The sequence below is a fragment of the Leptosomus discolor genome, unplaced genomic scaffold, assembly GCF_034619465.1.
Source record: "Leptosomus discolor isolate bLepDis1 unplaced genomic scaffold, bLepDis1.hap2 HAP2_SCAFFOLD_48, whole genome shotgun sequence".
Classification (NCBI taxonomy): domain Eukaryota; kingdom Metazoa; phylum Chordata; class Aves; order Leptosomiformes; family Leptosomidae; genus Leptosomus; species Leptosomus discolor.
The window spans coordinates 200445-272533 of NW_028237740.1; positions in this window are offsets into that span (position 1 = coordinate 200445).

Sequence of the window (72089 nt, forward strand, 5' to 3'; positions counted from 1 at the left end):
TAGAGGTAAAGCCTAATGTCTAGATGTGAATTCCAAAACCTAGAGTTAAAGTCCGACATCTAAATGTAAAGCCAAACATCTAGATGTAAAACCCACCATCTAGAGCTAACGCCCAACATCTAGAGGTAAAGCCCAACATCTAGATGTAAAGCTCAACGTCTAGATGTGAATCCCAACATCTAGAGGAAAAGGCAAAAATCTAGAGGTAAAGCCTAACATCTAGAGGTGAATTTCAAAATCTAGAGTTAAAGCCCGACATCTACAGTTAAAGCCAAACATCTAGCTGTAAAACACACATCTAGTGGTAAAGCCGCATATGTAGAGTAAAGCCTAACATCTAGAGGTGAATTCTAAAATGTAGAGATAAAGACCAAAAACTAGAGGTAAAGCCAAACATCTAGAGGTTAAGCTTACCATCTAGAGGTGAATTCCAAAATCTAGAGTTAAAGCCCGACATCTAGAATTAAAGCCCGACATCTAGAATTAAAGCCAAACATCTAGAGGTAAAACCCAACATCTAGAGGTAAAGCCCAATATCTAGAGGTAAAGATGAACATCGAGAGGTAAAGCCCAACATCTAGAGGTAAAGCCCAACATCTAGAGGTAAAGCCCAATATCTAGAGGTAAAGCCAAAAATATAGATTTAAAACACAAAATCTAGAGGTAAAGCCCAATACCTAGAGGTAAAGCCTAATGTCTAGATGTGAATTCCAAAACCTAGAGTTAAAGCCCGACATCTAGTATTAAAGCCAAACATCTAGATGTAAAACCCAACATCTAGAGGTAAAGCCCAATATCTAGAGGTAAAGCCGAACATCTAGAGGTAAAGCCCAACATCTAGAGGTAAAGCCGAACATCTAGAGGTAAAGCCCAACATCTAGATGTAAAGCTCAACGTCTAGAGGTAAAGCCCAACATCTAGAGGTAAAGCCCAACATCTAGAGGTAAAGCCCAACATCTAGAGGTGAATTCCAAAATCTAGAGTTAAAGCCCGATATCTAGAATTATAGCCAAAGATCTAGATGTAAACCCTACCATCTAGAGGTAAAGCCCAAGATCTAGAGGTCAAAAGCAAACATCTAGAGGTAAAGCCCAACATCTAGAGGTAAATCCCAAAATCTAGATGAAAAGCCCAATTTCTAGATCTGAAGCCAAACATCTAGAGGTAAAGCTTACCATCTAGAGGTGAATTCCAAAATCTAGAGTTAAAGCCCGACATCTAGAATTATAGCCAAAGATCTAGATGTAAACCCTACCATCTTGAGGTAAAGCCCAAGATCTAGAGGTCAAAAGCCAACATCTAGAGGTAAAGCCCAATGTCTGGAGGTAAAGCCCAGCTTCTAGAGGTAAAGCCAAAAATATAGATTTAAAACACAAAATCTAGAGGTAAAGCCCAATACCTAGAGGTAAAGCCTAATGTCTAGATGTGAATTCCAAAACCTAGAGTTAAAGTCCGACATCTAAATGTAAAGCCAAACATCTAGATGTAAAACCCACCATCTAGAGCTAACGCCCAACATCTAGAGGTAAAGCCCAACATCTAGATGTAAAGCTCAACGTCTAGATGTGAATCCCAACATCTAGAGGAAAAGGCAAAAATCTAGAGGTAAAGCCTAACATCTAGAGGTGAATTTCAAAATCTAGAGTTAAAGCCCGACATCTACAGTTAAAGCCAAACATCTAGCTGTAAAACACACATCTAGTGGTAAAGCCGCATATCTAGAGTAAAGCCTAACATCTAGAGGTGAATTCTAAAATGTAGAGATAAAGACCAAAAACTAGAGGTAAAGCCAAACATCTAGAGGTTAAGCTTACCATCTAGAGGTGAATTCCAAAATCTAGAGTTAAAGCCCGACATCTAGAATTAAAGCCCGACATCTAGAATTAAAGCCAAACATCTAGAGGTAAAACCCAACATCTAGAGGTAAAGCCCAATATCTAGAGGTAAAGATGAACATCGAGAGGTAAAGCCCAACATCTAGAGGTAAAGCCCAACATCTAGAGGTAAAGCCCGATATCTAGAGGTAAAGCCAAAAATATAGATTTAAAACACAAAATCTAGAGGTAAAGCCCAATACCTAGAGGTAAAGCCTAATGTCTAGATGTGAATTCCAAAACCTAGAGTTAAAGCCCGACATCTAGTATTAAAGCCAAACATCTAGATGTAAAACCCAACATCTAGAGGTAAAGCCCAATATCTAGAGGTAAAGCCGAACATCTAGAGGTAAAGCCCAACATCTAGATGTAAAGCTCAACGTCTAGAGGTAAAGCCCAACATCTAGAGGTAAAGCCCAACATCTAGAGGTAAAGCCCAACATCTAGAGGTAAATCCCAACATCTAGAGCTAAAGCCCAACATCTAGAGGTAAAGCCCAACATCTAGAGGTGAATTCCAAAATCTAGAGTTAAAGCCCGACATCTAGAATTAAAGCCAAACATCTAGATGTAAAACCCAACATCTAGAGGTAAAGCCCAATATCTAGAGGTAAAGCTGAACATCGAGAGGTAAAGCCCAACATCTAGATGTAAAACCCAACATCTAGAGGTAAAGCCCAATATCTAGAGGTAAAGCTGAACATCGAGAGGTAAAGCCCAACATCTAGAGGTAAAGCCCAACATCTAGAGGTAAAGCTTACCATCTAGAGGTGAATTCCAAAATCTAGAGTTAAAGCCCGACATCTAGAATTATAGCCAAAGATCTAGATGTAAACCCTACCATCTAGAGGTAAAGCCCAAGATCTAGAGGTCAAAAGCCAACATCTAGAGGTAAAGCCCAACATCTAGAGGTAAATCCCAAAATCTTGATGAAAAGCCCAATTTCTAGATCTGAAGCCAAACATCTAGAGGTAAAGCCTAACATCTAGAGGTAAAGCCTAACATCTAGAGGTAAAGCCTAACATCTAGAGGTGAATTCCAAAATCTAGTGTTAAAGCCCGATATCTACAGAAGAAGCAATACATCTAGATGTAAAGCCCACCTTCTAGAGGTAAAGCCAAAAATCTAGATTTGAAATCCAAAATCTAGAGGTAAAGCCCCAAAACCTGGATGTAAAGCCCAACTTCTAGACCTAAAGCCCAACATCTAGATGTAAAGCCCAACATCTGGAGGTAAAGCCTAACATCTAGAGGTTAATTCCAAAATCCAGAGTTAAAGCCCAACATCTAGTCGTAAAGCCCAATATCTACATGTAAAGCCCAACTTATAGAGGTAAAGTCAAACATCTAGAGGTAAACCCCAAAATCTAGAGGTAAAGCCCAACATCTAGACCTAAAGCCCAACATCTAGACCTAAAGCCCAACTTCTAGAGGTAAAGCCTAATATCTAGAGGTGAATTCCAAAATCTAGTGTTAAAGCCCGACATCTACAGTTAAAGCCAAGCATCTAGACGTAAAGCAAAACACCTAGATGTGAATTTCAAAATCTAGAGGTAAAGACCAACATCTAGAGGTAAAGACCAAAATCTAGATGTAAATCAAATCATCTAGATTTAAAACCCAGCATCTAGAGGTAAAGCCTAACATCTAGAGGTGAATTCCAAAATCTAGAGTTAAGGCCCGATATCTAGAGGTAAAGCCAAACATCTAGATATAAAACCCAGCATCTAGAGGTAAAGCCAAGCATCTAGAGGTAAAGCAAAACACCTAGATGTGAATTTCAAAATCTAGAGGGAAAGACCAACATCTAGAGGTAAAGCCAAATATCTAGATTTAAAACCCAACATCTAGAGGTAAAGCCCAATATATAGAGGTAAAACCCAAAATCTGGAGGTAAAGCCCAGCTTCTAGAGGTAAAGCCAAAAATATAGATTTAAAACACAAAATCTAGAGGTAAAGCCCAATACCTAGAGGTAAAGCCTAATGTCTAGATGTGAATTCCAAAACCTAGAGTTAAAGTCCAACATCTAAATGTAAAGCCAAACATCTAGATGTAAAACCCAACATCTAGAGGTAAAGCCCAATATCTAGAGGTAAAGCCGAACATCTAGAGGTAAAGCCCAACATCTAGATGTAAAGCTCAACGTCTAGATGTGAATCCCAACATCTAGAGGAAAAGGCAAAATTCTAGAGTAAAGCCTAACATCTAGAGGTGAATTCCAAAATGTAGAGATAAAGACCAAAAACTAGAGGTAAAGCCAAACATCTAGAGGTAAAGCTTACCATCTAGAGGTGAATTCCAAAATCTAGAGTTAAAGCCCGACATCTAGTATTAAAGCCAAACATCTAGATGTAAAACCCAACATCTAGAGGTAAAGCCCAACATCTAGAGGTAAAGCCCAACATCTAGAGGTAAAGCCCAACATCTAGAGGTAAAGCTTACCATCTAGAGGTGAATTCCAAAATCTAGAGTTAAAGCCCGACATCTAGAATTATAGCCAAAGATCTAGATGTAAACCCTACCATCTTGAGGTAAAGCCCAAGATCTAGAGGTCAAAAGCCAACATCTAGAGGTAAAGCCCAATGTCTGGAGGTAAAGCCCAGCTTCTAGAGGTAAAGCCAAAAATATAGATTTAAAACACAAAATCTAGAGGTAAAGCCCAATACCTAGAGGTAAAGCCTAATGTCTAGATGTGAATTCCAAAACCTAGAGTTAAAGTCCGACATCTAAATGTAAAGCCAAACATCTAGATGTAAAACCCACCATCTAGAGCTAACGCCCAACATCTAGAGGTAAAGCCCAACATCTAGATGTAAAGCTCAACGTCTAGATGTGAATCCCAACATCTAGAGGAAAAGGCAAAAATCTAGAGGTAAAGCCTAACATCTAGAGGTGAATTTCAAAATCTAGAGTTAAAGCCCGACATCTACAGTTAAAGCCAAACATCTAGCTGTAAAACACACATCTAGTGGTAAAGCCGCATATCTAGAGTAAAGCCTAACATCTAGAGGTGAATTCTAAAATGTAGAGATAAAGACCAAAAACTAGAGGTAAAGCCAAACATCTAGAGGTTAAGCTTACCATCTAGAGGTGAATTCCAAAATCTAGAGTTAAAGCCCGACATCTAGAATTAAAGCCCGACATCTAGAATTAAAGCCAAACATCTAGAGGTAAAACCCAACATCTAGAGGTAAAGCTGAACATCGAGAGGTAAAGCCCAACATCTAGAGGTAAAGCCCAACATCTAGAGGTAAAGCCCAACATCTAGAGGTAAAGCCCAACATCCAGAGGTAAAGCTTACCATCTAGAGGTGAATTTCAAAATCTAGAGTTAAAGCCCGACATCTAGAATTAAAGCCAAACATCTAGATGTAAAACCCAACATCTAGAGGTAAAGCCCAATATCTAGAGGTAAAGCTGAACATCGAGAGGTAAAGCCCAACATCTAGAGGTAAAGCCCAACATCTAGAGGTAAAGCTTACCATCTAGAGGTGAATTCCAAAATCTAGAGTTAAAGCCCGACATCTAGAATTATAGCCAAAGATCTAGATGTAAACCCTACCATCTAGAGGTAAAGCCCAAGATCTAGAGGTCAAAAGCCAACATCTAGAGGTAAAGCCCAACATCTAGAGGCAAATCCCAAAATCTTGATGAAAAGCCCAATTTCTAGATCTGAAGCCAAACATCTAGAGGTAAAGCCTAACATCTAGAGGTAAAGCCTAACATCTAGAGGTGAATTCCAAAATCTAGTGTTAAAGCCCGATATCTACAGAAGAAGCAATACATCTAGATGTAAAGCCCACCTTCTAGAGGTAAAGCCAAAAATATAGATTTAAAACACAAAATCTAGAGGTAAAGCCCAATACCTAGAGGTAAAGCCTAATGTCTAGATGTGTATTCCAAAACCTAGAGTTAAAGTCCAACATCTAAATGTAAAGCCAAACATCTAGATGTAAAACCCAACATCTAGAGGTAAAGCCCAATATCTAGAGGTAAAGCCGAACATCTAGAGGTAAAGCCGAACATCTAGAGGTAAAGCCCAACATCTAGATGTAAAGCTCAACGTCTAGATGTGAATCCCAACATCTAGAGGAAAAGGCAAAATTCTAGAGTAAAGCCTAACATCTAGAGGTGAATTCCAAAATGTAGAGATAAAGACCAAAAACTAGAGGTAAAGCCCAACATCTAGAGGTAAAGCTTACCATCTAGAGGTGAATTCCAAAATCTAGAGTTAAAGCCCGACATCTAGAATTATAGCCAAAGATCTAGATGTAAACCCTACCATCTTGAGGTAAAGCCCAAGATCTAGAGGTCAAAAGCCAACATCTAGAGGTAAAGCCCAATGTCTGGAGGTAAAGCCCAGCTTCTAGAGGTAAAGCCAAAAATATAGATTTAAAACACAAAATCTAGAGGTAAAGCCCAATACCTAGAGGTAAAGCCTAATGTCTAGATGTGAATTCCAAAACCTAGAGTTAAAGTCCGACATCTAAATGTAAAGCCAAACATCTAGATGTAAAACCCACCATCTAGAGCTAACGCCCAACATCTAGAGGTAAAGCCCAACATCTAGATGTAAAGCTCAACGTCTAGATGTGAATCCCAACATCTAGAGGAAAAGGCAAAAATCTAGAGGTAAAGCCTAACATCTAGAGGTGAATTTCAAAATCTAGAGTTAAAGCCCGACATCTACAGTTAAAGCCAAACATCTAGCTGTAAAACACACATCTAGTGGTAAAGCCGCATATCTAGAGTAAAGCCTAACATCTAGAGGTGAATTCTAAAATGTAGAGATAAAGACCAAAAACTAGAGGTAAAGCCAAACATCTAGAGGTTAAGCTTACCATCTAGAGGTGAATTCCAAAATCTAGAGTTAAAGCCCGACATCTAGAAATAAAGCCTGACATCTAGAATTAAAGCCAAACATCTAGAGGTAAAACCCAACATCTAGAGGTAAAGCTGAACATCGAGAGGTAAAGCCCAACATCTAGAGGTAAAGCCCAACATCTAGAGGTAAAGCCCAACATCTAGAGGTAAAGCCCAACATCGAGAGGTAAAGCCCAACATCTAGAGGTAAAGCTTACCATCTAGAGGTGAATTTCAAAATCTAGAGTTAAAGCCCGACATCTAGAATTAAAGCCAAACATCTAGATGTAAAACCCAACATCTAGAGGTAAAGCCCAATATCTAGAGGTAAAGCCCAACATCTAGAGGTAAAGCTTACCATCTAGAGGTGAATTCCAAAATCTAGAGTTAAAGCCCGACATCTATAATTATAGCCAAAGATCTAGATGTAAACCCTACCATCTAGAGGTAAAGCCCAAGATCTAGAGGTCAAAAGCCAACATCTAGAGGTAAAGCCCAACATCTAGAGGTAAATCCCAAAATCTTGATGAAAAGCCCAATTTCTAGATCTGAAGCCAAACATCTAGAGGTAAAGCCTAACATCTAGAGGTAAAGCCTAACATCTAGAGGTGAATTCCAAAATCTAGTGTTAAAGCCCGATATCTACAGAAGAAGCAATACATCTAGATGTAAAGCCCACCTTCTAGAGGTAAAGCCAAAAATCTAGATTTGAAATCCAAAATCTAGAGGTAAAGCCCCAAAACCTGGATGTAAAGCCCAACTTCTAGACCTAAAGCCCAACATCTAGATGTAAAGCCCAACATCTGGAGGTAAAGCCTAACATCTAGAGGTTAATTCCAAAATCCAGAGTTAAAGCCCAACATCTAGTCGTAAAGCCCAATATCTACATGTAAAGCCCAACTTATAGAGGTAAAGCCTAACATCTAGAGGTAAAGCCTAACATCTAGAGGTGAATTCCAAAATCTAGTGTTAAAGCCCGATATCTACAGAAGAAGCAATACATCTAGATGTAAAGCCCACCTTCTAGAGGTAAAGCCAAAAATATAGATTTAAAACACAAAATCTAGAGGTAAAGCCCAATACCTAGAGGTAAAGCCTAATGTCTAGATGTGAATTCCAAAACCTAGAGTTAAAGTCCAACATCTAAATGTAAAGCCAAACATCTAGATGTAAAACCCAACATCTAGAGGTAAAGCCCAATATCTAGAGGTAAAGCCGAACATCTAGAGGTAAAGCCCAACATCTAGAGGTAAAGCCCAACATCTAGATGTAAAGCCAAACATCTAGATGTAAAACCCAACATCTAGAGGTAAAGCCCAATATCTAGAGGTAAAGCCGAACATCTAGAGGTAAAGCCCAACATCTAGATGTAAAGCTCAACGTCTAGATGTGAATCCCAACATCTAGAGGAAAAGGCAAAATTCTAGAGTAAAGCCTAACATCTAGAGGTGAATTCCAAAATGTAGAGATAAAGACCAAAAACTAGAGGTAAAGCCAAACATCTAGAGGTAAAGCTTACCATCTAGAGGTGAATTCCAAAATCTAGAGTTAAAGCCCGACATCTAGTATTAAAGCCAAACATCTAGATGCAAAACCCAACATCTAGAGGTAAAGCCCAATATCTAGAGGTAAAGCCGAACATCTAGAGGTAAAGCCCAACATCTAGAGGTAAAGCCCAACATCTAGAGGTTAAGCTTACCATCTAGAGGTGAATTCCAAAATCTAGAGTTAAAGCCCGACATCTAGAATTATAGCCAAAGATCTAGATGTAAACCCTACCATCTTGAGGTAAAGCCCAAGATCTAGAGGTCAAAAGCCAACATCTAGAGGTAAAGCCCAATGTCTGGAGGTAAAGCCCAGCTTCTAGAGGTAAAGCCAAAAATATAGATTTAAAACACAAAATCTAGAGGTAAAGCCCAATACCTAGAGGTAAAGCCTAATGTCTAGATGTGAATTCCAAAACCTAGAGTTAAAGTCCGACATCTAAATGTAAAGCCAAACATCTAGATGTAAAACCCACCATCTAGAGCTAACGCCCAACATCTAGAGGTAAAGCCCAACATCTAGATGTAAAGCTCAACGTCTAGATGTGAATCCCAACATCTAGAGGAAAAGGCAAAAATCTAGAGGTAAAGCCTAACATCTAGAGGTGAATTTCAAAATCTAGAGTTAAAGCCCGACATCTACAGTTAAAGCCAAACATCTAGCTGTAAAACACACATCTAGTGGTAAAGCCGCATATCTAGAGTAAAGCCTAACATCTAGAGGTGAATTCTAAAATGTAGAGATAAAGACCAAAAACTAGAGGTAAAGCCAAACATCTAGAGGTTAAGCTTACCATCTAGAGGTGAATTCCAAAATCTAGAGTTAAAGCCCGACATCTAGAATTAAAGCCCGACATCTAGAATTAAAGCCAAACATCTAGAGGTAAAACCCAACATCTAGAGGTAAAGCTGAACATCGAGAGGTAAAGCCCAACATCTAGAGGTAAAGCCCAACATCTAGAGGTAAAGCCCAACATCCAGAGGTAAAGCCCAACATCTAGAGGTAAAGCTTACCATCTAGAGGTGAATTTCAAAATCTAGAGTTAAAGCCCGACATCTAGAATTAAAGCCAAACATCTAGATGTAAAACCCAACATCTAGAGGTAAAGCCCAATATCTAGAGGTAAAGCTGAACATCGAGAGGTAAAGCCCAACATCTAGAGGTAAAGCCCAACATCTAGAGGTAAAGCTTACCATCTAGAGGTGAATTCCAAAATCTAGAGTTAAAGCCCGACATCTAGAATTATAGCCAAAGATCTAGATGTAAACCCTACCATCTAGAGGTAAAGCCCAAGATCTAGAGGTCAAAAGCCAACATCTAGAGGTAAAGCCCAACATCTAGAGGTAAATCCCAAAATCTTGATGAAAAGCCCAATTTCTAGATCTGAAGCCTAACATCTAGAGGTAAAGCCTAACATCTAGAGGTAAAGCCTAACATCTAGAGGTAAAGCCTAACATCTAGAGGTGAATTCCAAAATCTAGTGTTAAAGCCCGATATCTACAGAAGAAGCAATACATATAGATGTAAAGCCCACCTTCTAGAGGTAAAGCCAAAAATCTAGATTTGAAATCCAAAATCTAGAGGTAAAGCCCCAAAACCTGGATGTAAAGCCCAACTTCTAGACCTAAAGCCCAACATCTAGATGTAAAGCCCAACATCTGGAGGTAAAGCCTAACATCTAGAGGTTAATTCCAAAATCCAGAGTTAAAGCCCAACATCTAGTCGTAAAGCCCAATATCTACATGTAAAGCCCAACTTATAGAGGTAAAGTCAAACATCTAGAGGTAAACCCCAAAATCTAGAGGTAAAGCCCAACATCTAGACCTAAAGCCCAACATCTAGACCTAAAGCCCAACTTCTAGAGGTAAAGCCTAATATCTAGAGGTGAATTCCAAAATCTAGTGTTAAAGCCCGACATCTACAGTTAAAGCCAAGCATCTAGACGTAAAGCAAAACACCTAGATGTGAATTTCAAAATCTAGAGGTAAAGACCAACATCTAGAGGTAAAGACCAAAATCTAGATGTAAATCAAATCATCTAGATTTAAAACCCAGCATCTAGAGGTAAAGCCTAACATCTAGAGGTGAATTCCAAAATCTAGAGTTAAGGCCCGATATCTAGAGGTAAAGCCAAACATCTAGATATAAAACCCAGCATCTAGAGGTAAAGCCAAGCATCTAGAGGTAAAGCAAAACACCTAGATGTGAATTTCAAAATCTAGAGGTAAAGACCAACATCTAGAGGTAAAGCCAAATATCTAGATTTAAAACCCAACATCTAGAGGTAAAGCCCAATATATAGAGGTAAAACCCAAAATCTGGAGGTAAAGCCCAGCTTCTAGAGGTAAAGCCAAAAATATAGATTTAAAACACAAAATCTAGAGGTAAAGCCCAATACCTAGAGGTAAAGCCTAATGTCTAGATGTGAATTCCAAAACCTAGAGTTAAAGTCCAACATCTAAATGTAAAGCCAAACATCTAGATGTAAAACCCAACATCTAGAGGTAAAGCCCAATATCTAGAGGTAAAGCCGAACATCTAGAGGTAAAGCCCAACATCTAGATGTAAAGCTCAACGTCTAGATGTGAATCCCAACATCTAGAGGAAAAGGCAAAATTCTAGAGTAAAGCCTAACATCTAGAGGTGAATTCCAAAATGTAGAGATAAAGACCAAAAACTAGAGGTAAAGCCAAACATCTAGAGGTAAAGCTTACCATCTAGAGGTGAATTCCAAAATCTAGAGTTAAAGCCCGACATCTAGAATTAAAGCCCGACATCTAGATGCAAAACCCAACATCTAGAGGTAAAGCCCAACATCTAGAGGTAAAGCCCAACATCTAGAGGTAAAGCCCAACATCTAGAGGTAAAGCCCAACATCTAGAGGTAAAGCTTACCATCTAGAGGTGAATTCCAAAATCTAGAGTTAAAGCCCGACATCTAGAATTATAGCCAAAGATCTAGATGTAAACCCTACCATCTTGAGGTAAAGCCCAAGATCTAGAGGTCAAAAGCCAACATCTAGAGGTAAAGCCCAATGTCTGGAGGTAAAGCCCAGCTTCTAGAGGTAAAGCCAAAAATATAGATTTAAAACACAAAATCTAGAGGTAAAGCCCAATACCTAGAGGTAAAGCCTAATGTCTAGATGTGAATTCCAAAACCTAGAGTTAAAGCCCGACATCTAAATGTAAAGCCAAACATCTAGATGTAAAACCCACCATCTAGAGCTAACGCCCAACATCTAGAGGTAAAGCCCAACATCTAGATGTAAAGCTCAACGTCTAGATGTGAATCCCAACATCTAGAGGAAAAGGCAAAAATCTAGAGGTAAAGCCTAACATCTAGAGGTGAATTTCAAAATCTAGAGTTAAAGCCCGACATCTACAGTTAAAGCCAAACATCTAGCTGTAAAACACACATCTAGTGGTAAAGCCGCATATCTAGAGTAAAGCCTAACATCTAGAGGTGAATTCTAAAATGTAGAGATAAAGACCAAAAACTAGAGGTAAAGCCAAACATCTAGAGGTTAAGCTTACCATCTAGAGGTGAATTCCAAAATCTAGAGTTAAAGCCCGACATCTAGAATTAAAGCCCGACATCTAGAATTAAAGCCAAACATCTAGAGGTAAAACCCAACATCTAGAGGTAAAGCTGAACATCGAGAGGTAAAGCCCAACATCTAGAGGTAAAGCCCAACATCTAGAGGTAAAGCCCAACATCCAGAGGTAAAGCCCAACATCTAGAGGTAAAGCTTACCATCTAGAGGTGAATTTCAAAATCTAGAGTTAAAGCCCGACATCTAGAATAAAAGCCAAACATCTAGATGTAAAACCCAACATCTAGAGGTAAAGCCCAATATCTAGAGGTAAAGCTGAACATCGAGAGGTAAAGCCCAACATCTAGAGGTAAAGCCCAACATCTAGAGGTAAAGCCCAACATCTAGAAGTAAAACCCAAAATCTGGAGGTAAAGCCCAAAGTCTAGAGGTAAAGCCAAAAATATAGATTTAAAACACAAAATCTAGAGGTAAAGCCCAATACCTAGAGGTAAAGCCTAATGTCTAGATGTGAATTCCAAAACCTAGAGTTAAAGCCCGACATCTAGTATTAAAGCCAAACATCTAGAGGTAAAGCCCAACATCTAGAGGTAAAGCCCAACATCTAGAGGTAAAGCCCAACATCTAGAGGTAAAGCCCAACATCTAGAGGTGAATTCCAAAATCTAGAGTTAAAGCCCGACATCTAGAATTATAGCCAAAGATCTAGATGTAAACCCTACCATCTAGAGGTAAAGCCCAAGATCTAGAGGTCAAAAGCCAACATCTAGAGGTAAAGCCCAACATCTAGAGGTAAATCCCAAAATCTAGATGAAAAGCCCAATTTCTAGATCTGAAGCCAAACATCTAGAGGTAAAGCCTAACATCTAGAGGTAAAGCCTAACATCTAGAGGTAAAGCCTAACATCTAGAGGTGAATTCCAAAATCTAGTGTTAAAGCCCGATATCTACAGAAGAAGCAATACATCTAGATGTAAAGCCCACCTTCTAGAGGTAAAGCCAAAAATATAGATTTAAAACACAAAATCTAGAGGTAAAGCCCAATACCTAGAGGTAAAGCCTAATGTCTAGATGTGAATTCCAAAACCTAGAGTTAAAGTCCAACATCTAAATGTAAAGCCAAACATCTAGATGTAAACCCCAAGATCTAGAGGTAAAGCCCAATATCTAGAGGTAAAGCCGAACATCTAGAGGTAAAGCCCAACATCTAGATGTAAAGCTCAACGTCTAGATGTGAATCCCAACATCTAGAGGAAAAGGCAAAATTCTAGAGTAAAGCCTAACATCTAGAGGTGAATTCCAAAATGTAGAGATAAAGACCAAAAACTAGAGGTAAAGCCAAACATCTAGAGGTAAAGCTTACCATCTAGAGGTGAATTCCAAAATCTAGAGTTAAAGCCCGACATCTAGTATTAAAGCCAAACATCTAGATGCAAAACCCAACATCTAGAGGTAAAGCCCAATATCTAGAGGTAAAGCCGAACATCTAGAGGTAAAGCCCAACATCTAGAGGTAAAGCCCAACATCTAGAGGTAAAGCCCAACATCTAGAGGTAAAGCCCAACATCTAGAGGTAAAGCTTACCATCTAGAGGTGAATTCCAAAATCTAGAGTTAAAGCCCGACATCTAGAATTATAGCCAAAGATCTAGATGTAAACCCTACCATCTTGAGGTAAAGCCCAAGATCTAGAGGTCAAAAGCCAACATCTAGAGGTAAAGCCCAATGTCTGGAGGTAAAGCCCAGCTTCTAGAGGTAAAGCAAAAAATATAGATTTAAAACACAAAATCTAGAGGTAAAGCCCAATACCTAGAGGTAAAGCCTAATGTCTAGATGTGAATTCCAAAACCTAGAGTTAAAGTCCGACATCTAAATGTAAAGCCAAACATCTAGATGTAAAACCCACCATCTAGAGCTAACGCCCAACATCTAGAGGTAAAGCCCAACATCTAGATGTAAAGCTCAACGTCTAGATGTGAATCCCAACATCTAGAGGAAAAGGCAAAAATCTAGAGGTAAAGCCTAACATCTAGAGGTGAATTTCAAAATCTAGAGTTAAAGCCCGACATCTACAGTTAAAGCCAAACATCTAGCTGTAAAACACACATCTAGTGGTAAAGCCGCATATCTAGAGTAAAGCCTAACATCTAGAGGTGAATTCTAAAATGTAGAGATAAAGACCAAAAACTAGAGGTAAAGCCAAACATCTAGAGGTTAAGCTTACCATCTAGAGGTGAATTCCAAAATCTAGAGTTAAAGCCCGACATCTAGAATTAAAGCCCGACATCTAGAATTAAAGCCAAACATCTAGAGGTAAAACCCAACATCTAGAGGTAAAGCTGAACATCGAGAGGTAAAGCCCAACATCTAGAGGTAAAGCCCAACATCTAGAGGTAAAGCCCAACATCCAGAGGTAAAGCCCAACATCTAGAGGTAAAGCCAAAAATATAGATTTAAAACACAAAATCTAGAGGTAAAGCCCAATACCTAGAGGTAAAGCCTAATGTCTAGATGTGAATTCCAAAACCTAGAGTTAAAGCCCGACATCTAGTATTAAAGCCAAAAATCTAGATGTAAAACCCAACATCTAGAGGTAAAGCCCAACATCTAGAGGTAAAGCCCAACATCTAGAGGTAAAGCCCAACATCTAGAGGTAAAGCCCAACATCTAGAGGTAAAGCCCAACATCTAGAGGTAAAGCCCAACATCTAGAGGTGAATTCCAAAATCTAGAGTTAAAGCCCGACATCTAGAATTATAGCCAAAGATCTAGATGTAAACCCTACCATCTAGAGGTAAAGCCCAAGATCTAGAGGTCAAAAGCAAACATCTAGAGGTAAAGCCCAACATCTAGAGGTAAATCCCAAAATCTAGATGAAAAGCCCAATTTCTAGATCTGAAGCCAAACATCTAGAGGTAAAGCCTAACATCTAGAGGTAAAGCCTAACATCTAGAGGTAAAGCCTAACATCTAGAGGTAAAGCCTAACATCTAGAGGTAAAGCCTAACATCTAGAGGTGAATTCCAAAATCTAGTGTTAAAGCCCGATATCTACAGAAGAAGCAATACATCTAGATGTAAAGCCCACCTTCTAGAGGTAAAGCCAAAAATATAGATTTAAAACACAAAATCTAGAGGTAAAGCCCAATACCTAGAGGTAAAGCCTAATGTCTAGATGTGAATTCCAAAACCTAGAGTTAAAGTCCAACATCTAAATGTAAAGCCAAACATCTAGATGTAAAACCCAACATCTAGAGGTAAAGCCCAATATCTAGAGGTAAAGCCGAACATCTAGAGGTAAAGCCCAACATCTAGATGTAAAGCTCAACGTCTAGATGTGAATCCCAACATCTAGAGGAAAAGGCAAAATTCTAGAGTAAAGCCTAACATCTAGAGGTGAATTCCAAAATGTAGAGATAAAGACCAAAAACTAGAGGTAAAGCCAAACATCTAGAGGTAAAGCTTACCATCTAGAGGTGAATTCCAAAATCTAGAGTTAAAGCCCGACATCTAGTATTAAAGCCAAACATCTAGATGCAAAACCCAACATCTAGAGGTAAAGCCCAATATCTAGAGGTAAAGCCGAACATCTAGAGGTAAAGCCCAACATCTAGAGGTAAAGCCCAACATCTAGAGGTAAAGCCCAACATCTAGAGGTAAAGCCCAACATCTAGAGGTAAAGCCCAACATCTAGAGGTAAAGCTTACCATCTAGAGGTGAATTCCAAAATTTAGAGTTAAAGCCCGACATCTAGAATTATAGCCAAAGATCTAGATGTAAACCCTACCATCTTGAGGTAAAGCCCAAGATCTAGAGGTCAAAAGCCAACATCTAGAGGTAAAGCCCAATGTCTGGAGGTAAAGCCCAGCTTCTAGAGGTAAAGCCAAAAATATAGATTTAAAACACAAAATCTAGAGGTAAAGCCCAATACCTAGAGGTAAAGCCTAATGTCTAGATGTGAATTCCAAAACCTAGAGTTAAAGTCCGACATCTAAATGTAAAGCCAAACATCTAGATGTAAAACCCACCATCTAGAGCTAACGCCCAACATCTAGAGGTAAAGCCCAACATCTAGATGTAAAGCTCAACGTCTAGATGTGAATCCCAACATCTAGAGGAAAAGGCAAAAATCTAGAGGTAAAGCCTAACATCTAGAGGTGAATTTCAAAATCTAGAGTTAAAGCCCGACATCTACAGTTAAAGCCAAACATCTAGCTGTAAAACACACATCTAGTGGTAAAGCCGCATATCTAGAGTAAAGCCTAACACCTAGAGGTGAATTCTAAAATGTAGAGATAAACACCAAAAACTAGAGGTAAAGCCAAACATCTAGAGGTTAAGCTTACCATCTAGAGGTGAATTCCAAAATCTAGAGTTAAAGCCCGACATCTAGAATTAAAGCCCGACATCTAGAATTAAAGCCAAACATCTAGAGGTAAAACCCAACATCTAGAGGTAAAGCTGAACATCGAGAGGTAAAGCCCAACATCTAGAGGTAAAGCCCAACATCTAGAGGTAAAGCCCAACATCTAGAGGTAAAGCCCAACATCTAGAGGTAAAGCTTACCATCTAGAGGTGAATTTCAAAATCTAGAGTTAAAGCCCGACATCTAGAATAAAAGCCAAACATCTAGATGTAAAACCCAACATCTAGAGGTAAAGCCCAATATCTAGAGGTAAAGCTGAACATCGAGAGGTAAAGCCCAACATCTAGAGGTAAAGCCCAACATCTAGAGGTAAAGCCCAACATCTAGAAGTAAAACCCAAAATCTGGAGGTAAAGCCCAAAGTCTAGAGGTAAAGCCAAAAATATAGATTTAAAACACAAAATCTAGAGGTAAAGCCCAATACCTAGAGGTAAAGCCTAATGTCTAGATGTGAATTCCAAAACCTAGAGTTAAAGCCCGACATCTAGTATTAAAGCCAAACATCTAGAGGTAAAGCCCAACATCTAGAGGTAAAGCCCAACATCTAGAGGTAAAGCCCAACATCTAGAGGTAAAGCCCAACATCTAGAGGTGAATTCCAAAATCTAGAGTTAAAGCCCGACATCTAGAATTATAGCCAAAGATCTAGATGTAAACCCTACCATCTAGAGGTAAAGCCCAAGATCTAGAGGTCAAAAGCCAACATCTAGAGGTAAAGCCCAACATCTAGAGGTAAATCCCAAAATCTAGATGAAAAGCCCAATTTCTAGATCTGAAGCCAAACATCTAGAGGTAAAGCCTAACATCTAGAGGTAAAGCCTAACATCTAGAGGTGAATTCCAAAATCTAGTGTTAAAGCCCGATATCTACAGAAGAAGCAATACATCTAGATGTAAAGCCCACCTTCTAGAGGTAAAGCCAAAAATATAGATTTAAAACACAAAATCTAGAGGTAAAGCCTAATGTCTAGATGTGAATTCCAAAACCTAGAGTTAAAGTCCAACATCTAAATGTAAAGCCAAACATCTAGATGTAAAACCCAACATCTAGAGGTAAAGCCCAATATCTAGAGGTAAAGCCGAACATCTAGAGGTAAAGCCCAACATCTAGATGTAAAGCTCAACGTCTAGATGTGAATCCCAACATCTAGAGGAAAAGGCAAAATTCTAGAGTAAAGTCTAACATCTAGAGGTGAATTCCAAAATGTAGAGATAAAGACCAAAAACTAGAGGTAAAGCCAAACATCTAGAGGTAAAGCTTACCATCTAGAGGTGAATTCCAAAATCTAGAGTTAAAGCCCGACATCTAGTATTAAAGCCAAACATCTAGATGCAAAACCCAACATCTAGAGGTAAAGCCCAATATCTAGAGGTAAAGCCGAACATCTAGAGGTAAAGCCCAACATCTAGAGGTAAAGCCGAACATCTAGAGGTAAAGCCCAACATCTAGAGGTAAAGCCCAACATCTAGAGGTAAAGCTTACCATCTAGAGGTGAATTCCAAAATCTAGAGTTAAAGCCCGACATCTAGAATTATAGCCAAAGATCTAGATGTAAACCCTACCATCTTGAGGTAAAGCCCAAGATCTAGAGGTCAAAAGCCAACATCTAGAGGTAAAGCCCAATGTCTGGAGGTAAAGCCCAGCTTCTAGAGGTAAAGCCAAAAATATAGATTTAAAACACAAAATCTAGAGGTAAAGCCCAATACCTAGAGGTAAAGCCTAATGTCTAGATGTGAATTCCAAAACCTAGAGTTAAAGTCCGACATCTAAATGTAAAGCCAAACATCTAGATGTAAAACCCACCATCTAGAGCTAACGCCCAACATCTAGAGGTAAAGCCCAACATCTAGATGTAAAGCTCAACGTCTAGATGTGAATCCCAACATCTAGAGGAAAAGGCAAAAATCTAGAGGTAAAGCCTAACATCTAGAGGTGAATTTCAAAATCTAGAGTTAAAGCCCGACATCTACAGTTAAAGCCAAACATCTAGCTGTAAAACACACATCTAGTGGTAAAGCCGCATATCTAGAGTAAAGCCTAACACCTAGAGGTGAATTCTAAAATGTAGAGATAAAGACCAAAAACTAGAGGTAAAGCCAAACATCTAGAGGTTAAGCTTACCATCTAGAGGTGAATTCCAAAATCTAGAGTTAAAGCCCGACATCTAGAATTAAAGCCCGACATCTAGAATTAAAGCCAAACATCTAGAGGTAAAACCCAACATCTAGAGGTAAAGCTGAACATCGAGAGGTAAAGCCCAACATCTAGAGGTAAAGCCCAACATCTAGAGGTAAAGCCCAACATCTAGAGGTAAAGCCCAACATCCAGAGGTAAAGCCCAACATCTAGAGGTAAAGCTTACCATCTAGAGGTGAATTTCAAAATCTCGAGTTAAAGCCCGACATCTAGAATAAAAGCCAAACATCTAGATGTAAAACCCAACATCTAGAGGTAAAGCCCAATATCTAGAGGTAAAGCTGAACATCGAGAGGTAAAGCCCAACATCTAGAGGTAAAGCCCAACATCTAGAGGTAAAGCCCAACATCTAGAAGTAAAACCCAAAATCTGGAGGTAAAGCCCAAAGTCTAGAGGTAAAGCCAAAAATATAGATTTAAAACACAAAATCTAGAGGTAAAGCCCAATACCTAGAGGTAAAGCCTAATGTCTAGATGTGAATTCCAAAACCTAGAGTTAAAGCCCGACATCTAGTATTAAAGCCAAACATCTAGAGGTAAAGCCCAACATCTAGAGGTAAAGCCCAACATCTAGAGGTAAAGCCCAACATCTAGAGGTAAAGCCCAACATCTAGAGGTGAATTCCAAAATCTAGAGTTAAAGCCCGACATCTAGAATTATAGCCAAAGATCTAGATGTAAACCCTACCATCTAGAGGTAAAGCCCAAGATCTAGAGGTCAAAAGCCAACATCTAGAGGTAAAGCCCAACATCTAGAGGTAAATCCCAAAATCTAGATGAAAAGCCCAATTTCTAGATCTGAAGCCAAACATCTAGAGGTAAAGCCTAACATCTAGAGGTAAAGCCTAACATCTAGAGGTAAAGCCTAACATCTAGAGGTAAAGCCTAACATCTAGAGGTGAATTCCAAAATCTAGTGTTAAAGCCCGATATCTACAGAAGAAGCAATACATCTAGATGTAAAGCCCACCTTCTAGAGGTAAAGCCAAAAATATAGATTTAAAACACAAAATCTAGAGGTAAAGCCTAATGTCTAGATGTGAATTCCAAAACCTAGAGTTAAAGTCCAACATCTAAATGTAAAGCCAAACATCTAGATGTAAAACCCAACATCTAGAGGTAAAGCCCAATATCTAGAGGTAAAGCCGAACATCTAGAGGTAAAGCCCAACATCTAGATGTAAAGCTCAACGTCTAGATGTGAATCCCAACATCTAGAGGAAAAGGCAAAATTCTAGAGTAAAGCCTAACATCTAGAGGTGAATTCCAAAATGTAGAGATAAAGACCAAAAACTAGAGGTAAAGCCAAACATCTAGAGGTAAAGCTTACCATCTAGAGGTGAATTCCAAAATCTAGAGTTAAAGCCCGACATCTAGTATTAAAGCCAAACATCTAGATGTAAAACCCAACATCTAGAGGTAAAGCCCAACATCTAGAGGTAAAGCCCAACATCTAGAGGTAAAGCCCAACATCTAGAGGTAAAGCCCAACATCTAGAGGTAAAGCTTACCATCTAGAGGTGAATTCCAAAATCTAGAGTTAAAGCCCGACATCTAGAATTATAGCCAAAGATCTAGATGTAAACCCTACCATCTTGAGGTAAAGCCCAAGATCTAGAGGTCAAAAGCCAACATCTAGAGGTAAAGCCCAATGTCTGGAGGTAAAGCCCAGCTTCTAGAGGTAAAGCCAAAAATATAGATTTAAAACACAAAATCTAGAGGTAAAGCCCAATACCTAGAGGTAAAGCCTAATGTCTAGATGTGAATTCCAAAACCTAGAGTTAAAGTCCGACATCTAAATGTAAAGCCAAACATCTAGATGTAAAACCCACCATCTAGAGCTAACGCCCAACATCTAGAGGTAAAGCCCAACATCTAGATGTAAAGCTCAACGTCTAGATGTGAATCCCAACATCTAGAGGAAAAGGCAAAAATCTAGAGGTAAAGCCTAACATCTAGAGGTGAATTTCAAAATCTAGAGTTAAAGCCCGACATCTACAGTTAAAGCCAAACATCTAGCTGTAAAACACACATCTAGTGGTAAAGCCGCATATCTAGAGTAAAGCCTAACATCTAGAGGTGAATTCTAAAATGTAGAGATAAAGACCAAAAACTAGAGGTAAAGCCAAACATCTAGAGGTTAAGCTTACCATCTAGAGGTGAATTCCAAAATCTAGAGTTAAAGCCCGACATCTAGAATTAAAGCCCGACATCTAGAATTAAAGCCAAACATCTAGAGGTAAAACCCAACATCTAGAGGTAAAGCCCAATATCTACAGGTAAAGATGAACATCGAGAGGTAAAGCCCAACATCTAGAGGTAAAGCCCAACATCTAGAGGTAAAGCCCAATATCTAGAGGTAAAGCCAAAAATATAGATTTAAAACACAAAATCTAGAGGTAAAGCCCAATACCTAGAGGTAAAGCCTAATGTCTAGATGTGAATTCCAAAACCTAGAGTTAAAGCCCGACATCTAGTATTAAAGCCAAACATCTAGATGTAAAACCCAACATCTAGAGGTAAAGCCCAATATCTAGAGGTAAAGCCGAACATCTAGAGGTAAAGCCCAACATCTAGATGTAAAGCTCAACGTCTAGAGGTAAAGCCCAACATCTAGAGGTAAAGCCCAACATCTAGAGGTAAAGCCCAACATCTAGAGGTAAAGCTTACCATCTAGAGGTGAATTCCAAAATCTAGAGTTAAAGCCCGACATCTAGAATTATAGCCAAAGATCTAGATGTAAACCCTACCATCTAGAGGTAAAGCCCAAGATCTAGAGGTCAAAAGCCAACATCTAGAGGTAAAGCCCAACATCTAGAGGTAAATCCCAAAATCTTGATGAAAAGCCCAATTTCTAGATCTGAAGCCAAACATCTAGAGGTAAAGCCCAACATCTGGAGGTAAAGCCTAACATCTAGAGGTTAATTCCAAAATCCAGAGTTAAAGCCCAACATCTAGTCGTAAAGCCCAATATCTACATGTAAAGCCCAACTTATAGAGGTAAAGTCAAACATCTAGAGGTAAACCCCAAAATCTAGAGGTAAAGCCCAACATCTAGACCTAAAGCCCAACATCTAGACCTAAAGCCCAACTTCTAGAGGTAAAGCCTAATATCTAGAGGTGAATTCCAAAATCTAGTGTTAAAGCCCGACATCTACAGTTAAAGCCAAGCATCTAGACGTAAAGCAAAACACCTAGATGTGAATTTCAAAATCTAGAGGTAAAGACCAACATCTAGAGGTAAAGACCAAAATCTAGATGTAAATCAAATCATCTAGATTTAAAACCCAGCATCTAGAGGTAAAGCCTAACATCTAGAGGTGAATTCCAAAATCTAGAGTTAAGGCCCGATATCTAGAGGTAAAGCCAAACATCTAGATATAAAACCCAGCATCTAGAGGTAAAGCCAAGCATCTAGAGGTAAAGCAAAACACCTAGATGTGAATTTCAAAATCTAGAGGGAAAGACCAACATCTAGAGGTAAAGCCAAATATCTAGATTTAAAACCCAACATCTAGAGGTAAAGCCCAATATATAGAGGTAAAACCCAAAATCTGGAGGTAAAGCCCAGCTTCTAGAGGTAAAGCCAAAAATATAGATTTAAAACACAAAATCTAGAGGTAAAGCCCAATACCTAGAGGTAAAGCCTAATGTCTAGATGTGAATTCCAAAACCTAGAGTTAAAGTCCAACATCTAAATGTAAAGCCAAACATCTAGATGTAAAACCCAACATCTAGAGGTAAAGCCCAATATCTAGAGGTAAAGCCGAACATCTAGAGGTAAAGCCCAACATCTAGATGTAAAGCTCAACGTCTAGATGTGAATCCCAACATCTAGAGGAAAAGGCAAAATTCTAGAGTAAAGCCTAACATCTAGAGGTGAATTCCAAAATGTAGAGATAAAGACCAAAAACTAGAGGTAAAGCCAAACATCTAGAGGTAAAGCTTACCATCTAGAGGTGAATTCCAAAATCTAGAGTTAAAGCCCGACATCTAGTATTAAAGCCAAACATCTAGATGCAAAACCCAACATCTAGAGGTAAAGCCCAATATCTAGAGGTAAAGCCGAACATCTAGAGGTAAAGCCCAACATCTAGAGGTAAAGCCCAACATCTAGAGGTAAAGCCCAACATCTAGAGGTAAAGCCCAACATCTAGAGGTAAAGCCCAACATCTAGAGGTAAAGCCCAACATCTAGAGGTAAAGCTTACCATCTAGAGGTGAATTCCAAAATCTAGAGTTAAAGCCCGACATCTAGAATTATAGCCAAAGATCTAGATGTAAACCCTACCATCTTGAGGTAAAGCCCAAGATCTAGAGGTCAAAAGCCAACATCTAGAGGTAAAGCCCAATGTCTGGAGGTAAAGCCCAGCTTCTAGAGGTAAAGCCAAAAATATAGATTTAAAACACAAAATCTAGAGGTAAAGCCCAATACCTAGAGGTAAAGCCTAATGTCTAGATGTGAATTCCAAAACCTAGAGTTAAAGTCCGACATCTAAATGTAAAGCCAAACATCTAGATGTAAAACCCACCATCTAGAGCTAACGCCCAACATCTAGAGGTAAAGCCCAACATCTAGATGTAAAGCTCAACGTCTAGATGTGAATCCCAACATCTAGAGGAAAAGGCAAAAATCTAGAGGTAAAGCCTAACATCTAGAGGTGAATTTCAAAATCTAGAGTTAAAGCCCGACATCTACAGTTAAAGCCAAACATCTAGCTGTAAAACACACATCTAGTGGTAAAGCCGCATATCTAGAGTAAAGCCTAACATCTAGAGGTGAATTCTAAAATGTAGAGATAAAGACCAAAAACTAGAGGTAAAGCCAAACATCTAGAGGTTAAGCTTACCATCTAGAGGTGAATTCCAAAATCTAGAGTTAAAGCCCGACATCTAGAATTAAAGCCCGACATCTAGAATTAAAGCCAAACATCTAGAGGTAAAACCCAACATCTAGAGGTAAAGCCCAACATCTAGAGGTAAAGCCCAACATCCAGAGGTAAAGCCCAACATCTAGAGGTAAAGCTTACCATCTAGAGGTGAATTTCAAAATCTAGAGTTAAAGCCCGACATCTAGAATTAAAGCCAAACATCCAGATGTAAAACCCAACATCTAGAGGTAAAGCCCAATATCTAGAGGTAAAGCTGAACATCGAGAGGTAAAGCCCAACATCTAGAGGTAAAGCCCAACATCTAGAGGTAAAGCTTACCATCTAGAGGTGAATTCCAAAATCTAGAGTTAAAGCCCGACATCTAGAATTATAGCCAAAGATCTAGATGTAAACCCTACCATCTAGAGGTAAAGCCCAAGATCTAGAGGTCAAAAGCCAACATCTAGAGGTAAAGCCCAACATCTAGAGGTAAATCCCAAAATCTTGATGAAAAGCCCAATTTCTAGATCTGAAGCCAAACATCTAGAGGTAAAGCCTAACATCTAGAGGTAAAGCCTAACATCTAGAGGTGAATTCCAAAATCTAGTGTTAAAGCCCGATATCTACAGAAGAAGCAATACATCTAGATGTAAAGCCCACCTTCTAGAGGTAAAGCCAAAAATCTAGATTTGAAATCCAAAATCTAGAGGTAAAGCCCCAAAACCTGGATGTAAAGCCCAACTTCTAGACCTAAAGCCCAACATCTAGATGTAAAGCCCAACATCTGGAGGTAAAGCCTAACATCTAGAGGTTAATTCCAAAATCCAGAGTTAAAGCCCAACATCTAGTCGTAAAGCCCAATATCTACATGTAAAGCCCAACTTATAGAGGTAAAGTCAAACATCTAGAGGTAAACCCCAAAATCTAGAGGTAAAGCCCAACATCTAGACCTAAAGCCCAACATCTAGACCTAAAGCCCAACTTCTAGAGGTAAAGCCTAATATCTAGAGGTGAATTCCAAAATCTAGTGTTAAAGCCCGACATCTACAGTTAAAGCCAAGCATCTAGACGTAAAGCAAAACACCTAGATGTGAATTTCAAAATCTAGAGGTAAAGACCAACATCTAGAGGTAAAGACCAAAATCTAGATGTAAATCAAATCATCTAGATTTAAAACCCAGCATCTAGAGGTAAAGCCTAACATCTAGAGGTGAATTCCAAAATCTAGAGTTAAGGCCCGATATCTAGAGGTAAAGCCAAACATCTAGATATAAAACCCAGCATCTAGAGGTAAAGCCAAGCATCTAGAGGTAAAGCAAAACACCTAGATGTGAATTTCAAAATCTAGAGGTAAAGACCAACATCTAGAGGTAAAGCCAAATATCTAGATTTAAAACCCAACATCTAGAGGTAAAGCCCAATATATAGAGGTAAAACCCAAAATCTGGAGGTAAAGCCCAGCTTCTAGAGGTAAAGCCAAAAATATAGATTTAAAACACAAAATCTAGAGGTAAAGCCCAATACCTAGAGGTAAAGCCTAATGTCTAGATGTGAATTCCAAAACCTAGAGTTAAAGTCCAACATCTAAATGTAAAGCCAAACATCTAGATGTAAAACCCAACATCTAGAGGTAAAGCCCAATATCTAGAGGTAAAGCCGAACATCTAGAGGTAAAGCCCAACATCTAGATGTAAAGCTCAACGTCTAGATGTGAATCCCAACATCTAGAGGAAAAGGCAAAATTCTAGAGTAAAGCCTAACATCTAGAGGTGAATTCCAAAATGTAGAGATAAAGACCAAAAACTAGAGGTAAAGCCAAACATCTAGAGGTAAAGCTTACCATCTAGAGGTGAATTCCAAAATCTAGAGTTAAAGCCCGACATCTAGTATTAAAGCCAAACATCTAGATGCAAAACCCAACATCTAGAGGTAAAGCCCAATATCTAGAGGTAAAGCCCAACATCTAGAGGTAAAGCCCAACATCTAGAGGTAAAGCCCAACATCTAGAGGTAAAGCCCAACATCTAGAGGTAAAGCCCAACATCTAGAGGTAAAGCCCAACATCTAGAGGTAAAGCCCAACATCTAGAGGTAAAGCTTACCATCTAGAGGTGAATTCCAAAATCTAGAGTTAAAGCCCGACATCTAGAATTATAGCCAAAGATCTAGATGTAAACCCTACCATCTTGAGGTAAAGCCCAAGATCTAGAGGTCAAAAGCCAACATCTAGAGGTAAAGCCCAATGTCTGGAGGTAAAGCCCAGCTTCTAGAGGTAAAGCCAAAAATATAGATTTAAAACACAAAATCTAGAGGTAAAGCCCAATACCTAGAGGTAAAGCCTAATGTCTAGATGTGAATTCCAAAACCTAGAGTTAAAGTCCGACATCTAAATGTAAAGCCAAACATCTAGATGTAAAACCCACCATCTAGAGCTAACGCCCAACATCTAGAGGTAAAGCCCAACATCTAGATGTAAAGCTCAACGTCTAGATGTGAATCCCAACATCTAGAGGAAAAGGCAAAAATCTAGAGGTAAAGCCTAACATCTAGAGGTGAATTTCAAAATCTAGAGTTAAAGCCCGACATCTACAGTTAAAGCCAAACATCTAGCTGTAAAACACACATCTAGTGGTAAAGCCGCATATCTAGAGTAAAGCCTAACATCTAGAGGTGAATTCTAAAATGTAGAGATAAAGACCAAAAACTAGAGGTAAAGCCAAACATCTAGAGGTTAAGCTTACCATCTAGAGGTGAATTCCAAAATCTAGAGTTAAAGCCCGACATCTAGAATTAAAGCCCGACATCTAGAATTAAAGCCAAACATCTAGAGGTAAAACCCAACATCTAGAGGTAAAGCCCAATATCTAGAGGTAAAGCCCAACATCTAGAGGTAAAGCCCAACATCCAGAGGTAAAGCCCAACATCTAGAGGTAAAGCTTACCATCTAGAGGTGAATTTCAAAATCTAGAGTTAAAGCCCGACATCTAGAATTAAAGCCAAACATCCAGATGTAAAACCCAACATCTAGAGGTAAAGCCCAATATCTAGAGGTAAAGCTGAACATCGAGAGGTAAAGCCCAACATCTAGAGGTAAAGCCCAACATCTAGAGGTAAAGCTTACCATCTAGAGGTGAATTCCAAATTCTAGAGTTAAAGCCCGACATCTAGAATTATAGCCAAAGATCTAGATGTAAACCCTACCATCTAGAGGTAAAGCCCAAGATCTAGAGGTCAAAAGCCAACATCTAGAGGTAAAGCCCAACATCTAGAGGTAAATCCCAAAATCTTGATGAAAAGCCCAATTTCTAGATCTGAAGCCAAACATCTAGAGGTAAAGCCTAACATCTAGAGGTAAAGCCTAACATCTAGAGGTGAATTCCAAAATCTAGTGTTAAAGCCCGATATCTACAGAAGAAGCAATACATCTAGATGTAAAGCCCACCTTCTAGAGGTAAAGCCAAAAATCTAGATTTGAAATCCAAAATCTAGAGGTAAAGCCCCAAAACCTGGATGTAAAGCCCAACTTCTAGACCTAAAGCCCAACATCTAGATGTAAAGCCCAACATCTGGAGGTAAAGCCTAACATCTAGAGGTTAATTCCAAAATCCAGAGTTAAAGCCCAACATCTAGTCGTAAAGCCCAATATCTACATGTAAAGCCCAACTTATAGAGGTAAAGTCAAACATCTAGAGGTAAACCCCAAAATCTAGAGGTAAAGCCCAACATCTAGACCTAAAGCCCAACATCTAGACCTAAAGCCCAACTTCTAGAGGTAAAGCCTAATATCTAGAGGTGAATTCCAAAATCTAGTGTTAAAGCCCGACATCTACAGTTAAAGCCAAGCATCTAGACGTAAAGCAAAACACCTAGATGTGAATTTCAAAATCTAGAGGTAAAGACCAACATCTAGAGGTAAAGACCAAAATCTAGATGTAAATCAAATCATCTAGATTTAAAACCCAGCATCTAGAGGTAAAGCCTAACATCTAGAGGTGAATTCCAAAATCTAGAGTTAAGGCCCGATATCTAGAGGTAAAGCCAAACATCTAGATATAAAACCCAGCATCTAGAGGTAAAGCCAAGCATCTAGAGGTAAAGCAAAACACCTAGATGTGAATTTCAAAATCTAGAGGTAAAGACCAACATCTAGAGGTAAAGCCAAATATCTAGATTTAAAACCCAACATCTAGAGGTAAAGCCCAATATATAGAGGTAAAACCCAAAATCTGGAGGTAAAGCCCAGCTTCTAGAGGTAAAGCCAAAAATATAGATTTAAAACACAAAATCTAGAGGTAAAGCCCAATACCTAGAGGTAAAGCCTAATGTCTAGATGTGAATTCCAAAACCTAGAGTTAAAGTCCAACATCTAAATGTAAAGCCAAACATCTAGATGTAAAACCCAACATCTAGAGGTAAAGCCCAATATCTAGAGGTAAAGCCGAACATCTAGAGGTAAAGCCCAACATCTAGATGTAAAGCTCAACGTCTAGATGTGAATCCCAACATCTAGAGGAAAAGGCAAAATTCTAGAGTAAAGCCTAACATCTAGAGGTGAATTCCAAAATGTAGAGATAAAGACCAAAAACTAGAGGTAAAGCCAAACATCTAGAGGTAAAGCTTACCATCTAGAGGTGAATTCCAAAATCTAGAGTTAAAGCCCGACATCTAGTATTAAAGCCAAACATCTAGATGCAAAACCCAACATCTAGAGGTAAAGCCCAACATCTAGAGGTAAAGCCCAACATCTAGAGGTAAAGCCCAACATCTAGAGGTAAAGCCCAACATCTAGAGGTAAAGCCCAACATCTAGAGGTAAAGCCCAACATCTAGAGGTAAAGCCCAACATCTAGAGGTAAAGCCCAACATCTAGAGGTAAAGCTTACCATCTAGAGGTGAATTCCAAAATCTAGAGTTAAAGCCCGACATCTAGAATTATAGCCAAAGATCTAGATGTAAACCCTACCATCTTGAGGTAAAGCCCAAGATCTAGAGGTCAAAAGCCAACATCTAGAGGTAAAGCCCAATGTCTGGAGGTAAAGCCCAGCTTCTAGAGGTAAAGCCAAAAATATAGATTTAAAACACAAAATCTAGAGGTAAAGCCCAATACCTAGAGGTAAAGCCTAATGTCTAGATGTGAATTCCAAAACCTAGAGTTAAAGTCCGACATCTAAATATAAAGCCAAACATCTAGATGTAAAACCCACCATCTAGAGCTAACGCCCAACATCTAGAGGTAAAGCCCAACATCTAGATGTAAAGCTCAACGTCTAGATGTGAATCCCAACATCTAGAGGAAAAGGCAAAAATCTAGAGGTAAAGCCTAACATCTAGAGGTGAATTTCAAAATCTAGAGTTAAAGCCCGACATCTACAGTTAAAGCCAAACATCTAGCTGTAAAACACACATCTAGTGGTAAAGCCGCATATCTAGAGTAAAGCCTAACATCTAGAGGTGAATTCTAAAATGTAGAGATAAAGACCAAAAACTAGAGGTAAAGCCAAACATCTAGAGGTTAAGCTTACCATCTAGAGGTGAATTCCAAAATCTAGAGTTAAAGCCCGACATCTAGAATTAAAGCCCGACATCTAGAATTAAAGCCAAACATCTAGAGGTAAAACCCAACATCTAGAGGTAAAGCCCAACATCGAGAGGTAAAGCCCAACATCTAGAGGTAAAGCTTACCATCTAGAGGTAAAGCTTACCATCTAGAGGTGAATTTCAAAATCTAGAGTTAAAGCCCGACATCTAGAATTAAAGCCAAACATCTAGATGTAAAACCCAACATCTAGAGGTAAAGCCCAATATCTAGAGGTAAAGCTGAACATCGAGAGGTAAAGCCCAACATCTAGAGGTAAAGCCCAACATCTAGAGGTAAAGCTTACCATCTAGAGGTGAATTCCAAAATCTAGAGTTAAAGCCCGACATCTAGAATTATAGCCAAAGATCTAGATGTAAACCCTACCATCTAGAGGTAAAGCCCAAGATCTAGAGGTCAAAAGCCAACATCTAGAGGTAAAGCCCAACATCTAGAGGTAAATCCCAAAATCTTGATGAAAAGCCCAATTTCTAGATCTGAAGCCAAACATCTAGAGGTAAAGCCTAACATCTAGAGGTAAAGCCTAACATCTAGAGGTGAATTCCAAAATCTAGTGTTAAAGCCCGATATCTACAGAAGAAGCAATACATCTAGATGTAAAGCCCACCTTCTAGAGGTAAAGCCAAAAATCTAGATTTGAAATCCAAAATCTAGAGGTAAAGCCCCAAAACCTGGATGTAAAGCCCAACTTCTAGACCTAAAGCCCAACATCTAGATGTAAAGCCCAACATCTGGAGGTAAAGCCTAACATCTAGAGGTTAATTCCAAAATCCAGAGTTAAAGCCCAACATCTAGTCGTAAAGCCCAATATCTACATGTAAAGCCCAACTTATAGAGGTAAAGTCAAACATCTAGAGGTAAACCCCAAAATCTAGAGGTAAAGCCCAACATCTAGACCTAAAGCCCAACATCTAGACCTAAAGCCCAACATCTAGACCTAAAGCCCAACTTCTAGAGGTAAAGCCTAATATCTAGAGGTGAATTCCAAAATCTAGTGTTAAAGCCCGACATCTAGAATTAAAGCCAAACATCCAGATGTAAAACCCAACATCTAGAGGTAAAGCCCAATATCTAGAGGTAAAGCCGAACATCTAGAGGTAAAGCCCGACATCTAGAGGTAAAGCCCAACATCTAGAGGTAAAGCCCAACATCTAGAAGTAAAACCCAAAATCTGGAGGTAAATCCCGAAGTCTAGAGGTAAAGCCCAGCTTCTAGAGGTAAAGCCAAAAATATAGATTTAAAACACAAAATCTAGAGGTAAAGCCCAATACCTAGAGGTAAAGCCTAATGTCTAGATGTGAATTCCAAAACCTAGAGTTAAAGTCCAACATCTAAATGTAAAGCCAAACATCTAGATGTAAAACCCAACATCTAGAGGTAAAGCCCAACATCTAGATGTAAAGCTCAACGTCTAGATGTGAATCCCAACACCTAGAGGAAAAGGCAAAAATCTAGAGGTAAAGCCTAACATCTAGAGGTGAATTTCAAAATCTAGAGTTAAAGCCCGACATCTACAGTTAAAGCCAAACATCTAGCTGTAAAACGCACATCTAGTGGTAAAGCCGCATATCTAGAGTAAAGCCTAACATCTAGAGGTGAATTCCAAAATGTAGAGATAAAGACCAAAAACTAGAGGTAAAGCCAAACATCTAGAGGTAAAGCTTACCATCTAGAGGTGAATTCCAAAATCTAGAGTTAAAGCTCGACATCTAGAATTAAAGCCAAACATCCAGATGTAAAACCCAACATCTAGAGGTAAAGCCCAATATCTAGAGGTAAAGCTGAACATCTAGAGGTAAAGCCCAACATCTAGAGGTAAAGCCCAACATCTAGAGGTAAAGCTTACCATCTAGAGGTGAATTCCAAAATCTAGAGTTAAAGCCCGACATCTAGAATTATAGCCAAAGATCTAGATGTAAACCCTACCATCTAGAGGTAAAGCCCAAGATCTAGAGGTCAAAAGCCAACATCTAGAGGTAAAGCCCAACATCTAGAGGTAAATCCCAAAATCTTGATGAAAAGCCCAATTTCTAGATCTGAAGCCAAACATCTAGAGGTAAAGCCTAACATCTAGAGGTAAAGCCTAACATCTAGAGGTGAATTCCAAAATCTAGTGTTAAAGCCCGATATCTACAGAAGAAGCAATACATCTAGATGTAAAGCCCACCTTCTAGAGGTAAAGCCAAAAATCTAGATTTGAAATCCAAAATCTAGAGGTAAAGCCCCAAAACCTGGATGTAAAGCCCAACTTCTAGACCTAAAGCCCAACATCTAGATGTAAAGCCCAACATCTGGAGGTAAAGCCTAACATCTAGAGGTTAATTCCAAAATCCAGAGTTAAAGCCCAACATCTAGTCGTAAAGCCCAATATCTACATGTAAAGCCCAACTTATAGAGGTAAAGTCAAACATCTAGAGGTAAACCCCAAAATCTAGAGGTAAAGCCCAACATCTAGACCTAAAGCCCAACATCTAGACCTAAAGCCCAACTTCTAGAGGTAAAGCCTAATATCTAGAGGTGAATTCCAAAATCTAGTGTTAAAGCCCGACATCTACAGTTAAAGCCAAGCATCTAGACGTAAAGCAAAACACCTAGATGTGAATTTCAAAATCTAGAGGTAAAGACCAAAATCTAGATGTAAATCAAATCATCTAGATTTAAAACCCAACATCTAGAGGTAAAGCCCATCATCTAGAGGTAAAGCCTAACATCTAGAGGTGAATTCCAAAATCTAGAGTTAAGGCCCGATATCTAGAGGTAAAGCCAAACATCTAGATATAAAACCCAGCATCTAGAGGTAAAGCCAAGCATCTAGAGGTAAAGCAAAACACCTAGATGTGAATTTCAAAATCTAGAGGTAAAGACCAACATCTAGAGGTAAAGCCAAATATCTAGATTTAAAACCCAACATCTAGAGGTAAAGCCCAATATATAGAGGTAAAACCCAAAATCTGGAGGTAAAGCCCAGCTTCTAGAGGTAAAGCCAAAAATATAGATTTAAAACACAAAATCTAGAGGTAAAGCCCAATACCTAGAGGTAAAGCCTAATGTCTAGATGTGAATTCCAAAACCTAGAGTTAAAGTCCAACATCTAAATGTAAAGCCAAACATCTAGATGTAAAACCCAACATCTAGAGGTAAAGCCCAATATCTAGAGGTAAAGCCGAACATCTAGAGGTAAAGCCCAACATCTAGATGTAAAGCTCAACGTCTAGATGTGAATCCCAACATCTAGAGGAAAAGGCAAAATTCTAGAGTAAAGCCTAACATCTAGAGGTGAATTCCAAAATGTAGAGATAAAGACCAAAAACTAGAGGTAAAGCCAAACATCTAGAGGTAAAGCTTACCATCTAGAGGTGAATTCCAAAATCTAGAGTTAAAGCCCGACATCTAGTATTAAAGCCAAACATCTAGATGCAAAACCCAACATCTAGAGGTAAAGCCCAACATCTAGAGGTAAAGCCCAACATCTAGAGGTAAAGCCCAACATCTAGAGGTAAAGCCCAACATCTAGAGGTAAAGCCCAACATCTAGAGGTAAAGCCCAACATCTAGAGGTAAAGCCCAACATCTAGAGGTAAAGCTTACCATCTAGAGGTGAATTCCAAAATCTAGAGGTAAAGCCCGACATCTAGAATTATAGCCAAAGATCTAGATGTAAACCCTACCATCTTGAGGTAAAGCCCAAGATCTAGAGGTCAAAAGCCAACATCTAGAGGTAAAGCCCAATGTCTGGAGGTAAAGCCCAGCTTCTAGAGGTAAAGCCAAAAATATAGATTTAAAACACAAAATCTAGAGGTAAAGCCCAATACCTAGAGGTAAAGCCTAATGTCTAGATGTGAATTCCAAAACCTAGAGTTAAAGTCCGACATCTAAATGTAAAGCCAAACATCTAGATGTAAAACCCACCATCTAGAGCTAACGCCCAACATCTAGAGGTAAAGCCCAACATCTAGATGTAAAGCTCAACGTCTAGATGTGAATCCCAACATCTAGAGGAAAAGGCAAAAATCTAGAGGTAAAGCCTAACATCTAGAGGTGAATTTCAAAATCTAGAGTTAAAGCCCGACATCTACAGTTAAAGCCAAACATCTAGCTGTAAAACACACATCTAGTGGTAAAGCCGCATATCTAGAGTAAAGCCTAACATCTAGAGGTGAATTCTAAAATGTAGAGATAAAGACCAAAAACTAGAGGTAAAGCCAAACATCTAGAGGTTAAGCTTACCATCTAGAGGTGAATTCCAAAATCTAGAGTTAAAGCCCGACATCTAGTATTAAAGCCCGACATCTAGAATTAAAGCCAAACATCTAGAGGTAAAACCCAACATCTAGAGGTAAAGCCCAATATCTAGAGGTAAAGCCCAACATCTAGAGGTAAAGCCCAACATCCAGAGGTAAAGCCCAACATCTAGAGGTAAAGCTTACCATCTAGAGGTGAATTTCAAAATCTAGAGTTAAAGCCCGACATCTAGAATTAAAGCCAAACATCCAGATGTAAAACCCAACATCTAGAGGTAAAGCCCAATATCTAGAGGTAAAGCTGAACATCGAGAGGTAAAGCCCAACATCTAGAGGTAAAGCCCAACATCTAGAGGTAAAGCTTACCATCTAGAGGTGAATTCCAAATTCTAGAGTTAAAGCCCGACATCTAGAATTATAGCCAAAGATCTAGATGTAAACCCTACCATCTAGAGGTAAAGCCCAAGATCTACAGGTCAAAAGCCAACATCTAGAGGTAAAGCCCAACATCTAGAGGTAAATCCCAAAATCTTGATGAAAAGCCCAATTTCTAGATCTGAAGCCAAACATCTAGAGGTAAAGCCTAACATCTAGAGGTAAAGCCTAACATCTAGAGGTGAATTCCAAAATCTAGTGTTAAAGCCCGATATCTACAGAAGAAGCAATACATCTAGATGTAAAGCCCACCTTCTAGAGGTAAAGCCAAAAATCTAGATTTGAAATCCAAAATCTAGAGGTAAAGCCCCAAAACCTGGATGTAAAGCCCAACTTCTAGACCTAAAGCCCAACATCTAGATGTAAAGCCCAACATCTGGAGGTAAAGCCTAACATCTAGAGGTTAATTCCAAAATCCAGAGTTAAAGCCCAACATCTAGTCGTAAAGCCCAATATCTACATGTAAAGCCCAACTTATAGAGGTAAAGTCAAACATCTAGAGGTAAACCCCAAAATCTAGAGGTAAAGCCCAACATCTAGACCTAAAGCCCAACATCTAGACCTAAAGCCCAACTTCTAGAGGTAAAGCCTAATATCTAGAGGTGGATTCCAAAATCTAGTGTTAAAGCCCGACATCTACAGTTAAAGCCAAGCATCTAGACGTAAAGCAAAACACCTAGATGTGAATTTCAAAATCTAGAGGTAAAGACCAACATCTAGAGGTAAAGACCAAAATCTAGATGTAAATCAAATCATCTAGATTTAAAACCCAGCATCTAGAGGTAAAGCCTAACATCTAGAGGTGAATTCCAAAATCTAGAGTTAAGGCCCGATATCTAGAGGTAAAGCCAAACATCTAGATATAAAACCCAGCATCTAGAGGTAAAGCCAAGCATCTAGAGGTAAAGCAAAACACCTAGATGTGAATTTCAAAATCTAGAGGTAAAGACCAACATCTAGAGGTAAAGCCAAATATCTAGATTTAAAACCCAACATCTAGAGGTAAAGCCCAATATATAGAGGTAAAACCCAAAATCTGGAGGTAAAGCCCAGCTTCTAGAGGTAAAGCCAAAAATATAGATTTAAAACACAAAATCTAGAGGTAAAGCCCAATACCTAGAGGTAAAGCCTAATGTCTAGATGTGAATTCCAAAACCTAAAGTCCAACATCTAAATGTAAAGCCAAACATCTAGATGTAAAACCCAACATCTAGAGGTAAAGCCCAATATCTAGAGGTAAAGCCGAACATCTAGAGGTAAAGCCCAACATCTAGATGTAAAGCTCAACGTCTAGATGTGAATCCCAACATCTAGAGGAAAAGGCAAAATTCTAGAGTAAAGCCTAACATCTAGAGGTGAATTCCAAAATGTAGAGATAAAGACCAAAAACTAGAGGTAAAGCCAAACATCTAGAGGTAAAGCTTACCATCTAGAGGTGAATTCCAAAATCTAGAGTTAAAGCCCGACATCTAGTATTAAAGCCAAACATCTAGATGCAAAACCCAACATCTAGAGGTAAAGCCCAACATCTAGAGGTAAAGCCCAACATCTAGAGGTAAAGCCCAACATCTAGAGGTAAAGCCCAACATCTAGAGGTAAAGCCCAACATCTAGAGGTAAAGCTTACCATCTAGAGGTGAATTCCAAAATCTAGAGGTAAAGCCCGACATCTAGAATTATAGCCAAAGATCTAGATGTAAACCCTACCATCTTGAGGTAAAGCCCAAGATCTAGAGGTCAAAAGCCAACATCTAGAGGTAAAGCCCAATGTCTGGAGGTAAAGCCCAGCTTCTAGAGGTAAAGCCAAAAATATAGATTTAAAACACAAAATCTAGAGGTAAAGCCCAATACCTAGAGGTAAAGCCTAATGTCTAGATGTGAATTCCAAAACCTAGAGTTAAAGTCCGACATCTAAATGTAAAGCCAAACATCTAGATGTAAAACCCACCATCTAGAGCTAACGCCCAACATCTAGAGGTAAAGCCCAACATCTAGATGTAAAGCTCAACGTCTAGATGTGAATCCCAACATCTAGAGGAAAAGGCAAAAATCTAGAGGTAAAGCCTAACATCTAGAGGTGAATTTCAAAATCTAGAGTTAAAGCCCGACATCTACAGTTAAAGCCAAACATCTAGCTGTAAAACACACATCTAGTGGTAAAGCCGCATATCTAGAGTAAAGCCTAACATCTAGAGGTGAATTCTAAAATGTAGAGATAAAGACCAAAAACTAGAGGTAAAGCCAAACATCTAGAGGTTAAGCTTACCATCTAGAGGTGAATTCCAAAATCTAGAGTTAAAGCCCGACATCTAGAATTAAAGCCCGACATCTAGAATTAAAGCCAAACATCTAGAGGTAAAACCCAACATCTAGAGGTAAAGCCCAACATCGAGAGGTAAAGCCCAACATCTAGAGGTAAAGCTTACCATCTAGAGGTAAAGCTTACCATCTAGAGGTGAATTTCAAAATCTAGAGTTAAAGCCCGACATCTAGAATTAAAGCCAAACATCTAGATGTAAAACCCAACATCTAGAGGTAAAGCCCAATATCTAGAGGTAAAGCTGAACATCGAGAGGTAAAGCCCAACATCTAGAGGTAAAGCCCAACATCTAGAGGTAAAGCTTACCATCTAGAGGTGAATTCCAAAATCTAGAGTTAAAGCCCGACATCTAGAATTATAGCCAAAGATCTAGATGTAAACCCTACCATCTAGAGGTAAAGCCCAAGATCTAGAGGTCAAAAGCCAACATCTAGAGGTAAAGCCCAACATCTAGAGGTAAATCCCAAAATCTTGATGAAAAGCCCAATTTCTAGATCTGAAGCCAAACATCTAGAGGTAAAGCCTAACATCTAGAGGTAAAGCCTAACATCTAGAGGTGAATTCCAAAATCTAGTGTTAAAGCCCGATATCTACAGAAGAAGCAATACATCTAGATGTAAAGCTCACCTTCTAGAGGTAAAGCCAAAAATCTAGATTTGAAATCCAAAATCTAGAGGTAAAGCCCCAAAACCTGGATGTAAAGCCCAACTTCTAGACCTAAAGCCCAACATCTAGATGTAAAGCCCAACATCTGGAGGTAAAGCCTAACATCTAGAGGTTAATTCCAAAATCCAGAGTTAAAGCCCAACATCTAGTCGTAAAGCCCAATATCTACATGTAAAGCCCAACTTATAGAGGTAAAGTCAAACATCTAGAGGTAAACCCCAAAATCTAGAGGTAAAGCCCAACATCTAGACCTAAAGCCCAACATCTAGACCTAAAGCCCAACTTCTAGAGGTAAAGCCTAATATCTAGAGGTGAATTCCAAAATCTAGTGTTAAAGCCCGACATCTAGAATTAAAGCCAAACATCCAGATGTAAAACCCAACATCTAGAGGTAAAGCCCAATATCTAGAGGTAAAGCCGAACATCTAGAGGTAAAGCCTAACATCTAGAGGTAAAGCCCAACATCTAGAGGTAAAGCCCAACATCTAGAAGTAAAACCCAAAATCTGGAGGTAAATCCCGAAGTCTAGAGGTAAAGCCCAGCTTCTAGAGGTAAAGCCAAAAATATAGATTTAAAACACAAAATCTAGAGGTAAAGCCCAATACCTAGAGGTAAAGCCTAATGTCTACATGTGAATTCCAAAACCTAGAGTTAAAGTCCAACATCTAAATGTAAAGCCAAACATCTAGATGTAAAACCCAACATCTAGAGGTAAAGCCCAACATCTAGATGTAAAGCTCAACGTCTAGATGTGAATCCCAACACCTAGAGGAAAAGGCAAAAATCTAGAGGTAAAGCCTAACATCTAGAGGTGAATTTCAAAATCTAGAGTTAAAGCCCGACATCTACAGTTAAAGCCAAACATCTAGCTGTAAAACGCACATCTAGTGGTAAAGCCGCATATCTAGAGTAAAGCCTAACATCTAGAGGTGAATTCCAAAATGTAGAGATAAAGACCAAAAACTAGAGGTAAAGCCAAACATCTAGAGGTAAAGCTTACCATCTAGAGGTGAATTCGAAAATCTAGAGTTAAAGCTCGACATCTAGAATTAAAGCCAAACATCCAGATGTAAAACCCAACATCTAGAGGTAAAGCCCAATATCTAGAGGTAAAGCTGAACATCTAGAGGTAAAGCCCAACATCTAGAGGTAAAGCCCAACATCTAGAGGTAAAGCTTACCATCTAGAGGTGAATTCCAAAATCTAGAGTTAAAGCCCGACATCTAGAATTATAGCCAAAGATCTAGATGTAAACCCTACCATCTAGAGGTAAAGCCCAAGATCTAGAGGTCAAAAGCCAACATCTAGAGGTAAAGCCCAACATCTAGAGGTAAATCCCAAAATCTTGATGAAAAGCCCAATTTCTAGATCTGAAGCCAAACATCTAGAGGTAAAGCCTAACATCTAGAGGTAAAGCCTAACATCTAGAGGTGAATTCCAAAATCTAGTGTTAAAGCCCGATATCTACAGAAGAAGCAATACATCTAGATGTAAAGCCCACCTTCTAGAGGTAAAGCCAAAAATCTAGATTTGAAATCCAAAATCTAGAGGTAAAGCCCCAAAACCTGGATGTAAAGCCCAACTTCTAGACCTAAAGCCCAACATCTAGATGTAAAGCCCAACATCTGGAGGTAAAGCCTAACATCTAGAGGTTAATTCCAAAATCCAGAGTTAAAGCCCAACATCTAGTCGTAAAGCCCAATATCTACATGTAAAGCCCAACTTATAGAGGTAAAGTCAAACATCTAGAGGTAAACCCCAAAATCTAGAGGTAAAGCCCAACATCTAGACCTAAAGCCCAACATCTAGACCTAAAGCCCAACTTCTAGAGGTAAAGCCTAATATCTAGAGGTGAATTCCAAAATCTAGTGTTAAAGCCCGACATCTACAGTTAAAGCCAAGCATCTAGACGTAAAGCAAAACACCTAGATGTGAATTTCAAAATCTAGAGGTAAAGACCAAAATCTAGATGTAAATCAAATCATCTAGATTTAAAACCCAACATCTAGAGGTAAAGCCCATCATCTAGAGGTAAAGCCTAACATCTAGAGGTGAATTCCAAAATCTAGAGTTAAGGCCCGATATCTAGAGGTAAAGCCAAACATCTAGATATAAAACCCAGCATCTAGAGGTAAAGCCAAGCATCTAGAGGTAAAGCAAAACACCTAGATGTGAATTTCAAAATCTAGAGGTAAAGACCAACATCTAGAGGTAAAGCCCATCATCTAGAGGTAAAGCCTAACATCTAGTTGTGAATCCCAAAATCTAGAGTTAAAGCCCAACATCTACAGTTAAAGCCAAATATCTAGATTTAAAACCCAACATCTAGAGGTGAAGCCCAATATATAGAGGTAAAACCCAAAATCTGGAGGTAAAGCCCAGCTTCTAGAGGTAAAGCCAAAAATATAGATTTTAAACACAAAATCTAGAGGTAAAGCCCAATACCTAGAGGTAAAGCCTAATGTCTAGATGTGAATTCCAAAACCTAGAGTTAAAGTCCGACATCTAAATGTAAAGCCAAACATCTAGATGTAAAACCCAACATCTAGAGCTAACGCCCAATATCTAGAGGTAAAGCCCAACATCTAGAGGTAAAGCCCAACATCTAGAGGTAAAGCTCAACGTCTAGATGTGAATCCCAGCATCTAGAGGAAAAGGCAAAAATCTAGAGGTAAAGCCTAACGTCTAGAGGTGAATTTCAAAATCTAGAGCTAAAGCCAGACATCTACAGTTAAAGCCAAACATCTAGATGTAAAACGCACATCTAGTGGTAAAGCCTCATATCTAGAGTAAAGTCTAACATCTAGAGGTGAATTCCAAAATGTAGAGATAAAGACCAAAAACTAGAGGTAAAGCCAAACATCTAGAGATAAAGCTTGCCATCTAGAGGTGAATTCCAAAATCTAGAGTTAAAGCCCGACATCTAGAATTAAAGCCAAACATCCAGATGTAAAACCCAACATCTAGAGGTAAAGCCCAATATCTAGAGGTAAAGCCCAACATCTAGAGGGAAAGCCCAACATCTAGAGGTAAAGTTTACCATCTAGAGGTGAATTCCAAAATCTAGAGTTAAAGCCCGACATCTAGAATTATAGCCAAAGATCTAGATGTAAACCCTACCATCTAGAGGTAAAGCCCAAGATCTAGAGGTCAAAAGCCAACATCTAGAGGTAAAGCCCAACATCTAGAGGTAAATCCCAAAATCTTGATGAAAAGCCCAATTTCTAGATCTGAAGCCAAACATCTAGAGGTAAAGCCTAACATCTAGAGGTGAATTCCAAAATCTAGTGTTAAAGCCCGATATCTACAGAAGAAGCAATACATCTAGATGTAAAGCCCACCTTCTAGAGGTAAAGCCAAAAATCTAGATTTGAAATCCAAAATCTAGAGGTAAAGCCCCAAAACCTGGATGTAAAGCCCAACTTCTAGACCTAAAGCCCAACATCTAGATGTAAAGCCCAACATCTGGAGGTAAAGCCTAACATCTAGAGGTTAATTCCAAAATCCAGAGTTAAAGCCCAACATCTAGTCGTAAAGCCCAATATCTACATGTAAAGCCCAACTTATAGAGGTAAAGTCAAACATCTAGAGGTAAACCCCAAAATCTAGAGGTAAAGCCCAACATCTAGACCTAAAGCCCAACATCTAGACCTAAAGCCCAACTTCTAGAGGTAAAGCCTAATATCTAGAGGTGAATTCCAAAATCTAGTGTTAAAGCCCGACATCTACAGTTAAAGCCAAGCATCTAGACGTAAAGCAAAACACCTAGATGTGAATTTCAAAATCTAGAGGTAAAGACCAACATCTAGAGGTAAAGACCAAAATCTAGATGTAAATCAAATCATCTAGATTTAAAACCCAGCATCTAGAGGTAAAGCCTAACATCTAGAGGTGAATTCCAAAATCTAGAGTTAAGGCCCGATATCTAGAGGTAAAGCCAAACATCTAGATATAAAACCCAGCATCTAGAGGTAAAGCCAAGCATCTAGAGGTAAAGCAAAACACCTAGATGTGAATTTCAAAATCTAGAGGTAAAGACCAACATCTAGAGGTAAAGCCAAATATCTAGATTTAAAACCCAACATCTAGAGGTAAAGCCCAATATATAGAGGTAAAACCCAAAATCTGGAGGTAAAGCCCAGCTTCTAGAGGTAAAGCCAAAAATATAGATTTAAAACACAAAATCTAGAGGTAAAGCCCAATACCTAGAGGTAAAGCCTAATGTCTAGATGTGAATTCCAAAACCTAGAGTTAAAGTCCAACATCTAAATGTAAAGCCAAACATCTAGATGTAAAACCCAAGATCTAGAGGTAAAGCCCAATATCTAGAGGTAAAGCCGAACATCTAGAGGTAAAGCCCAACATCTAGATGTAAAGCTCAACGTCTAGATGTGAATCCCAACATCTAGAGGAAAAGGCAAAATTCTAGAGTAAAGCCTAACATCTAGAGGTGAATTCCAAAATGTAGAGATAAAGACCAAAAACTAGAGGTAAAGCCAAACATCTAGAGGTAAAGCTTACCATCTAGAGGTGAATTCCAAAATCTAGAGTTAAAGCCCGACATCTAGTATTAAAGCCAAACATCTAGATGCAAAACCCAACATCTAGAGGTAAAGCCCAACATCTAGAGGTAAAGCCCAACATCTAGAGGTAAAGCCCAACATCTAGAGGTAAAGCCCAACATCTAGAGGTAAAGCTTACCATCTAGAGGTGAATTCCAAAATCTAGAGTTAAAGCCCGACATCTAGAATTATGGCCAAAGATCTAGATGTAAACCCTACCATCTTGAGGTAAAGCCCAAGATCTAGAGGTCAAAAGCCAACATCTAGAGGTAAAGCCCAATGTCTGGAGGTAAAGCCCAGCTTCTAGAGGTAAAGCCAAAAATATAGATTTAAAACACAAAATCTAGAGGTAAAGCCCAATACCTAGAGGTAAAGCCTAATGTCTAGATGTGAATTCCAAAACCTAGAGTTAAAGTCCGACATCTAAATGTAAAGCCAAACATCTAGATGTAAAACCCACCATCTAGAGCTAACGCCCAACATCTAGAGGTAAAGCCCAACATCTAGATGTAAAGCTCAACGTCTAGATGTGAATCCCAACATCTAGAGGAAAAGGCAAAAATCTAGAGGTAAAGCCTAACATCTAGAGGTGAATTTCAAAATCTAGAGTTAAAGCCCGACATCTACAGTTAAAGCCAAACATCTAGCTGTAAAACACACATCTAGTGGTAAAGCCGCATATCTAGAGTAAAGCCTAACATCTAGAGGTGAATTCTAAAATGTAGAGATAAAGACCAAAAACTAGAGGTAAAGCCAAACATCTAGAGGTTAAGCTTACCATCTAGAGGTGAATTCCAAAATCTAGAGTTAAAGCCCGACATCTAGAATTAAAGCCCGACATCTAGAATTAAAGCCAAACATCTAGAGGTAAAACCCAACATCTAGAGGTAAAGCCCAACATCGAGAGGTAAAGCCCAACATCTAGAGGTAAAGCTTACCATCTAGAGGTAAAGCTTACCATCTAGAGGTGAATTTCAAAATCTAGAGTTAAAGCCCGACATCTAGAATTAAAGCCAAACATCTAGATGTAAAACCCAACATCTAGAGGTAAAGCCCAATATCTAGAGGTAAAGCTGAACATCGAGAGGTAAAGCCCAACATCTAGAGGTAAAGCCCAACATCTAGAGGTAAAGCTTACCATCTAGAGGTGAATTCCAAAATCTAGAGTTAAAGCCCGACATCTAGAATTATAGCCAAAGATCTAGATGTAAACCCTACCATCTAGAGGTAAAGCCCAAGATCTAGAGGTCAAAAGCCAACATCTAGAGGTAAAGCCCAACATCTAGAGGTAAATCCCAAAATCTTGATGAAAAGCCCAATTTCTAGATCTGAAGCCAAACATCTAGAGGTAAAGCCTAACATCTAGAGGTAAAGCCTAACATCTAGAGGTGAATTCCAAAATCTAGTGTTAAAGCCCGATATCTACAGAAGAAGCAATACATCTAGATGTAAAGCCCACCTTCTAGAGGTAAAGCCAAAAATCTAGATTTGAAATCCAAAATCTAGAGGTAAAGCCCCAAAACCTGGATGTAAAGCCCAACTTCTAGACCTAAAGCCCAACATCTAGATGTAAAGCCCAACATCTGGAGGTAAAGCCTAACATCTAGAGGTTAATTCCAAAATCCAGAGTTAAAGCCCAACATCTAGTCGTAAAGCCCAATATCTACATGTAAAGCCCAACTTATAGAGGTAAAGTCAAACATCTAGAGGTAAACCCCAAAATCTAGAGGTAAAGCCCAACATCTAGACCTAAAGCCCAACATCTAGACCTAAAGCCCAACTTCTAGAGGTAAAGCCTAATATCTAGAGGTGAATTCCAAAATCTAGTGTTAAAGCCCGACATCTAGAATTAAAGCCAAACATCCAGATGTAAAACCCAACATCTAGAGGTAAAGCCCAATATCTAGAGGTAAAGCCGAACATCTAGAGGTAAAGCCTAACATCTAGAGGTAAAGCCCAACATCTAGAGGTAAAGCCCAACATCTAGAGGTAAAGCCCAACATCTAGAAGTAAAACTCAAAATCTGGAGGTAAATCCCGAAGTCTAGAGGTAAAGCCCAGCTTCTAGAGGTAAAGCCAAAAATATAGATTTAAAACACAAAATCTAGAGGTAAAGCCCAATACCTAGAGGTAAAGCCTAATGTCTAGATGTGAATTCCAAAACATAGAGTTAAAGTCCAACATCTAAATGTAAAGCCAAACATCTAGATGTAAAACCCAACATCTAGAGGTAAAGCCCAACATCTAGATGTAAAGCTCAACGTCTAGATGTGAATCCCAACACCTAGAGGAAAAGGCAAAAATCTAGAGGTAAAGCCTAACATCTAGAGGTGAATTTCAAAATCTAGAGTTAAAGCCCGACATCTACAGTTAAAGCCAAACATCTAGCTGTAAAACGCACATCTAGTGGTAAAGCCGCATATCTAGAGTAAAGCCTAACATCTAGAGGTGAATTCCAAAATGTAGAGATAAAGACCAAAAACTAGAGGTAAAGCCAAACATCTAGAGGTAAAGCTTACCATCTAGAGGTGAATTCCAAAATCTAGAGTTAAAGCTCGACATCTAGAATTAAAGCCAAACATCCAGATGTAAAACCCAACATCTAGAGGTAAAGCCCAATATCTAGAGGTAAAGCTGAACATCTAGAGGTAAAGCCCAACATCTAGAGGTAAAGCCCAACATCTAGAGGTAAAGCTTACCATCTAGAGGTGAATTCCAAAATCTAGAGTTAAAGCCCGACATCTAGAATTATAGCCAAAGATCTAGATGTAAACCCTACCATCTAGAGGTAAAGCCCAAGATCTAGAGGTCAAAAGCCAACATCTAGAGGTAAAGCCCAACATCTAGAGGTAAATCCCAAAATCTTGATGAAAAGCCCAATTTCTAGATCTGAAGCCAAACATCTAGAGGTAAAGCCTAACATCTAGAGGTAAAGCCTAACATCTAGAGGTGAATTCCAAAATCTAGTGTTAAAGCCCGATATCTACAGAAGAAGCAATACATCTAGATGTAAAGCCCACCTTCTAGAGGTAAAGCCAAAAATCTAGATTTGAAATCCAAAATCTAGAGGTAAAGCCCCAAAACCTGGATGTAAAGCCCAACTTCTAGACCTAAAGCCCAACATCTAGATGTAAAGCCCAACATCTGGAGGTAAAGCCTAACATCTAGAGGTTAATTCCAAAATCCAGAGTTAAAGCCCAACATCTAGTCGTAAAGCCCAATATCTACATGTAAAGCCCAACTTATAGAGGTAAAGTCAAACATCTAGAGGTAAACCCCAAAATCTAGAGGTAAAGCCCAACATCTAGACCTAAAGCCCAACATCTAGACCTAAAGCCCAACTTCTAGAGGTAAAGCCTAATATCTAGAGGTGAATTCCAAAATCTAGTGTTAAAGCCCGACATCTACAGTTAAAGCCAAGCATCTAGACGTAAAGCAAAACACCTAGATGTGAATTTCAAAATCTAGAGGTAAAGACCAAAATCTAGATGTAAATCAAATCATCTAGATTTAAAACCCAACATCTAGAGGTAAAGCCCATCATCTAGAGGTAAAGCCTAACATCTAGAGGTGAATTCCAAAATCTAGAGTTAAGGCCCGATATCTAGAGGTAAAGCCAAACATCTAGATATAAAACCCAGCATCTAGAGGTAAAGCCAAGCATCTAGAGGTAAAGCAAAACACCTAGATGTGAATTTCAAAATCTAGAGGTAAAGACCAACATCTAGAGGTAAAGCCCATCATCTAGAGGTAAAGCCTAACATCTAGTTGTGAATCCCAAAATCTAGAGTTAAAGCCCAACATCTACAGTTAAAGCCAAATATCTAGATTTAAAACCCAACATCTAGAGGTGAAGCCCAATATATAGAGGTAAAACCCAAAATCTGGAGGTAAAGCCCAGCTTCTAGAGGTAAAGCCAAAAATATAGATTTTAAACACAAAATCTAGAGGTAAAGCCCAATACCTAGAGGTAAAGCCTAATGTCTAGATGTGAATTCCAAAACCTAGAGTTAAAGTCCGACATCTAAATGTAAAGCCAAACATCTAGATGTAAAACCCACCATCTAGAGCTAACGCCCAATATCTAGAGGTAAAGCCCAACATCTAGAGGTAAAGCCCAACATCTAGAGGTAAAGCTCAACGTCTAGATGTGAATCCCAGCATCTAGAGGAAAAGGCAAAAATCTAGAGGTAAAGCCTAACGTCTAGAGGTGAATTTCAAAATCTAGAGCTAAAGCCAGACATCTACAGTTAAAGCCAAACATCTAGATGTAAAACGCACATCTAGTGGTAAAGCCTCATATCTAGAGTAAAGTCTAACATCTAGAGGTGAATTCCAAAATGTAGAGATAAAGACCAAAAACTAGAGGTAAAGCCAAACATCTAGAGATAAAGCTTGCCATCTAGAGGTGAATTCCAAAATCTAGAGTTAAAGCCCGACATCTAGAATTAAAGCCAAACATCCAGATGTAAAACCCAACATCTAGAGGTAAAGCCCAATATCTAGAGGTAAAGCCCAACATCTAGAGGGAAAGCCCAACATCTAGAGGTAAAGTTTACCATCTAGAGGTGAATTCCAAAATCTAGAGTTAAAGCCCGACATCTAGAATTATAGCCAAAGATCTAGATGTAAACCCTACCATCTAGAGGTAAAGCCCAAGATCTAGAGGTCAAAAGCCAACATCTAGAGGTAAAGCCCAACATCTAGAGGTAAATCCCAAAATCTTGATGAAAAGCCCAATTTCTAGATCTGAAGCCAAACATCTAGAGGTAAAGCCTAACATCTAGAGGTGAATTCCAAAATCTAGTGTTAAAGCCCGATATCTACAGAAGAAGCAATACATCTAGATGTAAAGCCCACCTTCTAGAGGTAAAGCCAAAAATCTAGATTTGAAATCCAAAATCTAGAGGTAAAGCCCCAAAACCTGGATGTAAAGCCCAACTTCTAGACCTAAAGCCCAACATCTAGATGTAAAGCCCAACATCTGGAGGTAAAGCCTAACATCTAGAGGTTAATTCCAAAATCCAGAGTTAAAGCCCAACATCTAGTCGTAAAGCCCAATATCTACATGTAAAGCCCAACTTATAGAGGTAAAGTCAAACATCTAGAGGTAAACCCCAAAATCTAGTGGGAAAGCCCAACATCTAGACCTAAAGCCCAACATCTACAAATAAATCCCAACTTCTAGAGGTAAAGCCTAATATCTAGAGGTGAATTCCAAAATCTAGTGTTAAAGCCCGACATCTAGAATTAAAGCCAAACATCCAGATGTAAAACCCAACATCTAGAGGTAAAGCCCAACATCTAGAGGTAAAGCCTAACATCTAGAGGTAAAGCCCAACATCTAGAAGTAAAACCCAAAATCTGGAGGTAAATCCCGAAGTCTAGAGGTAAAGCCCAGCTTCTAGAGGTAAAGCCAAAAATATAGATTTAAAACACAAAATCTAGAGGTAAAGCCCAATACCTAGAGGTAAAGCCTAATGTCTAGATGTGAATTCCAAAACCTAGAGTTAAAGTCCAACATCTAAATGTAAAGCCAAACATCTAGATGTAAAACCCAACATCTAGAGGTAAAGCCCAACATCTAGATGTAAAGCTCAACGTCTAGATGTGAATCCCAACATCTAGAGGAAAAGGCAAAAATCTAGAGGTAAAGTCTAACGTCTAGAGGTGAATTTCAAAATCTAGAGCTAAAGCCAGACATCTACAGTTAAAGCCAAACATCTAGATGTAAAACGCACATCTAGTGGTAAAGCCTCATATCTAGAGTAAAGTCTAACATCTAGAGGTGAATTCCAAAATGTAGAGATAAAGACCAAAAACTAGAGGTAAAGCCAAACATCTAGAGGTAAAGCTTACCATCTAGAGGTGAATTCCAAAATCTAGAGTTAAAGCCCGACATCTAGTATTAAAGCCAAACATCTAGATGCAAAACCCAACATCTAGAGGTAAAGCCCAACATCTAGAGGTAAAGCCCAACATCTAGAGGTAAAGCCCAACATCTAGAGGTAAAGCCCAACATCTAGAGGTAAAGCCCAACATCTAGAGGTAAAGCTTACCATCTAGAGGTGAATTCCAAAATCTAGAGTTAAAGCCCGACATCTAGAATTATGGCCAAAGATCTAGATGTAAACCCTACCATCTTGAGGTAAAGCCCAAGATCTAGAGGTCAAAAGCCAACATCTAGAGGTAAAGCCCAATGTCTGGAGGTAAAGCCCAGCTTCTAGAGGTAAAGCCAAAAATATAGATTTAAAACACAAAATCTAGAGGTAAAGCCCAATACCTAGAGGTAAAGCCTAATGTCTAGATGTGAATTCCAAAACCTAGAGTTAAAGTCCGACATCTAAATGTAAAGCCAAACATCTAGATGTAAAACCCACCATCTAGAGCTAACGCCCAACATCTAGAGGTAAAGCCCAACATCTAGATGTAAAGCTCAACGTCTAGATGTGAATCCCAACATCTAGAGGAAAAGGCAAAAATCTAGAGGTAAAGCCTAACATCTAGAGGTGAATTTCAAAATCTAGAGTTAAAGCCCGACATCTACAGTTAAAGCCAAACATCTAGCTGTAAAACACACATCTAGTGGTAAAGCCGCATATCTAGAGTAAAGCCTAACATCTAGAGGTGAATTCTAAAATGTAGAGATAAAGACCAAAAACTAGAGGTAAAGCCAAACATCTAGAGGTTAAGCTTACCATCTAGAGGTGAATTCCAAAATCTAGAGTTAAAGCCCGACATCTAGAATTAAAGCCCGACATCTAGAATTAAAGCCAAACATCTAGAGGTAAAACCCAACATCTAGAGGTAAAGCCCAACATCGAGAGGTAAAGCCCAACATCTAGAGGTAAAGCTTACCATCTAGAGGTAAAGCTTACCATCTAGAGGTGAATTTCAAAATCTAGACTTAAAGCCCGACATCTAGAATTAAAGCCAAACATCTAGATGTAAAACCCAACATCTAGAGGTAAAGACCAATATCTAGAGGTAAAGCTGAACATCGAGAGGTAAAGCCCAACATCTAGAGGTAAAGCCCAACATCTAGAGGTAAAGCTTACCATCTAGAGGTGAATTCCAAAATCTAGAGTTAAAGCCCGACATCTAGAATTATAGCCAAAGATCTAGATGTAAACCCTACCATCTAGAGGTAAAGCCCAAGATCTAGAGGTCAAAAGCCAACATCTAGAGGTAAAGCCCAACATCTAGAGGTAAATCCCAAAATCTTGATGAAAAGCCCAATTTCTAGATCTGAAGCCAAACATCTAGAGGTAAAGCCTAACATCTAGAGGTAAAGCCTAACATCTAGAGGTGAATTCCAAAATCTAGTGTTAAAGCCCGATATCTACAGAAGAAGCAATACATCTAGATGTAAAGCCCACCTTCTAGAGGTAAAGCCAAAAATCTAGATTTGAAATCCAAAATCTAGAGGTAAAGCCCCAAAACCTGGATGTAAAGCCCAACTTCTAGACCTAAAGCCCAACATCTAGATGTAAAGCCCAACATCTGGAGGTAAAGCCTAACATCTAGAGGTTAATTCCAAAATCCAGAGTTAAAGCCCAACATCTAGTCGTAAAGCCCAATATCTACATGTAAAGCCCAACTTATAGAGGTAAAGTCAAACATCTAGAGGTAAACCCCAAAATCTAGAGGTAAAGCCCAACATCTAGACCTAAAGCCCAACATCTAGACCTAAAGCCCAACTTCTAGAGGTAAAGCCTAATATCTAGAGGTGAATTCCAAAATCTAGTGTTAAAGCCCGACATCTACAGTTAAAGCCAAGCATCTAGACGTAAAGCAAAACACCTAGATGTGAATTTCAAAATCTAGAGGTAAAGACCAAAATCTAGATGTAAATCAAATCATCTAGATTTAAAACCCAACATCTAGAGGTAAAGCCCATCATCTAGAGGTAAAGCCTAACATCTAGAGGTGAATTCCAAAATCTAGAGTTAAGGCCCGATATCTAGAGGTAAAGCCAAACATCTAGATATAAAACCCAGCATCTAGAGGTAAAGCCAAGCATCTAGAGGTAAAGCAAAACACCTAGATGTGAATTTCAAAATCTAGAGGTAAAGACCAACATCTAGAGGTAAAGCCCATCATCTAGAGGTAAAGCCTAACATCTAGTTGTGAATCCCAAAATCTAGAGTTAAAGCCCAACATCTACAGTTAAAGCCAAATATCTAGATTTAAAACCCAACATCTAGAGGTGAAGCCCAATATATAGAGGTAAAACCCAAAATCTGGAGGTAAAGCCCAGCTTCTAGAGGTAAAGCCAAAAATATAGATTTTAAACACAAAATCTAGAGGTAAAGCCCAATACCTAGAGGTAAAGCCTAATGTCTAGATGTGAATTCCAAAACCTAGAGTTAAAGTCCGACATCTAAATGTAAAGCCAAACATCTAGATGTAAAACCCACCATCTAGAGCTAACGCCCAATATCTAGAGGTAAAGCCCAACATCTAGAGGTAAAGCCCAACATCTAGAGGTAAAGCTCAACGTCTAGATGTGAATCCCAGCATCTAGAGGAAAAGGCAAAAATCTAGAGGTAAAGCCTAACGTCTAGAGGTGAATTTCAAAATCTAGAGCTAAAGCCAGACATCTACAGTTAAAGCCAAACATCTAGATGTAAAACGCACATCTAGTGGTAAAGCCTCATATCTAGAGTAAAGTCTAACATCTAGAGGTGAATTCCAAAATGTAGAGATAAAGACCAAAAACTAGAGGTAAAGCCAAACATCTAGAGATAAAGCTTGCCATCTAGAGGTGAATTCCAAAATCTAGAGTTAAAGCCCGACATCTAGAATTAAAGCCAAACATCTAGATGTAAAACCCAACATCTAGAGGTAAAGCCCAATATCTAGAGGTAAAGCCCAACATCTAGAGGTAAAGCTTACCATCTAGAGGTGAATTCCAAAATCTAGAGTTAAAGCCCGACATCTAGAATTATAGCCAAAGATCTAGATGTAAACCCTACCATCTAGAGGTAAAGCCCAAGATCTAGAGGTCAAAAGCCAACATCTAGAGGTAAAGCCCAACATCTAGAGGTAAATCCCAAAATCTTGATGAAAAGCCCAATTTCTAGATCTGAAGCCAAACATCTAGAGGTAAAGCCTAACATCTAGAGGTAAAGCCTAACATCTAGAGGTGAATTCCAAAATCTAGTGTTAAAGCCCGATATCTACAGAAGAAGCAATACATCTAGATGTAAAGCCCACCTTCTAGAGGTAAAGCCAAAAATCTAGATTTGAAATCCAAAATCTAGAGGTAAAGCCCCAAAACCTGGATGTAAAGCCCAACTTCTAGACCTAAAGCCCAACATCTAGATGTAAAGCCCAACATCTGGAGGTAAAGCCTAACATCTAGAGGTTAATTCCAAAATCCAGAGTTAAAGCCCAACATCTAGTCGTAAAGCCCAATATCTACATGTAAAGCCCAACTTATAGAGGTAAAGTCAAACATCTAGAGGTAAACCCCAAAATCTAGAGGTAAAGCCCAACATCTAGACCTAAAGCCCAACATCTAGACCTAAAGCCCAACTTCTAGAGGTAAAGCCTAATATCTAGAGGTGAATTCCAAAATCTAGTGTTAAAGCCCGACATCTACAGTTAAAGCCAAGCATCTAGACGTAAAGCAAAACACCTAGATGTGAATTTCAAAATCTAGAGGTAAAGACCAAAATCTAGATGTAAATCAAATCATCTAGATTTAAAACCCAACATCTAGAGGTAAAGCCCATCATCTAGAGGTAAAGCCTAACATCTAGAGGTGAATTCCAAAATCTAGAGTTAAGGCCCGATATCTAGAGGTAAAGCCAAACATCTAGATATAAAACCCAGCATCTAGAGGTAAAGCCAAGCATCTAGAGGTAAAGCAAAACACCTAGATGTGAATTTCAAAATCTAGAGGTAAAGACCAACATCTAGAGGTAAAGCCCATCATCTAGAGGTAAAGCCTAACATCTAGTTGTGAATCCCAAAATCTAGAGTTAAAGCCCAACATCTACAGTTAAAGCCAAATATCTAGATTTAAAACCCAACATCTAGAGGTGAAGCCCAATATATAGAGGTAAAACCCAAAATCTGGAGGTAAAGCCCAGCTTCTAGAGGTAAAGCCAAAAATATAGATTTTAAACACAAAATCTAGAGGTAAAGCCCAATACCTAGAGGTAAAGCCTAATGTCTAGATGTGAATTCCAAAACCTAGAGTTAAAGTCCGACATCTAAATGTAAAGCCAAACATCTAGATGTAAAACCCACCATCTAGAGCTAACGCCCAATATCTAGAGGTAAAGCCCAACATCTAGAGGTAAAGCCCAACATCTAGAGGTAAAGCTCAACGTCTAGATGTGAATCCCAGCATCTAGAGGAAAAGGCAAAAATCTAGAGGTAAAGCCTAACGTCTAGAGGTGAATTTCAAAATCTAGAGCTAAAGCCAGACATCTACAGTTAAAGCCAAACATCTAGATGTAAAACGCACATCTAGTGGTAAAGCCTCATATCTAGAGTAAAGTCTAACATCTAGAGGTGAATTCCAAAATGTAGAGATAAAGACCAAAAACTAGAGGTAAAGCCAAACATCTAGAGATAAAGCTTGCCATCTAGAGGTGAATTCCAAAATCTAGAGTTAAAGCCCGACATCTAGAATTAAAGCCAAACATCCAGATGTAAAACCCAACATCTAGAGGTAAAGCCCAATATCTAGAGGTAAAGCCCAACATCTAGAGGGAAAGCCCAACATCTAGAGGTAAAGTTTACCATCTAGAGGTGAATTCCAAAATCTAGAGTTAAAGCCCGACATCTAGAATTATAGCCAAAGATCTAGATGTAAACCCTACCATCTAGAGGTAAAGCCCAAGATCTAGAGGTCAAAAGCCAACATCTAGAGGTAAAGCCCAACATCTAGAGGTAAATCCCAAAATCTTGATGAAAAGCCCAATTTCTAGATCTGAAGCCAAACATCTAGAGGTAAAGCCTAACATCTAGAGGTGAATTCCAAAATCTAGTGTTAAAGCCCGATATCTACAGAAGAAGCAATACATCTAGATGTAAAGCCCACCTTCTAGAGGTAAAGCCAAAAATCTAGATTTGAAATCCAAAATCTAGAGGTAAAGCCCCAAAACCTGGATGTAAAGCCCAACTTCTAGACCTAAAGCCCAACATCTAGATGTAAAGCCCAACATCTGGAGGTAAAGCCTAACATCTAGAGGTTAATTCCAAAATCCAGAGTTAAAGCCCAACATCTAGTCGTAAAGCCCAATATCTACATGTAAAGCCCAACTTATAGAGGTAAAGTCAAACATCTAGAGGTAAACCCCAAAATCTAGTGGGAAAGCCCAACATCTAGACCTAAAGCCCAACATCTACAAATAAATCCCAACTTCTAGAGGTAAAGCCTAATATCTAGAGGTGAATTCCAAAATCTAGTGTTAAAGCCCGACATCTAGAATTAAAGCCAAACATCCAGATGTAAAACCCAACATCTAGAGGTAAAGCCCAACATCTAGAGGTAAAGCCTAACATCTAGAGGTAAAGCCCAACATCTAGAAGTAAAACCCAAAATCTGGAGGTAAATCCCGAAGTCTAGAGGTAAAGCCCAGCTTCTACAGGTAAAGCCAAAAATATAGATTTAAAACACAAAATCTAGAGGTAAAGCCCAATACCTAGAGGTAAAGCCTAATGTCTAGATGTGAATTCCAAAACCTAGAGTTAAAGTCCAACATCTAAATGTAAAGCCAAACATCTAGATGTAAAACCCAACATCTAGAGGTAAAGCCCAACATCTAGATGTAAAGCTCAACGTCTAGATGTGAATCCCAACATCTAGAGGAAAAGGCAAAAATCTAGAGGTAAAGTCTAACGTCTAGAGGTGAATTTCAAAATCTAGAGCTAAAGCCAGACATCTACAGTTAAAGCCAAACATCTAGATGTAAAACGCACATCTAGTGGTAAAGCCTCATATCTAGAGTAAAGTCTAACATCTAGAGGTGAATTCCAAAATGTAGAGATAAAGACCAAAAACTAGAGGTAAAGCCAAACATCTAGAGGTAAAGCTTGCCATCTAGAGGTGAATTTCAAAATCTAGAGTTAAAGCCCGACATCTAGAATTAAAGCCAAACATCCAGATGTAAAACCCAACATCTAGAGGTAAAGCCCAACATCTAGAGGTAAAGCCCAACATCTAGAGGTAAAGCTTATCATCTAGAGGTGAATTCCAAAATCTAGAGTTAAAGCCCGACATCTATAATTATAGCGAAAGATCTAGATGTAAACCCTACCATCTAGAGGTAAAGCCCAAGATCTAGAGGTCAAAAGCCAACATCTAGAGGTAAAGCCCAACATCTAGAGGTAAATCCCAAAATCTAGATGAAAAGCCCAATTTCTAGATCTGAAGCCAAACATCTAGAGGTAAAGCCTAACATCTAGAGGTAAAGCCTAACATCTAGAGGTGAATTCCAAAATCTAGTGTTAAAGCCCGATATCTACAGAAGAAGCAATACATCTAGATGTAAAGCCCACCTTCTAGAGGTAAAGCCAAAAATCTAGATTTGAAATCCAAAATCTAGAGGTAAAGCCCCAAAACCTGGATGTAAAGCCCAACTTCTAGACCTAAAGCCCAACATCTAGATGTAAAGCCCAACATCTGAAGGTAAAGCCTAACATCTAGAGGTTAATTCCAAAATCCAGAGTTAAAGCCCAACATCTAGTCGCAAAGCCCAATATCTACATGTAAAGCCCAACTTATAGAGGTAAAGTCAAACATCTAGAGGTAAACCCCAAAATCTAGTGGGAAAGCCCAACATCTAGACCTAAAGCCCAACATCTACACCTAAATCCCAACTTCTAGAGGTAAAGCCTAATATCTAGAGGTGAATTCCAAAATCTAGTGTTAAAGCCCGACATCTAGAATTAAAGCCAAACATCCAGATGTAAAACCCAACATCTAGAGGTAAAGCCCAATATCTAGAGGTAAAGCCGAACATCTAGAGGTAAAGCCCAACATCTAGAGGTAAAGCCTAACATCTAGAGGTAAAGCCCAACATCTAGAAGTAAAACCCAAAATCTGGAGGTAAATCCCGAAGTCTAGAGGTAAAGCCCAGCTTCTAGAGGTAAAGCCAAAAATATAGATTTAAAACACAAAATCTAGAGGTAAAGCCCAATACCTAGAGGTAAAGCCTAATGTCTAGATGTGAATTCCAAAACCTAGAGTTAAAGTCCAACATCTAAATGTAAAGCCAAACATCTAGATGTAAAACCCAACATCTAGAGGTAAAGCCCAACATCTAGATGTAAAGCTCAACGTCTAGATGTGAATCCCAACATCTAGAGGAAAAGGCAAAAATCTAGAGGTAAAGCCTAACATCTAGAGGTGAATTTCAAAATCTAGAGTTAAAGCCCGACATCTACAGTTAAAGCCAAACATCTAGCTGTAAAACGCACATCTAGTGGTAAAGCCGCATATCTAGAGTAAAGCCTAACAACTAGAGGTGAATTCCAAAATGTAGAGATAAAGACCAAAAACTAGAGGTAAAGCCAAACATCTAGAGGTAAAGCTTACCATCTAGAGGTGAATTCCAAAATCTAGAGTTAAAGCCCGACATCTAGAATTAAAGCCAAACATCTAGATGTAAAGCCCAACATCTAGAGGTAAAGCCCATCATCTAGAGGTGAATTCCAAAATCTAGTGTTAAAGCCCGATATCTACAGAAGAAGCAATACATCTAGATGTAAAGCCCACCTTCTAGAGGTAAAGCTAAAAATCTAGATTTGAAATCCAAAATCTAGAGTTAAAGCCCCAAATCTAGAGGTAAATCCCAAAACCTGGATGTAAAGTCCAACTTCTAGACCTAAAGCCCAACATCTAGATGTAAAGCCCAACATCTGGAGGTAAAGCCTAACATCTAGAGGTTAATTCCAAAATCCAGAGTTAAAGCCCAACATCTAGTCGTAAAGCCCAATATCTACATGTAAAGCCCAACTTATAGAGGTAAAGTCAAACATCTAGAGGTAAACCCCAAAATCTAGAGGTAAAGCCCAACATCTAGACCTAAAGCCCAACATCTAGACCTAAAGCCCAACATCTAGACCTACAGCCCAACATCTAGACCTAAAGCCCAACTTCTAGACCTAAAGCCCAACTTCTAGAGGTAAAGCCTAATATCTAGAGGTGAATTCCAAAATCTAGTGTTAAAGCCCGATATCTACAGAAGAAGCAATACATCTAGATGTAAAGCCCAACTTCTAGAGGTAAAGCCAAATAACTAGATGTAAACCACAAAATCTAGAGGTAAAGCCTAACATCTAGAGGTAAACCCAACATCCAGAGGTAAATCTCAACATCTAGATCTTAATTCAAATATCTAGGATTATAGCCCGACATCTACAATTAAAACCAAACATCTAGAAGTAAAACCCTACATCTAGAGGTAAAGCCTAATATCTACAGGTAAAGCCACACATCTAGAGGTAAAGCCCAACGTCTAGAGGTAAAGCCCAACATCAAGATGTAAATCCAAAAATCTAGTATGAAAACCCATAATCGAGCGGTAAAGCCCAAAATCTAGAGTTAAAGCCTAAAATCTAGATGTAAAGCCCAACTTCTAGATCTAAAGCCCAACATCTAGACCTAAAGCCCAACTTCTAGATCTAAAGCCCTACATCTAGACCTAAAGCCCAACATCTAGACCTAAAGCCCAACTTCTAGAGGTAAAGCCTAACATCTAGAGGTGAATTCCAAAATCTAGAGATAAAGCCCTACATCTACAGTTAAAGTCAAACATCTAGTTTTAAAACCAAATTTCTAGAGCTAAAGCCCAAAATCTAGAGGTAAAGCCCAAAGTCTAGATGTAAATCCCAACATCTAGAGGTAAAGCGCAACATCTACAGGTAAATACTAACATCTAGATGGGAAGTCCAAAATCTAGAGTTAAAGCCTGACATCTAGAGGTAAAGCCAAATGTCTAGATTTAAAAACCAAAATCTAGATGTAAAGCCCAACATCTAGAGGTAAAACCAACATCTACACCTAAAGCCAAACATCTAGATGTAAAACCCAAAATCTAGAGTTAAAGCCCAAAATCTAGAGGTAAAGACCAATGTCTAGAGGTAAAGCCCAACATCTAGAGGTAAAGCCCAACATCTAGAGGTAAAGCTTAACATCTAGAGGTGAATTCCAAAATGTAGAGTTAAGTCTGACACCTACAGTTAAAGCTAAACATCTAGATGTAAAACCCAATACCTAGAGGTAAATCCCAATAGCCAGAGGTAAACCTGAACATCTAGAGGTGAATTCCAAAGTCTAGATTTAAATCCCGACATCTACAGTTAAATCCAAATTTCTCGATGAAAAACTCTACATCTAGAGGTAAAGCCCAATATCTAGAGGTAAAGCCCAACATCTAGAATTAAAACCCGACTTCTAGAGGTAAAGCCCAACTTCTAGAGGAAAAGCCAAACATCTAGATTTAAAACCCAAAATCTAAAGGTAAAGCCCAACTTCTAGATCTAAAGCCCAACATCTAGAGGTAAAGCCCAAAATCTAGATGTAAAGCCCAACGTCTAGATTGAAAGCCCAACATCTAGAGGTAAAGCCCATCATCTAGAGGTAAAGGTTAACATCTAGAGGTGAATTCCAAAGTCTAGATTTAAAGCCCGACATCTTCAGTTAAAGCCAAATATCTAGATGTAAAACTCAACTTCTAGAGGTAAAGGTCAATATCTAGAGGTAAACCCCAACATCTAGAGATAAAGCCCAAAGTCTAGAGGTAAAGCCCAACATCAAGAGAAAAAGCCAAAAATCTAGTATTAAAACCCAAAATCTAACGTTACAGCCTAAAATCTAGAGGTAAAGCCCAACATCTAGAGGTAAATCCCAAAATCTAGATGTAAAGCTCAATGTCTAGAGTTGAAGCCCAACATCTAGCGGGAAAGCCTACAATCTAGAGTTGAATTCCAAAATCTAGAGTTAAAGCCCAACATCTACAGTTAAAGCCAAATATCTAGATGTAAAACTCAACTTCTAGAGGTATAGCCCAAAATCTAGAGGTAAAGCCCAACATCTAGAGCTAAAACCATAAATCTAGATGTAAAGCCCAAATTCTAGATGTAAAGTTCAATTGCGCACACAATGTTTTCTCCCAGAGCACTTTTTAACTCAGCTCCTTTCCTCCCTCCTGTCTTTTCCCACCAGTTGCTCTTGGCGCAGGCCTCACTTGAGGAAATGCTTCCCCTGCTGAAATTCTAAAGGTCTCTGTTTTCCTATTTACAGAGGAACAAATTTGCTGACATTTTTCAACTTTTCCCTTCTCAGCTTTCTTGGGAAATCTCTACTTGACAAAACTAATCATTTTAAGGTGCAGACCTTCAAGAGCACATTACTCTGGATGGGCTGTGGCTCTCCAAAGCGAAAGCAGAGAGCCACGTTGGCTTAGAACAACCTGAGCAGAACTGAATTAAGCTTAGCAGGAACCTCAAGTGGCACCTAAAGGCCTCCCACCACTGCTGCTGAATCAGTCTTTCCCCACTGCTCTTTCAAAACACCTTTCCTGGAGTGCTAATGCCACTAACTAGAACTCTTTCCATCAGGAAGCTGAGAAGACTCAGCCCCTGTGCTTTCACAGGAAGCTGCACAGAGGCAGCTCAACAGGCTGGGAGAGGCAGAGATGTCCTGCCAGACACCGAGATTAACCAAGGAGCCACCAGCACGTGGTGCACACGTGAGGTAAAGCACAAGAGCAGGTAGAACCGTACAGCCCTCAACACCCCATCAATCCAGGGCTTTCAAGGGGAAGGATGCTGACTAGAAAAGCTCCTTTGGCTAAGATACCACCAACGCCTGGCCAAAATCAGACGGAGAATCCCCACTACGCGAAGATTTCCACCATCTTGCAAAATACAGGTGGGAGACATTCCATTCTGGATGCGCTGTGCTGCAGCAGGTACCTTGCTATGCCGTACACCACGGGAACTGCACTGCTCTCCTCTTCCAACACAGTGCTAGACCTCCGCCTCCCAGCACTTACCTTGTCCTTGTTCCTCAGAACCAGGGGCACTTCGTAGACCTCACGGGGGACGTAGCTCTGGAATACCACCTCTGATGGGAACGGCTGAAATGAGCTCTGTTCCGGGTCAACTGCTGAGAACTGGAGATGCAAGACAGAGCAGTGAGAGTTCAGTTGCTGGCAGAAAGATTCATGAAGGAGAATCCTACACTACCTTGATCTCCAGGGAAGTATAGGCTCTGGGTGACTATGTCTGCCCAGCTCACACCAGGGAAGCGGCAGCTCATCCACCTGTGTTCTCAGCTGATCAGGTTTCTGGACCACGTTGAGCAGGCTCAAGCCAAGAAGCTCTTTTGGTAGGGGTTTCGCCAGGTTTCCATCTCCAAATTGGAAGGCAGCACTTACCTCCAGCAGAGCTCTGAGCTAATGTGGTCACGCAGCTCCAGAGCACTTGCTGCCAGAGCCATGAGCACTCATGGAGCAAGTGAAACCCAAGAATTTACAGGAGACTCCATGGGAGACAATTTGGGGGTAATCTTTGAGACAGAGAGACCGAGTCCCACACATCCCCAATATCTTTTTGGATATTGGAAACCAGGAAGAAGAGAACAGTACCAGAGGAGGTAAGGCCAAAAAAAAAGTAACACACTCACTAGGAAAGACAAGTGAGGTGAATGCTGGATGCTGATAGGGTTCAGCTCTTTTCTCAGCATTACTGGCCAACCTGAGTAAGACTGGACTTGGTATCTCCTGTTTCCATGAGCTTTAAACAGATGTGCTATTGTATTCTCTTATTGCTGCTTTATTTAACACCACTGCGGAAGCATGCTGAAAATATACACAATCAGCAAATGCTTACAGAGCAGAGGCGTTACTTTGAGAAAAATCCTCCCTGCTTTGTCTCCCCTCAGCTGCACTGTTCCCCCTCGAAAGACACAGGCAGGTCTCCTGCCTCTCCACAGAAGTCACTGTCACACTGAAGCCAGCAGCTGCAGCACACCGCCACTTATTTGTGCCCGCCCTCATCTTATGCCCTCCCAACCTCCCGTGCTGACCAGGGCAATCCTGAACCAATTGCTTACAGGTCTCTTGCTGGCAATTTTCCACTCAACAGCCTACCTCGGTGACCTACCCACTTGGACTGTGTTACACTGAGCAGTTCTGCAAGAAAAGCAGCTTTAAACATACATCAAAGTAAACGTGGACCCAGATAAAGCACCTCCACTCCGCTCTGCCCAGGGCAATTCCCCGCTATAACTGGCAGCCTGCAAAATCCAACACCCTGTACGGGTCCCACACGTTGTTCCAACCCAAAGCACTAATGCAACTGGTTTTGTTAAATCTTGAGTAATCACCATAGGCCCTCAGCCTGCGAAGGCCAATGCTGCCACCACCCAGGGAGTCCTGTGACTCCAAGCATTTGACAGTGACTACACCAAAGCAAGAGGCGGCTATTTCAGCAGGATGGACCATGGCAAGCTCATGCCCTCGTGTCCTGCCCCAGCCTTCCCCCAGGATCGTGCTGTCAGCAACATCAGCTAAACTCCAGCAAAACCCACCAGCTTCAGCAGAGGGTATTTACATCGGCTTAGTGCAGATCAGGACTTCAACCTCTCACCGGGGAAAAATGTTTTACCTTTCCCCCAGCAGAAGGAACTCCACCACCACCAGCAGTTTGAAAGGACAGCAGGACCTAGTCACTGAGCTATTCAGGTAAGCTGGAGGCAAGGCTGTCACAAGCACGCCTCCTCTTCACATGCCACATCAAACAGCAAGGAAAAGGGCAGGAAAAGGCTACCTTTGGATGAGAGGTTTCACTTCTCTCTAGAAGCTGGATAATCCGGGGCCGCCTCATCTCCCGAGTGCTGGCCAGTCTCTGCTTGGTGGTGAGAGACATCTCCTTCAGGAAGGCAGAGGGAGTCAGCTGAAATGCAAAACACCAGCAAGATGTACAGAAATGCCTTTGTTCAGGAAGGCTTTTCTTGTCAAGTGCCACTGATGAATAATTTGGGATCACAGCCACTCGCATAGTCCTGGAAGAACCCTAAGTCACCTGCTGAAATATTTAACATCAGTAAATGAATGATATAGAGCAGAATACACATGCCGTAACCAAGTGGCTCTGTCCCATTAGCTTCTTCATCATTTGGTGTGACATTTTGGGGGATTTCTGCTCTTCGGGCATTTGTTTCCTCTTTAGTTTTGCTGGATCGAGCCAACGACCTTTGAAAAGAGTGGGGAGGAGTTGTCAGAAATCCCCCAACTCCACCCTTGCACAACGCCAACACGCGTATGGAGACGTCTCTGCTGGGTGACTCAGAGGAAAGCAGAACAGCAGTGTTGTGCCAAGACGGAGGGGGAAAGGAATGGGTCCGAGTTTTAGTTCTCTCTTTTTAATTAGCACTTGCTCTATCTCTGTTCCGGCCTCACAGACCCCTCCACAAAAGTATACAGAGATACCTCCTGGACAGAGCCTCAGCACTAGGTCATCTCCAGTCAAGTGAGATCCAGTCAGCAAAGGGGACATTTGTGGAAGGGAAGGAGGAATTGCCCTGACTCCGCTGCTCTTTGCAGGGCTGGATCGGGGCTCCACAAAGAACACAAGATACAAACAACTGGTTTGCAGCCTGTTCTATCTGGGAGCAGCAGCTGTCAAGTCTTCAGGCAGAGTTGGAGCAGCCCACCACGTGCCCAGCTGCCTGGACGGCAGCTATGCTCAGAGCAGCACTGGCAAGTGCGCCTGCCCAACAGAAAATACCACTGCCCACGCCAAGAGGATGGAGAGAAGGACACGCTCGTGCTTCAGCCGTTCCAGTGCAATGCCCAGTACATCCGTTTAACTCTGCTCCGGCGGCACATCCAGGCAAGACTCTGGACTTTCCCTCAAGCAGCACACAGTCCATCCCCCACTGCACCATGGCAGCCCAGCAGAGGAGGGAAACACGGGCAGTTTCCAGCCTTAACCAGCTCCTACCTGGCCTCAGCAGGTACTTACAGTTAAAGGCTCCTCTGCCTCTCTGACTAGCTTCGGATTGCGAGGTGCTACCACTTTGCTCTGGAATCCATTGGCCGTTCTGGAGGACCCCATGGAGAGACGGAGCCTAGCAGCAGCCATGTCTCAGCTCACCTGGAAGAAGCAACAAAGGGACTTTGACAATCCAGAGTCCCCTTCATGGCAGACCCAAAGGATACGCCTGTGTCTCCAGGCTGGGGCATCCTTCACAAGCGCAGAACGTTCAGGCCTCCCCACCCTGCTTCAGGATCAGACCATATGAAGTGGCAGAGTTAAAATTCATACAAGTCAAACCCCAGAACAAACATTCCGAGCCAAAACAGCCTGTTGCTGTGCGTGCAGTCCCACAAGCCACACACACACCCCAGGGCCTGCTGGCACTTCTCCCCACACTTGCATTACTTTTGGAACTCCATTTACTAGAATGATTATCCAAATCTCTAATATCATAACTGTCCTCTACTACTCTTTGGGTGGGAACAGAAGCAAGGTGTCACTCAGCTGCTTCACTTTGCAAGAGCAGCTGACCTGACTTTCTGCCTGACCCTACTAAGTGCTCAGACTATTGTGAACAACCTTAACCCCAGCAACTGCTGCTGCCTCGAGCACTAACAAAATCAGACCATCTTTTCCTGCTTTGCAAACCCAAATGTCCACCCTTTGTGCAAGAACCCTGGGGATGTTTCTCACTAATGGAGCATCGAGTTCAATACTCTGATGAAGAACTAGAGTTTCTCAAGGCTAATTTGGTTCTTTAAAGTTACAAAAATTATCCAGCAAATATGGCTCCTTCCAGGCATGAAATTACCACAGTGCCCAAGACCATTGCTCCACGGAGAACAAGGGCCCTAATTTTCACTTATTAACACCCAAACTCAAGGCTCCCTACAGGCATTACAGAGGCTGTACCAGCAGCATGAAACCATTGAAGGAACCTGAGCAACTAGCTCGAATAGAAATGCAACACACGTGAAAGCAGGGCCACTTCAGGCTTTATCCTAATGGCAGTTCTCCAGCATCCTTATCCTACAAGTAGCATGGGGTAACAGGTCCAAGGGCCACTCTTCTTCCAATCACCAGCCTGCAGACCGCCTCCCTTTGTCGTGTCACACAAAGTGGGGGTGCAAGAAAGGGCAAGAAGACAACCCCAGAAAGCAGGTCTCAAGCACCAACAAAAATCAAAGATATAAACATGTTCAGCATTTACTAAGCACTACTTTGGACGAGAAATCATTTCCCCTCCCCTTCTGGCTAACTGCACCAGGGAACAGATGGATTTGCCCACTTTTCTGGGACTTGACAGACCAGTGCTCTCAATCCCAGCTCTACTCTAGAATTTTTTTAGATCCTGACATTGAGTAAAATCACAGATCACATTCCCTCCTGCTTCCATTCATTCCTCATCATTTTTTGTGCGGACTTGCTGTGTACAGCAAGACATCATCTACACAAAGTTGACCATTCCCTTCCCCTCAAGTTTCACCCACAGCCTGCACTCAAAGCAGTAACTTCACTCCTTTCCTCCCAAAACAGCTACAGCATTGCACGTGGTTGTGGTACTGAGCCTTTAGAGTTTCAGGGAACAACAAGGTTGCCGTTTCCTTTAGTTCTTGCAAGAAACAAGAGCACAGCACTGTCCTACGGACACTAGGACCTGCTGCAGCAAGAGCTAGGATTTAAAGCTGGAAGTAACTCTTTTTCAAGAGACAAATCTAATTAATCTGGATTTCAGCGTTTTATTACTGGGTCTTGAGAATAACTGGATTATTTGTTCCAATTTTCTAACTGCAATTTCACTTCCCTTGAAATTCATCCTGTTCATCATGCCCACAATGCTTATTTCCAGAGGGTTTCCAACCTTCACGCCCCCCATCCCAGTCTTACAGCTTCCCCTACCCTCTAGCCCTGGAGTAAGGCTCTCCCACAGCCCCACTGCCCTAGAGCCTCCAGGGATCAGCCTCCCACATTAGAAGGAAAGGAGCAGAACTACCAAGTCAGCCCCATCTCCCTGCAGAGGCAGGACAAAACAGCACCCACAACACAGCACGCCTCCAGCCCAGCACCCCTGTCTGGTGGGGAGAGATCTCCATCTTCCCCACCTCAGACAGCCCTCCACCGCCCCCCAGAAATTAAGGACTAGAATTCCCCCTCTGCTCCAGGCTCAGGGCACAGACAGCTCTGGCACCTCATGTTTCGGTTCAGAGCATGAATGCCCTGAGCCTGGGCAGAGGAACCAGCTGGGCCAGGACACAACAGCTAACACCACCTAGAAAAGCAATGAAGAAATACGCCCAGGGCTGGGGCAGAAATTCCTGACATGTCGCAGAAACCCAGACGTAGCAGAGCAGGGTGCCAAGCTGAAGATCACCAAGGACATCCAAGCTTCAGCCTCCTCCCCAAGGCTCCCCTTACTCCAGTATCTACAGCTCAGCTAAAGTCTCTACCACCCCTGCAAGCTACACAGCAATTTTACAACGCATTAAAAGCCCTTCTACCTCCCCAGACCTGCTCTTAGACCAGGTACATAGTTAAATCCTGCCGAGTATCACAGAGCTGCTGCCTCTCGGCTCTTGGCCCTCCTGCCAAAAAAACTGCCTCCATCTTGCCCAGTGGCCACACACCACCTCAGGACAGGTAATTCATGCTTCTCTGGGAGGAGCCACTACACAATGTGTAGCGCCCAGCATTGCTTCCTGAACCCCAGGGGCTATTTGGTGGCTGTGAACAGCCGGGAGGGACAGGAGCAGGCCAGGGAACTACGGGTGTGACCGTGCACCCACCAGTGCAGCAATAACTGTCACTGGGCTGGCAGCCGGGGAAGAAGCTGATACGAGCACTTGGATATGGCCCTAAAGCGTCCCAACCCCTTTGTGCACATGTCCAACAGCTTCCTTCTCTAAAATACAACTGAGCAGCTCTCTGAGGACACTGGGCTGAAAAAGACAGGAAATTAAGAATATACAGCAAATTTCTTAACAGACACTAATTAAAAAAGGGAATTCCATGTAAAGGCACAGCTTTGTGTCTACACAGATCCTGTGGCTGGCACTATGCCACGTGCCAGTGCCCTCATTTCAAGGGATCCCACGTCTCTTGGGCTCAAGCAGCAGCACCAGCCTTAGAGCTGCTCTGATAGCAACCGATGGCCCTGCGAACTTAAAGGCTGGGCATATATCAGCACACTCTGCACCACAGTACACTCTACTCAGCTTTTCTGTAGGAGCACAGACTGGTGGCTGAATCTTGCCTCAGTGTACACCATAAACCCTCTTTCTTCTTCCTTCTGCAAAGACAAACCATCTCTCTCTGGAGTAATTGGTTAATTTGCCTTTCTAGTACACTTTGCTGGAAGACTAAGACAGGAGATCTGTTAAACCTGAGAACCAGGGTGCTATTTGAACAATTTTCTTCAGGTAAATCATTTTGCCCTGTTCAGGCTTAAGTAGCAAGATCACATTTCTTGCCTAGAAATCACCTCCTTAGCTACAATCATCATAGAAAGAGCATCTCAAGGAAGCCAGGAATGGAAAAGCAGAATTTCCAGGACTAATCTCTTGCCCCTCCAGCCCACTGCTAAGTGGCTGAGGGCTTTCTAAATCAACTCTTGCTACCCAGGAAGTCCCACCTGCCATCTTACCTTTATATTCCAGTCCTTCTGTATTTTATCACTTAGGTACTGTCATCCTGCACTGTAATACAAAAGCTCTACCATAGCTGAGAAAATTAATAGGAGCCTGGTGTTATACCTTCCTGATATTTCTTTTCATGAACATCAGCTGTCAGCTGACAGCGAGATGGACCAAGCTCCCCTCCCAAGGGTCTGATGGAGATTCCCCACTTCTACACACTGTAATTTACAACTGTGGCTCCCGCCTTAAGCATTTACAGTTTACTATTACTACTTTCCCTTTCCCAGCTGCCTCCCCCAGCATCTGCTCTCTGCTATCCTGGCTTTGCAACTTTGCAACTCCTTTTTTATTTACTCTGGGTCTCCCCAGTGCCCCCCTCCTTTCCCAGTCCGCCCGGGCACACTCACACTGGGCCCTGCAGCCAGCCAGGCCGCTGCCCCCGTTCCCACGGCAACAGGGCCGGCCCAAACACTGCCATGGCGACGGGGGACAGGGCTGCTCCGGCCCGCAGAGGAGCGGGGGCTGCCGGCGGAGCCCAGGCTGCCCAACGGCCCCCGACAGCCTCAGCAGGGAGCTCCTGCCCCCTCGGGGCTGCCCCGGGCCCCCCAACCAGCTGCCCCCCCCAGCTGTCAGGGCACGGGCACTGCGGACGCCCGCCCAGCAGGGCCTCCCCTCCCAGCACTCCCAGCAGCGCGGGGGAAGCGCCCAGCGAGGACACTGCCTCCAACACACCCTGCGGCTGCAGCCCAGCCACAGCCCTGCCCGGGCAGCCCGACACCGAGCAGCGGGCGGAGAAACTCCCGGCAGAACCCGCAGGGGGTCTCCCAGCTCCCAGAAAGCGAGCCAGCACCCTGGACTGGTCAGGAAAGACCCGCACACCGCCGGGAAACACCCACTATGTCCATGGAACCTAAAAATCGAGTCACACACAACCCACAGGTGCCAGCGCTGCCCTCAAAGGGACTGTCTGCTTTCCTCTCCTGCACACTTTGTCGTAACCTGGATCCCAGTTCAACCAGCTCACCTGCTTTGCTGGCACCCCCCACCTCCCAGCCTGCCCCTGGCAGGGCTCCCAGCACAGGCTGACACCGATGCACAAACCAGCACAACCGACCTTGTCATTCTCAGGGAAGCACTGCAATAAATAAACCCTGATCAGCACAGCCCAGCAGACACAGCTCTAACCTCTTCCCTGAGCCCAGACTCCCCCTCCTGCCCTCACTGAGGAGCTCCCGATGGCCTCTCAGCTCCAGCCACCTCTGCTCTGCTCACCCAGATGGATTCCACCGGACTGCCTCTGCCCAGGGCTCTTGTGCAGGGTCTGACACTAAAGAGAAGTCAGTGCTTGCTGAGGTTTGCTCAGATCCCTCATGTTCATTTCAAGGCCAGAGATGCTGCTGCAAGGAGGAAAACAGCCAGCAGTTTCCACCACAGGGGAAAAATGAAGTTGCCTAAGATGGCAAACAAGAGCACTTCCAAATGAGATTATCTGGAGATTAATTCCTGCTTCGCAGTGAGCATCACCAGCATTTCACTAAGAATCAGTCCAGGACACCTCCAACCCTTGGGCAAATGCCATGGGACTGCAAAATGTGACCTAATGATCTAAAAGAACATGTCCTCTGTTCATCTTCCCCACAAGTCCTCTCCAACAAAAAGGCTCCTGCCTAAACAACCAGACCTGAGAAGACCCACAGTCACTAACGCACTTCACTTGGGAGGGCGGCATTGTGTTCCCGGGCAAGAGCAAGCCTTCGGGCAAGGCTCACCCTGTTCAGGACACCCTGCAGGATGCAGAGGACTACAGCCGCCACTTTCTGACCCAGTGCTGGGCTTCACCCTGCTTGGAGATGGAAAAGTCCTAAGACAGACCGTCCCTCTCACAGACCTTGCTGCCCAGCTACACAGGTGTAGCTGAGACAGGGAAGTGGAGAGAAGACCAAGCCTCTTCCAGGCTTCTTCCTCAGGACAGGGCTGATCAGTCCCAAGGCAGCTTGCAAGCCAGCCACAAAAGGAAGCGTCAGCCACCGCCCCAGGGGAGACCCACACTTTCCAAAAGTGAGCCCAGAAGCTGAATTTCACACCGTCACACATGCTCAGGACCATGGGCTCAGGGGAGGTACAGGGTTCACATCACTGCCCCCTCTCCATTCCTGGGGCTGTGCATACCCACCCCCACACCCTCCTCAGGGACCAACAAGTTCCCTCGCCAACACCCTCTCTGCCCCAAGAGCCCCCCTCTGGTTTCCTTCACCACATCCAACGGTCACCATCAAGCCCAGCTCGGAGCCATCACGCCCCATCACACCCGCTCTCACCTGGCTGCCTGCACTTCTGACTCCAAGGACACATTCCAAGCAGCACAGCCTGCGGCCAGGCCCCGGGAAGCGCAGAGGGGACCACACTTGCACACAGCCCAGGCAGAAGCCAGCCAGCCACCGCAGCACTTCAGACAAGCCACCCTTCTCCACCCGAGCAGGGTCTGACCAACCCAGGCTGTTGGCCCTGCTCTCTTCAGAGGCACAGGTACTGCTAGTTCATGCAGGGAGCTGCTCTTCGGGGCTGAAAAACCCTCCCCCTTCCCCTGGGAAAGGCAGTTTACCCAGCTCCCATCCCCCTGCAGACCCCAAGGAGCATACAGCCCAGGGCAGCAGGCAGGCACGTTGCATTATTAACCCCTCCTTTGCTGCAGTGCTAGAAGGACACAGAGCACTATCAGCCAGCGTCCTCAGAAGCCCTGCTGCAGGCTCTGAGGTGAGACCTGACAGCACAGGCACTGTCTCCTTCTGAACACCAGAACCAGAGCCCCCGGGGGCATTGAAACAAGCCCATCACAAACATCTTTCCTGTCATCATTGCTGCACTCACCAGATCAAACCCACACAGTAACTGGACTCACTGGGTCTTGCACAGGACACGGAGCTGCAGCAAAGGCAGAGACAAGGGCTGCAGCAAGGATCCAGGGAGAGGAGGGAAGCGCTGGCACAGGCAGCTTACACGAGCAGATGGGAGCATTCACTACTCCCAGTTTAACCCAGCGCTCGGTTAAAGAAGGGACTGACAGCAACACTCCAATCACTTGAGCTGCTATCAGAACGTTTCCTACCGAGCGACTGCGGCGAGATCACTCACCCAGCTGCAACTTCATGAAGTCACAATCATGACGTCACAATAGGCAGCCCATAGTCCTCTTTAATCCAAGCAGGGTTCGTATTGGTTTTCTTCTGAGAAAGAAGGAAAATAAAGTTGGCTCATTTAACCATGTTTCCCCTGCCTTCCTCTGAGCAATGCAATCCCATATTGCAGGGGGGAACACTGACAGTTTTGGATACCATAGACCTCAACAAACAGCCCTGCGTTTGCTTTCTCCCTTTTTATTCCCATGTCAGGAACCAATTTTATTTCCTCACTTTTTGCTTATTTTATAGCTCACTTCCAAATCCTGAACTGCTTCGCTACTCCTTTTCTAAATCAAGACAATATTTCAAATGCCCACATTCTGGAGACCCTGACATTAACTGTGCAGCCATGAAATCCCAAAAGCGTAAACTGGGGTTTCCCCACTGCCTTTTAAAACAAAGCAAAGTCCTTGGCCCCAGCAAGTGTAACACCTCCTAGGTTTTCTTTTTCCTTAATACTATGAAACCATTTAATCCAGCTGTCTTTGTGTAAATACAGAAGAAAATTTATAAGCCTCCAGAAGTTAATCACAGTTCTAGGGGAATCTCTGACATGGAGGTTAGCAAGGCAGTAACTGAGGCTGTGATTGCCAGGAGACAATGCCACAGGAAGACGGGTAGATTTTGGATGGAGGTTCAGCTCTCATCCCCTCTCCTGCAGGGGACTTCCAAACACCAACATCTGGGTCTGTCATTTGAAGCCTGGCAGAGGAAGATTAGAAAAAACAATGGTTGTCAGTGGGACACAGGGAAGGGACAAACCCAGCCCACGACACGGGTTCCAACACAAGCCCACAGGAGCCCCTGGCACAATCCCAGCAGCTACGAAGCACCGCAGGGTGTTCAGCAGCAGTGCTGGGAAAGGAGTAGCTGGTTTTATTTATCACTTGGGAAGCACCAAAGGGACAAGCTGGTCTCCTTGCCACTGCCAGGCCAGCTGGGGCAGCTCCCTGCAGCACACAGGGCTGTGCTGAGAGGTGCTGGGACAGCCTGCAGGCACCAGCCCTGCTGTGCAAGAAGTGACAACCCGAAGCAGGCACTAAGACAAAAAATGTCAAAGCTGAACGTGGCTTTACCTGCTCTGGGCAGTTGCCTTCACAGGCCAAATCCAACCATGCAACAGCCACAGTGGCTGAGTTTGAACTCAAGCAAAATCCTGAAGCGATTCCCGAGTTGCTCAAGGAGACACTGCTGGATCCCCTTTTGCTTAGGCAAGTATTGGGCTGCATTTGTGTCCAAGTCTTTTGCCAAAAAGACTGGGAGTTTTGTCAAAGAGTAGCTACGCAGAGGCTGTCCTGGGCTGGAACCTGAGCCAGGGCTTTCTGGTTTTTAAACAGGGCACCTACTGCATCCCTTAAAAGAGCCTCTGCTCTCTGCCATGCAGGTACCACCAGACTCTACAGCTTTTACGCGATCCAGGCCTCCATGCCGACCCCCAGCACATCACATTTTGGCAGTGAGGTGAGAGGGGCAGGTTTTCATTTTCCACATCGAGATTGTCCAAGCTGAACTGTTAAATGAGTTCCTCGGGTTCTGCCTTTGAACTTATTCCCATCCTTCACATGTCCCAAGAACTACCAGGAATCAAAGAGCCAGCAACAAAACCAGCCCCAAGCATCTCCTGCAGATTGTTCTTGAGAGAAACCGTCACACTCATGAAAGCCCAGCTTTGGAATAAATATATGGACTCAAAGGCAGAGGGGAAAATCCTTCCAAACACAAAGCAGGAGTGGAGCCACTCAGGAAATTAAGCATGGTGGATCAGAAAAGCCAACAGGTCTGTGCAGAGAGCACCAAAGGCCGAAAAAATGAACCTGTCAAGTCGCTGATGTCATTTAAAACAGCTGGGATTGCAGAAGACAAGACAGTAGCCACATGGAAAAAACAAAGATGAGGATAAGAACATTAAAAGACGGGCACCCCAGTGGGCCCAGGAACAGCCAGGTTTGCATCTCTGTGACCATCAGCACAAGCACCTCTGAGTTTCAAGGCTCGGACTTGCAGGACAGACCCACCCGATGCAGAGCTGCCAGCCTCACTGCAGAGTTCTTGTTTCCCCTTACCAGGTCTGTTACAGGAGCAGCTCCAGCGGGTGCAGGTTTGATCTGAGCAAGCTCTCTCTGCCAAGGATGAAAGCAAGAGCCCGAGTAACCCATTTGTGACTTCCTCTCACATTAAAAAAATCTTCCTAGTGCACTCTGGCACCCGATCCCATTAAAAGGGAAGAGAGGGAACCGATGGAAACACGAAAAGAAGCTGACAGCTGCCAACCACTGACCCCATCTGACTCCATCCCTCTCCCCGCTGCAGCAGGAGCACGACTGGCTGCTCTTGGAAGGACAACAAGGCCAGCAGGAGACAAGGAAGATTTCAGGCAGGCAACAAACAGCAGGAGCAGATGAAATCTCGGTGAGTAAGAGCTCCTTTTATCAGGAAGAAATTCACCTGCAATCAGGAAAGACAACACAGGAGGACTGTGTCATGTCTGGGAACCCTCCTGTCCCTGCAAACAGTGAGGAGTGGGGTGCTGGCTGGAACCGCCGTGGTCCCTGAGGCCATTCCAGCATGCCTCTGCTCCAGGCACCAGCAAAGCCAGGAGCAGAGTCCCAGCACACAACCTGGGATCCCCAGCAGGGCCTGCAGGAATCTCACACTCCTGTCTCTCAGCCTGTAGTTCAGGCAGTCACGCGTGCTAGGAAGCCTCAGCAGACCCAGCTGAGGTCCTGTACCCAAGACCATAAGAGAAGGTACTTCTATCCACCACCCTTCCTTTCAAGGGGTTTGCTTCATTCCTGTCCCCAGAGCATCCCCCTTGGGCTCCTCCAGAGACAGCCCTGCAACTTTCCCTTACCAAGCAGCACAGGGACTCCCAGGGCACCCAGGCCACAGAGAAGCCTTCCCCATTTCCTTACCCAACCCAAAACCTTTCTCTCTTTCCCATAGGCAGGAAAAATCCCCCCTCTCATGCCAGAGGTAGCACATAACATAAACTAAGGAGAACACTGAAGGTCACCAATTTGCACTCATCTAGTACAGCTCTGCCAGGGACCAGGCAACACGTTTGATCTCACAGGGACTCAACTTTCCTACCTGCGAGGCAAGTCCAGCAATACCGATTGGGAAAACGCAAAGTCACAGGGACTAGCAAAGAGCTCACATTCACCACCGTGCTGTGAATATATGGAGAGGCTGATCTGTCCTCCCTCTCTGTAATCAGCCTCTCTCTAATGCCTGAGCAGCCCAACATTTTTAGCAACATAGAATAAGCTTGCTTGGTAGAAAATAGTATCTTTTACCAGACTGACTTGATGGGAACAAAAAGCATTCCTGACAAACCTTACCTTACCCATCTCCTGACAGCACCCTGGCTAGAGCAACAGAGCTAAAACACGCGCCTGCAGCAGCTCTGAAAGACGGGGGGAAAAGCAGCTCAGCTTTGTGGCTGGAACTGCAATGACACTGCACAGGAAAATTAAGGTCTAAGTTTATTATACATCAGCTTTTCTCCAGCATCTGCCTACAAGCAGGGTCCTGTCCCACAGAAGACGCAAGGTGTCACACTCCACATGTGCTGTGGGCGTAGATGCCCACCACATCTGCAGTCAGGTTACAGCTGCCTGCCTCCTGCCTTGGTCACCCACCTCAAAACCTCGAAGCGGGAAACTGAAGGGCACCGAGCATCCACCTGGTGCCTTCAGCCCTCAGCATCCTCTCTCTCTCTAAAGAAAAACAGAACAGGGCAAGTCAAATTATGCCCAGGCACCAGGACCTTCTAGAGGCATCCATCAGCTGAATGTCTGACCAAGAGACAAAGATCTACAATTCCTCTGTAACACAGCCTCAAAGCAGATACCTTCTTCTAACCCTCCCTGGCTGCTGCTCCCACCTTTTTAACTAGGAGCCTGTTTGTCTCCCACAAAAGCCACGAGAGAGCACAACTCTCCCACACACCCTCTCTCCCTGGGAACTAAGCCTGTGCTTGTCCTCCTTGCCTTAACTGTCCATTTGAGCCCACAGCAAAATTTCAAGGCCTAGAAACACCCGGCATGGAACGAAAACAAAGGTCAGACACCAAGCGCAACCTCTCCTGGGGATGTATGCCCAGCACAAACCCCGCTCTCGTTATGGGGGTAATCCAGGTGAGC